The 71,727-nt window shown below is 46.0% G+C and overlaps 1 protein-coding gene across 1 annotated transcript; it reads left to right on the top strand.

The window, feature by feature from the left end:
• Positions 1–42,684: 42,684 nt before the first annotated feature.
• On the top strand, positions 42,685–70,816 carry ASRGL1 (asparaginase and isoaspartyl peptidase 1). Its single transcript, XM_062196009.1, has 7 exons — positions 42,685–42,770; positions 43,181–43,381; positions 55,214–55,356; positions 57,124–57,281; positions 67,114–67,232; positions 69,208–69,318; positions 70,507–70,816. Exons 2-7 carry the CDS (start codon positions 43,192–43,194, stop codon positions 70,710–70,712), a joined length of 927 nt encoding a protein of 308 aa, XP_062051993.1. The 5' UTR covers positions 42,685–42,770; positions 43,181–43,191; the 3' UTR covers positions 70,713–70,816.
• Positions 70,817–71,727: the final 911 nt, after the last annotated feature.

Raw genomic sequence — 71,727 nt, 5'->3', positions numbered from 1 at the left:
TAAATTAACAGCTAATTTCTGATGAAAAATTTAGGTGGAAGCTAAATATTAATAAGCTGTTCCCAAAAACATAAAGCACTATCTGAAATGTTATCTATGTGTCTGGGAAATCTGCCTCCAAGAGGAAGATTATAGTATACTGAGCCCAAAAAGTTAACTCCAAGATAGACAGAGATAGAGGTTATGAAGTTCATGCTTTGAAGAATAAGGAGGAAATGAAGAGCAAGAAGAAGGAGAAGAGTGTGAGCAAAATAAGAACAAGCAGGAGGTTGATTAGAAGAGTATCATGGCTGGGGCCAGCGCTGTGGTACAGAGGGTTAAAGCCCCGGCCTGAAGCACCAGCATCCCATGTGGGTGCCGGTTCTAGTCCCAGCTACTCCTCTTCAAATCCAGCTCTGTGCTACTGGCCTGGAAAGGCAGTGGAAGATGTCCTAAGTGCTTGGGACCCTGCACCCACAGGGGAGACCCAGAAGAAGTTCCTGGCTCCTGACTCCTGGTTTTGAATTGGCGCAGCTCCGGCCATTGCAACTGTTTGGGTAGTGAACCAGCAGATGGAAAATCTTTCTCTCTATCTCTCCCTCTCTCTGTCCATAATTCAAAATCTCTCAAATAAAGAAACAGAATCTTTAAAAAAATAAAAATTTTTTAAAAGAACAGTATTCCAAGAATAATAAAAACAGTGATGACAGCACAAGTTCACACTGTTAATTTGTTTTCTAATTTGTAAAATATAATGAAATTCATTTTACCTAAAGTAATGTATCATTAATGAAGTCCCCAAATTTTATGGGCTCCAAAATTTATTGTCACCTTGGGTTTTACCAACAGATGAGAGATTGGCAGTTTTTCATTTCATGTGACTGTTGTTACCTTGCCCAATCCCAATTTGAATCTCTGACTTATCCTGTCATTCCTGAAAAGGATCAAGGTAGCTCCCTGGGAAATAAAGCAGTTGCAGGTACTCATCTTCAGAATGAATTCTTTGATTACTGGTCTCATATGACTGAACAGCCAACCACAGCGTCCTCAATGCAACTTGTCATGATTCTCATCTGGCTGCTTTCCATTCTCATCTCTATGAAAGCGAGTTTTTCTCAGGGAATGTTGTGTTTGTGATGTAAATGGAGTGAGAGCACTCGCAAGAGGGGCTGAGATTTGACAGTGCTTCAGAATTAACCAATTGAGATATCAAACTAATAATTGCCTATGCAGCCAAGGAACCAATCAGCAGAGTGAAAAGAAGCAGACAGAAGGCAAAAATTATGTGCAACTTACTCATCTGACAAAGAAAGAATACCTAGAATGTAAAGTAATTCCAAAAACTACGCCATGAACAAGAGTGTCAAATTGTTAAGTCAGCAACAGGAGTCACTGTGTACTTACATCCCATGTGGGATCTGTCCTTAATGTGTTGTCTAATGTGCAGTGATGCTATAACTAGTACTGAAACAGTATTTTTACACTTTGTGTTTCTGCGTGGGTACAAACTGATGAGATCTTTACTAATTATATACTGAATCGATCTCCTGTATATAAAGATAATTGGAAATGAAAAAAAAAAAAAACCTGGTGTTAAATTGGAAATGGCATAGAAAATGAATTAATTTTTTAAAAAAATAATATGTAGGATCTCTGCCTTTAATGTGCTGTACACTATTATTTAATGCTATAACTAGTACTCCAACAGTATTTTTTTTTTCACTTTGTGTTGCTATATGGGGGCAAACTGTTGAAATCGTTACCTAATTTATACTAAACTGATCTTTTGTATATAAAGAGAATTGTAAATGAATCATGATGTGATTGGAAGGGGAGAGGGAGCGGGAAAGGGGAGGGTTGTGGGTGGGAGGGAAGTTTTGGGAGGGGGAAGCCATTGTAACCCATGAGCTGTACTTTGGAAATTTATATTCATTAAATAAAAGTTAAAAAAAAAAAACTAAGTAGGGGCCAGCACTGTGACGTAGCGGGTAAAGCATCTATATGAGCACCGGTTCAAGTCCCGGCTGCTCCACTTCCAATCCAGATCTCTGCTATGGCCTGGGAAAGCAGTAGAAGATGGCCCAAGTCCTTGGGCCCCTGCACCCGTGTGAGAGACCAGGAATAAGCTCATGGCTCCTGGCTTTGGATCGGCACAGCTCCAGCCATTGTGGCCAACTGGGGAGTGAACCAGCAGATGGAAGACTTTCTCTCTCTCTCTCTCTCTCTCTCTCTCTCTCTGCCTTTCCTCTCTCTGTGTAACTCTGACTTTCAAATAAATAAATAAATCATTTTTTAAAAAAAAGAAAATACATCTTCTTTATTGTGGGATCCTGTAACAGATGCGGAATATCTTTCAGATGAATAACAAAGCTCTAAAAAGTCATAGGTTCTGCAGGTGATGGGGCAAGTCCATAAGAACTGCAGCATCAGGAAGAGTCTCCATAAGTCCTGGGCAAATAGATGGTTTCTCTTTTTCACTATCAAGTCTTTAATGTCTTTAGATTAAAAGATGCCATTCCTGGCCTACTGTGTGAAAATACTGACAAAAGCACAAAACTCCCTTTAGTCTCTTCTAAAATCAAGTGTGTTCTCAAACAGAACAACCTGAGCTCCAGCTAAAGGGGCAGAAAGATGCCACAGGTAATCCATACGGCAAACAATGCAATCAGGAGTGACGTAGGATGAAATCTCTGGCTCCCACATTCATTTATTTTGTGAAATCCAAAGCCGTGTTTGTTTCTATTGCTCTTATTACATTTACCTTGTCCCTAGTTAAACTTGGCTGACATTTCTACCACATGAGGCTGTCCTTTTCCTTCCTTGACCCCATAGGGCCAGTTCCTCTGCCTTCTTTGATCTTGACAAGTGCCATCTTCCCTCAGATCTCTGTATTTCTGTTTCCCTCTGCCTAGAACACTCTTCTCTCACTCTTTCTCTGGATATTATCCCTCAGTTCATCCACGTCTTAGCTAAAATGGCACCCCCTCCTACAGGCTTACAGTGGGCGCCCCTCACTAGTCAATATAACATTTCATTTAGCATTTGTGCCATTTTGTTCTTGCAGCTTTTACCACGTTCCAGTATCAGTAGCTTTTTTTAATTTGGTTGCCTCATCAGGAAAATGAGATCCACTAGCCATCAGGGAAATACAAATCAAAACCACAATAAGTTTTCACCTCACCCCAGTTAGAATGGTTTACATACAGAAATCAACTAACAACAGATGCTGGCAAGGATGTGGGGAAAAAGGGACACTAACCCACTGTTGGTGGGAATGCAAACTGGTAAAGCCACATGGAAGTCAGTTTGGAGATTCCTCAGAAACCTGAATATAGCCCTACCACATGACCCAGCCATCCCACTCCTCAGAATTTACCCAAGGGAAACTAAATTGGTAAATAAAAGAGCTAGCTGCACCTCAATTTTTATTGCAGCTCAATTCACAATAGCTAAGACATGGATTCAACCTAAATGCCCATCAACAGAAGACTGGATAAAGAAATTATGGGATATGTACTCTATGGAATATTACACAGCAGTAAAAAAATGAAATCCAGTAATTTGCAACAAAATAGAGGAATCCAGAAACTATCATGTTGAGTGAAATAAGCCACTCCCAAAGGGACAAATATCATACATTCTCCCAGATCTGTGACAACTAACTGAGCACCTAAAAGGAAACCTGTAGAGGTGAAACTGACACTAAGAGAAGCAATGACTTGATCAGCCCTTGTCTTGAATGTTGAGGAACAGCTTACTATTTTATTCTTTGTGGTATTTTCTTGTTCTACTTAATACCATTGGTTGAACTCTTTAATTAACACAGAATTATTCATAGGGTTTAAACCCAACTGAAAATTGATCCCTGTTAAGAATAAGAGTGGGAGTAAGAGATGGAGGAGATGTACAGTTTGGCACATGCTCCCTTAGACTTACCCTAAGGGTAAAGCTAAAAGCTTGCCATGGAACTCAAAATCCCATTAAGTTGACAGGTACCAATGCCACCTTACTAGTTAAAATGATCAGTTTAAGTTCATAACTGATCATAAACATAGGATTAAGTATCAAAGGGATCACATAAGTAAGACCAGTGTCTGCTAATAATAATTGATAGAATTAAAAAGGAGGGAACAATCCAACATGGGAAGCAGGATACACAGTAGACTCATAGAATGACAAATGCCCTAAACAGCACTCTGGCATCAGAATCAGCCCTTAAGGCATTTGGATCTGGCTACAAAGCCCATGAGAGCATTTCAGGCATGGAAAGCCAAGACACTGTGGCAAAAATGACCTATGTGAAAGATCTCTGTAAGATCCTGGTGGTAGAAGGGGCCATCAAAGAAGGAGGTACCTTTCTCTAATGGGAGGAGAGAACTTCCACTTTGATTATGGAATTGTCTAAATAAGGTTGAAGTTTGTGAACTCAAGAGGCTTCCATAGCCTTGGAAGCTCATGACAAGAGCCTCAGGTGATTACTGACATCATAAATGAGAGTGTCAACAACGGGAGTCACTCTGCATTTGTTCCTCGTGTAGAACCTCTGTCCTTAATGTGTTGTACTCTGAGAATTAATTGGAAAACTAATCTTCAAACAGTACTTTATACTTTGTGTGTCTGTATGGATGCAAACTGTTGAAATCTTTACTTAGTATAGAGTTGATCTTCTGTATATAAAGATGATTAAAAATGAATCTTAATGAAGAATGGGATGGGAGAGGGAGTAGGAGATGGGATGGTTTGTGAGTGGGAGGGTGGTTATGGGAGAAAGAACAGCTCTAACCCAAAAGTTGTACTTTTGAAATTTATATTTATTCAATAAAAGTTTTCTATTAAAAAAAGAAAATGAGATACAGAAGAGTAAAGTTCTCATCTGTCACATTCCTGCAACTGAATCCAGAGCACACAGCTCAAGGTCCAGTTTGCATGAGAGGCCTCATAGGTATGTTTTCAATACTGTATGGTCGAATGATTAATGAACAAACATTTCATGCGTGAATAATCATTTATTTCTCTTTTTCTCATCATGGACCAGATGCTCTAAGCTTTTCATTGAGTGTCTATCAGTGCTACAAATAGTCAGCATGGTTTCTTTTAAATCAGATTACAAAATGTAATGGGAAGCTCAGAGACACTAGTCCTGTAGCTTGCCCAGGGACACATCACGACCAAATGTTGCCCCCAAGATTGAAATCTACGTCTATATGAAAACAAACTTCAACATCATTCACAACTCAACTCTTCCTGCACTTAGCAGTCACTTATTCTTTTTTTTTTTTTTTTTTTGACAGGCAGAGTAGACAGTGAGAGAGAGAGACAGAAAGGTCTTCCTTTTTCCATTGGTTCACCCCCCAATGGCCGCTGTGGCCAGTGCACCACACTGATCCAAAGCCAGGAGCCAGGTGCTTCTCCTGGTCTCCCATGGGGGTGCAGGGCCCAAGGACTTGGGCCATCCTCCACTGCACTCCCCGTCCATAGCAGAGTGCTGGAACAGTCACTTATTCTAACTCACAGTTACTTTGAATCAATGGAAGGAAATTCCATAAAATCGTGAAATAACTAAGAAGTTCATTGATTTATGCAACAATTTCTGAGGTTAAATGAATGTGGTGAAATAAGTACCATCAAAAATCATAAGTGGACCTTTGATAAAAATAACTTCTCCCTCAAACTTAAAATTACCTTCTGAAAAAGTTGTCTGTTGGTGAGGCTACTCTGCCTCCAGGAGGAATATTGCAGTATTGCATCTAGCTCAGCTCTGATTATACCAGGACAGAAAAACACACAGGTTAGGTAGCTATCATATTTATAACTTGAAGAAGAAAGAGAAGAAGAGCAAGAAGAGGAAAAGAACTAGGAATTTAAAACGAGAAAAATAAGGAGTAAAGGGGAGGAAGAATAGAGTTAAGAACACAATAAAAAAAAAATGACAGCACCAGTTCACAACGTTGCATTTGATCATTTCACCTATACCTTTGGTCTTCGTTATAAACTCAGATTTTTCTAGAGATCAAAAATCACTGCCTTCTTGGCTACATGGTGGAAATAATTTTTCCACTGAAAATCACTACTTTTGTAAGATTTATTTTATTATTATTTGTTTGAAACTCAGAGTTACAGAGATGGGGAGAGGGAGAGGAGGAGTGAGAGGGTAGGGGAGGGAGAGTGAGAGAGAGATTTTCATTGCACCCTCTGGTTCACTTCCCAAATGACACCCTACAGGCTACAAGAGAATTGAAAGACACACTCCAAGTCTTAGAAGAAAAAACTGTCAAGTCAGAATACTGTGCCCTGCGAAGCTCTCTTTTATGAAAGAAGGTGAAATAGATTTTCCATATCAAACAGCAATTGAAAGAATTTGTCACCATTCAAACAGTCTCACAAATGATGCTTAAGGATGTGCTACACACAGAAACATGTTTGTCAATATGAAAGAAGGTGAAGGCAGAAAAATTTCCTAGTGAAGTACAATGGAAACCCAAGTAAAAGAGTAGGAATATTACAGAAAAATGGCAGGTCCAAGTAGTTACTTATCAATAGTCACCTTGAATGTAAATGGCCTCAACTCTACAGTTAAAAGATACAGACTGGCTAAATGGATTGAAAAACATGACCTATCTATTTGCTGCTTACAATAAACACATCTCACCAACAAAGATACATGCAAACTGAAAGTTAAATGATGGAAAAAGATATTCCATATTACTAGAAAGCAAAATCAAGCAAGTGTAGCCATCTTAATATCAGACAAAATAGGCCGGCGCCGCGGCTCACTAGGCTAATCCTCCGCCTTGCGGCGCCGGCACACCGGGTTCTAGTCCCGGTTGGGGCACCGATCCTGTCCCGGTTGCCCCTCTTCCAGGCCAGCTCTCTGCTGTGGCCAGGGAGTGCAGTGGAGGATGGCCCAAGTGCTTGGGCCCTGCACCCCATGGGAGACCAGGAGAAGCACCTGGCTCCTGCCATCGGATCAGCGCGGTGCGCCGGCCGCAGCACGCCTACCGCAGCGGCCATTGGAGGGTGAACCAACGGCAAAAGGAAGACCTTTCTCTCTGTCTCTCTCTCACTGTCCACTCTGCCTGTCAAAAATTAAAAAAAAATCAGACAAAATAGACATTAATACAAAAACTCTTAAAAGAGAAAAAAAGGGGGGGCGGCAACATGGTGCAGTAGGTTAATCCTCCGCCTGCGGTGCCAGTATCCCATGGGGTGCCAGTTCTAGGGCCGTTTTCTCTCTGCCGTGGCCTGGGAAAGCAGTAGATGATGGCCCAAGTGGTTGGGCCCCTGCACTCATGTGGGAGACCAGAAAGAAGCACTTGGCTCCTGCCTTCAGATCAGTGCAGTTCTGGCCATTGCGACCATTTGGAGAGTGAACCAATAGAAGGAAGACCTTTCTCTCTGTCTCTCCTTCTCACTGTCTACAACTCTACCCCTGAAATAAAATAAATAAAATCTTTTTTAAAAAAAAAAAGAGAGAGATAAAGGGCATTATGTAATGATTAATGGATCAATTCAACGGGAAGGTATGACTATAATCGATGCATTTGCACTCAATGCCAATGCACCTGTCTATTTAAAACAAATGTAAATGGATCTAAAGGGAGACATAGACTCTAATAAAATAATAATGGGGGACTTTAACACCCCACTTTCAGCAGTGGACAGATCAACTAGACAGAAAATCAACACAGAAACAAAAGAGACAACCTATACTACAACCCAAACAGACCTAACTGATATATACAGAACATTCCATCCCAAAGTTGAAGAATACAAATTCTTTTATCAATGTATGAAATTTTATCTAGGATACACCATAAGCTAAGCAAGTCTCAGAAAATTTTAAAAAATGAGATCATACCACATATCTTTTCTGATCACATGGAATTAATCTGGCAATTAACAACCAAAGAATCTCTAGAAAATATGCAAACACATGAAGACTGAACAAGACACTCCTTAATAAACAGTGAGTCATTAAAGAAATCAAAAGAAAAATCAAAAAATTCCTGGAGAGGTCAGTGCTGTGACACAGTGGGTTATAGCCTTTGCCTGCAGCACCTGCATCCCATATGGGTGTTGGTTTGCATCCTGGCTGCTCCACTTAAAATACAGCTCCCTGTTAATGCACCTGTGAAGGCACAAAGAATGGCCCAAATCCTGAGGCCCCTGCACCCACATGGGAGACCTGCAAGAAATTCCTGACTCCTAGCTTCATATCAGCTCAGCTCCAGCCATTGAAGCCATCTGGGGAGTGAACCAGCAGATGAAAGACCTCTCTCTCTCTCTCTCTGTTTTTTGATCCTTTAAATAAATAAAATAAATATTTTTTTAAAATTCCTGGAAATGAATTAAGATGAAAATAAAATATCAAAATTTATGGGATCAGCAAAAACAGTAACAAGGGGGAATTTTGTGATAAATAGTGCCTACATAAAGAAATTGTAAAGACACCAAATAAATGAGCTATCAATCCACCTCAAATTCCTACAACAAACCAAATCCAAAATTAGTACTAGGAAGAAAGAAATAGTGAAAATTAGAGAAGAAATAAACAAAATTGAAATAAAAAATACAAAAGGTCATGGAAATGAAGAGCTGTTTTTTTTTAAATACAACCAAAATTTATACACCATTAGGCCACTAAACAAAAAAGAGGGAGAAGAACCAAATCAATAAAATCAGGGATGAAAAAGGAAATGACACCAAAGGGGAAAAAAAGAATCATCTGGAATTACTACAAAGAGCTGTATGCCACCAAATTGAGAAACTTACAAAAAATGGATAGATTTCTGGACACATACAATCTACCAAAATTGGTTCAGGAAAACATACAAAACCAAAACAGACCAATAAACAAGAGAGAGATTGAACCAGTAATAAAGACCCTCCCAACAAAGAAAAGCTCAGGACCAGACAGCTTCATTGCTGGATTCTACAATCAATTAAAGAAGAACTAATTCCAATTCTTTTCAAGCTATTCAAAATAATTGAGAGGAAGGGAATCCACCCAAACTCCTTATATGAAGCCACCATCATCTTAATTCCTAACCCAGAAAAAAATACAACAGAGAAAGAGAACTATACAACAATTTCCCTGAAGACCATAGATGCAAAACTCCTCAACAAAAATACTAGCAAATCAAATCCAACAACATATCAAAAATATCATTCAACCAGACCAAGTAGAATTTATACCTGGTATGCAGGGATGGTTCAACATTCACAAATCATTAAATGTAATACATCATCTTAACAAACTGAAGAACAAAAACCATATGATTATCTCAATAGATGCACAGAAAGCATCTGATAAAAAACATCATTTCATGATGGAAACCTTAAGCAATTGAGTATAGAAGGACCATTCCTCAACACAATCAAGGCAATTTATGACAAACCCACAACCAGCATCTAACTGAATGCAGAAAAATTGGAAGCATTCCCACTAAGATCCGGAACCACACAAGGATTCAACTCTCATCATTACTATTCAATATAGTCCTGGAAGTTTTAGCCAGATCCATTGAGAAGGAAAAAGAAATCAAGGGAATACAAATTGAGAAGGAAGAAGTCAAATAATCCCTACTTGTAGATTACATTATTCTAGATATAGGGGAGCCAAAAGACTCCGCTAAGAGACTATTGGAACTTTTAGAAGTTTGGTAAAGAGTAGGATAAAAAATTAACACAAAAAATCAGTAGCCTTTGTATACAAGACAGTTCCACAGCTCAGAAAAACTACTAAGATCAATCCCATTCACAATTGCAACAAAAAATTAAATATGTTGGACTAAATTTAACCAAGAAAGCCAAAGATCTCTACGATGAGAATTACAAAACACTAAAGAAAGAAATAGAAGAACACACCAAAAAATAGAAAAAATCTCCCATGATCATGGATTGGAAGAATCAATATCGTCAAAATGTCCATACTACTGAAAGCAATTTACAGATTCAATGTGATTCCAATCAAAACACCAAGGACATTCTTCTCAGATCTAGAAAAAAAAATGATGCTGAAATTTGTATGGAAACACAAGAGACCCCAAATAACTAAAGCAATCTTATACAACAAAAACAAAGCCCAAGGCATCACAATACCAAATGTCAAGAGATACTATGGGCAATTATAATTAAAAACAGCTTTGTACTGCCTCAAAATTAGATGGATAGATCAATGGAATAGAATAGAAACTCCAGAAATCAATCCACACATATACAACAAACTTATCTTTGACAAAGGAGCTAAAACCAATCCCTGGAGCAAAGGTAGTCTCTTCAACAAATGGTGCTGGCAAAACTGGATCTCCACATGCAGAAGTATGAAACAAGACCTTACATAAAAATCTTACACCTTACATAAAAATCCTTACACATTATATAAAAATCCACTCAAAATGGATCAAATACCTAAATCTATGACCTGATACCATCAAATTACTAGAGAACTTGGAGAAACTTCGCAAGGCCATGGCATCAGCAAAGACTTCTTGGAAAAGTCCCAAGAAGCACAGGCAATCAAAACTTTTTAAACAGACAAATGGGATTACTTCAAGCTGAGAAGCTTCTGCACTACAAAGGAAGTGAAGAGGCAAAGTGAAGAGGCAACTAACAGAAGGGAGAAAATATTTGCAAACTATGCAACCGCTAAAAGATTAATATCTAGAATATAAAAAACTCAAGAAACTCAACAACAACAAAACAAACCATCCAGTTAAGAAATGGGCAAAGGACTTGAACAGGCATTTTTCAAGAGAGGAAATTCAAATGGCCAACAGACATGAAAAGAGGCAACCGATAGAATGGGAAAAAAATATTTGCAAACTACGCAACAGATAAAGGGTTTATAACAAGAGTCTACAGAGAAATCAAGAAACTCCACAACAACAAAACAAGCAACCCACTTCAGAGATGGGCCAAGGACCTCAAAAGACATTTTTCAAAAAAGGAAATCCAAATGGCCAACAGACACATGAAAAAAATGTTCAAGATCACTAGCAATCAGAGAAATGCAAAACAAAACTACAATGAGGTTTCACCTCACCCCTGTGAGAATAGCTCACATACAGAAATCTACCAACAGCAGATGCTGGAGAGGATGTGGGGAAAAAGGGACACTAACCCACTGTTGGTGGGAATGCAAACTGGTTAAGCCACTATGGAAGTCAGTCTGGAGATTCCTCAGAAACCTGAACATAACCCTACCATACAACCCAGCCATCCCACTCCTTGGAATTTACCCAAAGGAAATTGAATTGGCAAACAAAAAAGCTGTCTGCACATTAATGTTTATTGCAGCTCAATTCACAATAGCTAAGACCTGGAACCAACCCAAATGCCCATCAACAGTAGACTGGATAAAGAAATTATGGGACATATGCTCTATAGAATACTATACAGCAGTAAGAAACAATGAAATCCGGTCATTTGCAACAAGATGGAGCAATCTGGAAAACATCATGCTGAGTGAAATAAGCCAGTCCCAAAGGGACAAATATCATATGTTCTCCCTGATCGGTGACAACTAACTGAGCACCAAAGGGGAAACCTGTAGAAGTGAAATGGACACTATGAGAAACAGTGATTGATCAGCTCTTGTGCTGACTGTTGATGTACAATGTATCACTTTATCCATTTTAGTATTTTTTTCTTTGTTTTGTACTAGTACTACTGGTTGAACTCTGTAATTAACACACAATTATTCTTAGGTGTTTAAATTTTAACTGAAAAGTGATCCCTGTTACATATAAGAGTGGGAATAAGAGAGGGAGGAGATGTACAATTTGGGACATGCTTAATCGGACTTGCCCCAAATGGTGGAGTTAGAAATGTGCCAGGGGATTCCAATACAATCCCATCAAAGTGTCATGTACCAATGCCATCTCACTAGTCCAAGTGATCAACTTCAGTTCACAATTGATCACACTGATAGGTCTAAGAGTCAAAGGGATCACACAAACAAGACTAGTGTCTGCTAATACTATCTGATAGAATCAAAAAGGGAGAGAAAGATCCAACATGGGAAGCGGGATACACAGCAGACTCATAGAGTGGCAGATGTCCTAAATAGCACTCTGGCTTCAGAATCAGCCCTTAAGGCATTCGGATCTGGCTGAAGAGCCCATGAAAGTATTGTAGGCATGGAAAGCCAAGACACTCTGGAAAAAAAAAAAGAAGACCTAAATGAAAGATCTCTGTGAGTGAGATCCCAGTGGAAAGAACGGGGCCATCAAAGAAGGCCTTTCTCTTTCTCTTTCAGGTACCTTTCTCTGAAGGGAGGAGAGAACTTCCACTTTGACTATGACCCTGTCAGAATAAGATCAAAGTCAGCGAACCCTAAAGGCTTCCATAGCCTTGGCACCTCATGACTAGAGCCTAGGGAGATTACTGACGCCATAAACAAGAGTGTCAAATTGTTAAGTCAACAACAGGAGTCACTGTGTACTTACTTCTCAGGTAGGATCTGTCCTTAATGTGTTGTCCAATGTGAAGTAATGCTATAACTAGTACTGAAACAGTATTTTACACTTTGTGTTTACGTGTGGGTGCCAACTGATGCAATCTTTACTTAATATATACTAAATTGATCTTCTGTATATAAAGATAATTTAAAATGAATCCTGATGTGAATGGAATGGGAGAGGGAGCAGGATATGGGAGGGGTACAAGTGGGAGGGAAATTATGTCAAGGTACCTGAGTTAAATTCCTGGCTCCAGCTTCCTGCCAATGCAGATCCTGGGAGACAGTAGTGATGGCTCAGGTAATTAGATTCCTGTAATCTATTTCACAGAGAGACCTGCATGGAGACCTGGCTAGTTTTCCCAGCTCCCACTTCAGGATAGCCTAGCCCCAGACATTGCAGGCATTTTATATATTTATCTATCTATCTACCTACCTACCTATCTATCATGTATATATATAATAAACAAATACAATTTTAAAGAAAATAATTCAGGGCCAGCGTTGTGGTATAGTTAGTTAAGCCTCCACCTGCAGCCCAGCCATCCCATATGTGCACCAGTTTGAGTCCCAGCTGCTCCTATTCTGATCCAGCTCCCTGCTAATGGCCTGGGAAAGCAGTGGAGGGTGGCCCAAGTGCTTGGGCCCCTGAACCTATGTGGCAGACTTGGAAGAAGCTCCTGGCTCCTGGCTCCTGGCTTCGGATCAGCCCAGCTCCAGCCATTGCAGCCATTTGGGGAGTGAACCAGTGAATGGAAGAACTCTCTCTCTGTGTGTGTGTGTGTCTCTCCCTCTCTCTGTCTGTAACTCTATCTCTCAAATAAAGAAATCTTTTTAAAAAAATCAGTAGTAGGAAAAAATCTCTACTAACTTTATATTAAGAAAAGAAAAGAATTCAAGGAACAGCAAAAACACATTTACTTACTCTTGTCAGTAGCTTAAGAGAGGTGTGTGGTTTGCTAGAAGAGTTGTGGCACTTGACATCTGATAGACCTAGATTTGATCTTGACTGCTGCTTTTTAGACTATGACTTTAGACAAGTTTCTAAAACTCATCAAATTCTAAACCCAGGGTTGGCATTGTGGCACAGTAGGTTAGACTGCTACTTGTGATCCTGGTACCTCAGAGTGCTGGCTCAAGTCTAAGCTGCTCCACTGTCCATCCAGCTCCCTGCTCACGGTCCTGGTTTAGCAGCACAAGCTGGCCACTCATGTGGGAGCTCAGGATGAAGTTTCTGGCTCCCCCCTGGCTTCAGCTAGGCCCAGACCTGGCTACTGTGGCCATTTGAGGAGTGAATCAGCTGAGGGAAGATCTCTCACTCCCAGGGAAGATCTCTCTCTCCCATTTTTTCTCCGTTATTCTGCCTTTCATATAAATAAAACTTTTTTTAAAAAATTCTAAATCTAGAACTCTCATGTGAAGTGTAAATAGTATTTGAGAAGAAACTGACACTTTGCTTGACAAATATCTATCAATTGAATGGACTAACAGCATCACACCATAAAGTAGGAGTGATGTGTTGTGCTACAATGTCACTGGATGGTAGGAATTTATCAGCTCCTTTATCATTGTACATACATTGTCAATTGTTGACCAAAATGTCATTAGGCAGTGACTATACAAAAACTGTCATCTTTATTATACATGAGTATATTTACAATATACAATTACGATCACTGTCATTGTTTTATAAGCTTCAGAACAAACAAATCACAATACAATCAAAGAAAGTAAAAACAATTGAGTGTCTGCTATATTCAATATCAATTTTGACATTGCTTGAAAGTTATACTTTCCTGTTATTAATTATGAAAGCATTTTGTGGGATGTTTAAATGCCCTTTTGACTTACTATTACTTTTTCATTTGAAAAATGCTTTTTGTCTAACAAATTTGCCTGCTAGTCTCCGTCACTTCTTGCATGGGACCCTCCCTCTCTGGGCCAAAGGTCATCCACATCCTTGAACCCTAGGGAAGCTCTGCTGGCCCTCAGCTCTTCATGGTTGCCTTATAGATCAGGTCAGTCCTGTCCTTGCCCAAGCAAGAAGGCTTGATTCAAGCCCATACATATGAATGGGAAGATGGTTGATATTCTGAAGATGACTCAAAAGGGAAAACCAGGTCTTTCACACCAATGATTCTGTTTTCTCTTTTTTTTTTTTTTTTTTTTTTTTTTTTTACAGGCAGAGTGGACAGTGAAAGAGAGAGACAGAGAGAAAAGTCTTCCTTTTCCATTGGTTCACCCTCCAATGGCCGCTGCGGCCGGCGCACCACGCTGATCCGAAGCCAGGAGCCAGGTGCTTCTCCTGGTCTCCCATGCAGGTGCAGGGCCCAAGGACTTGGGCCATCCTCCACTGCACTCCCTGGCCACAGCAGAGAGCTGGCCTGGAAGAGGGGCAACCGGGATAGAATCTGGCGCCTCAACCGGGACTAGAACCCAGTGTGCCGGTGCCGCAGGCAGAGGATTAGCCTATTGAGCCATGGCACCGGCCCTCTCTTTTCTTTTTTTTTTTTTTAAGATTTATTTTATTTATTTGAAAGAGTTACAGAGAGAGGTAGAGACAGAGAGAGAGGTCTTACATCCGCTGGTTCACTCCCCAGATGGCCTCAACGGCAGGAGCTGTGCCGATCTGAAGCCAGGAGCTTCTTCTGGTCCCCTACAGGGGTGCAGGGGCCCAAGGACCTGGGCCATCTTCCACAGCTATCTTAGGCCATAGCAGAGAGCTAGATCGGAAGAGGAGCAACCGGGACTAGAACCGGCACCCATATGGGATGCCAGTGCTTCAGGCCAGGTCGTTAACCTGCTGTGCCACAGCTCCAGCCCCGTGTTTTCATTTTCTGGATGGGTACAGAGAAAGGAGATTTTTCAGTGAATCTCAGAAACAAGCAGATAACAATTGTCATGTGCTCCAATGCTTGTGTCTCTGCCTGTGTTTCTTTAAGACCTCTCATAGTGACCTCTGAAGTCGGAAGTAGCTGCAGTCATTTGGTCCTCCAGAAAGAACTCACAAAATACATAACCAACAAACCACAGCACAGAGCACACTGTGCTGAGGGCAAGAAGAGAAATACAAATGAAGTGCTCTGAGAGTGTGACAGGGAGCTTGCCCTGGCCTGGCTGTCACCTGGGGCTGGAATGCAGACAGAGGACCTCTCCAACTATCACCACCTCTTCTCCATTTCTCTTCTTGCTTACAGTCTTAGCCAATTTTCTGTTGTCATAAAATACCTGAAATTGGGTAACTTCTAAAGCAAAGGGGTTTACTTAGCTCATTGTTCTAGAGGCTGGGAAGTCCAAGACATGGCCTTGGCCTTTGCTCAGCATCAGGCCAGCGCCTTCTTACTGCATCATTACACGATGAAGAGCATCACGTGGTGGCAAGATGACGAGCTGCCAGAGAGCTCCTTTCATAACAAAGCCATTCCCTCAATACGCCACTAACCCATTAATCCATGAATGGAAGAACCTATTTCAGTCACCTTGTAAAGTTCTCACCTCCAAACACAAGAAACATCCGAATTAGGGGATTACGTTTCCAACACATGACCTTTGGGGAATGGTTCAAACCAGCACTTCCTGGGCTCCACCCAGAGCTACCTCCTAAGCATTCTAACCTGCTTCCTCGTCCCTGGACAAATCTAGTCCAGGACTTTGCACAATTGGTTATCATTCACATTTAAACCTAAATGAAAAAATCTTTTCTACCTATAAGACTTATTCACATCCTCATACCTTGTTTTATTTTCTTCAAATGTCTTTTTAGTCTCTGAAATTATCCTGCAGCTCAACTGTTTCCATCTGTCTCCGCAGTCTAATTCCACCCAGAATGTAAGATTGGTGTGAGCAGAAATCAAGCTTGTTGTGTTTGATATGGCGTCCTCAATAGTTGAATTTCAGTACCCATTAAACAAATGGATAAGATATCAAGAAACTGGTACAATGTATACATACGGGCTTGCAAAACAAGATAAAAGTTCTGAGCTAGAGGAAAATATTTGCAAGTTGTCAGTGTACGGATAATGATTGAAGCCACGAAAGTAAAGTGGACGAAGCAGTCTAGGGAGGAAGAGGAGAGTAGAAATAAAGTAAGAGCCCGTCCACAGTAGAGGCTTGAAAAACACCAATGTGGAATCCAAGAAGGAGGATCCTAAAGGAGCAGAGAACTAGGGGAGTGTCTTTGTCAGTCTCCTGCTGCTATACCAGAATAATAACGACTGAGACATTTACAAACAATAGGAGTTTATTTAGCTCAAAGTCCTGGGGGCTGGGAAATCCAAGAGAGTGGTGCTAGCATCTGACCAGGCTCACGCATGGCAGAGGCAGCACATGGCTACAGAGGGTGAGAGACAAGGAGGAAACTCAGTCAGAAGAACAAACCCACTCACAGTCATAAGATTAACCCACTCCAGGTCTGGCGCTTTGGCGTAGCCGGTAAAGCCACCGCCTACAGTGCTGGCTTCCCACATGGGTGCCAATTTGAGTCCTGGCTGCTCCACTTCCGATCCAGCTCTCTGCTCTGGCCTGGGAAAGCAGTGGAAGATGGACCAGGTCCTTGGGTCCCTGCACCTGTGTGGGAGGACCAGAAGATGCTCCTGGTTCCTGGCTTTGGATCGGCACAGCTCCAGCCTTTGCAGCCAATTGGGGAGTGAACCAGCGGATGGAAGACACCTCTCTCTCTCTCTCTCTCTCTCTCTTCCCCTCTCTCCCTCTCTCTCCCTCTCTCTCTCTCTCTCTCTCTCTTCCTCTCCCTCTCCCTCTCCCTCTCCTTCTCTGTGTAACTCTGACTTTCAAATAAATAAATAAATCTTTTTTAAAAAAAGATTAACTCACTCCATCAGTCACAACTAGCCCACTCCCCTCAGCCACAACTAGCCCACTGCTGCAGTCACAAGAAACAACCCCCTCCCACCATCACATCAGTCCATTTAGGAAGATGGAGTCATCGTGACCTAACCACTTCTGAGAGGTCCCACCTCTTAACCTCATGACAGGAATTAAATTCCTTGAGCTTTGGAGAGAGCATGCAAACTAAGTAAACCGCAGCTCAGAAAGATAATTTGTCAGAGGTCACAATGGTAAGAAAATGAACAAAAGGATGAGGATTCGAAACTGATTCCTCTACTTCCAGAGCCCACGTTGTTGATTTGACGGCATGAAGTAACACCTCTTCCGAGTTCTGAATCAGGTGAATAAAACGCATGGGAGTAACAAGACCGCTGAGAGATCATCTCCATAGAATCTTCTGATCCTGGGCCAACACGGACTTTGTCAGCCATAGACCAAGCACCTGACATGTCCAGGCCTTCCCAGGTGAGTTTACAAACACAAGAAAGCAGGAGCAGAACAAGTCACACGTGAACATGGAAAAGAAAAACAGCACCCTTCCCTTCAGAAGTGTTACAAGAACTGCAGACAATTGCACCCCGAGAAGTTAATCACAGGAAGAACGAGAGAAGACTTAACCCGCATGCAAGCCAGCCCAGGGCAGAGCCAACGGGAGACAGAGCCTCACACTCCCAACGACCCGCTGCCCACTCTCCCAGCCAGGTAAGTCAGCCCGCCTGCCAAGAGGAGCACGGGGGCTGTCCTGTAGTCAGGGAAAGACTGGGTTAGAACCAGCCCAGCCCCCAGCAAGGTCGGGACCAACATGAGCACCACAAGTATGTTAGGGACAATAAACAATCCCAATAACCACCAACAGTATCCATGAGCTGCTGCTGACAGAGTGGTGTTGTCCAAGATGCCTTTCTTCTTTTATTATCTTTTTAATTTTTACTCATTAGGTATTTGAATTACAAAGAGGAACCTCGCCCATCCTCTGATTCACTTCCCAAATGCCAGCCCCCAAGGATGTATTCCCGAATGACAAGGTAAGAGAAGTCTGTATCAAAGATGCTCGCACTTTGAAGGCTCCCACCAGCCGCCAACGGGAGCCGCTCAAGACCTCTGTCGCCTGATCCTTGGGGGAACAGCGCCTCCTTGTGGCCAGCGCAAGGTTACTCTATGCCGCTCCTCTGGATTGGAAGTGGTCTACGGAGGCGGCGGCGGATGACACCTGCTGCTTCTTTTTTTTTTTAATTTGCCCCCTTTTCCTTATTTTGGACCTTTAAGAATTTTATTTTTAATGGAGATTGAAGCCGTAGAACTCATGTTGACAGTCGTTTTGCAAAAGCTTTTCATTATCTGAAGACAAAATCAAAAAAGCCAAAATTACCATTGCTTCCTCCAGTTTGTCAGAAACGCGTGGCTGAATTCCCAGGGATGGCAACAGCGATGCCGTGGGATTCACACGCGCGGCACGCAGAAGGCACGTGTGCAAAGCGACCAGCGTGCAGGCCCAACCCTCAGGTTTAAAGAGTCAGGTCGCCCACCCAGCTGGGCTCACTGAGTAGCAGAAAGGAACACGATTAGGAAGAAGGACGACCCGCACCCGTGGCCCTGGGCATGCCGTTGTGCCAGGAGGGCCCTTGGCGTTGCCACGCAGTGCGCACGGGGCCTCGGCCTCTGGTCCTCTGCCCCTCGTGACCCTGAAGCCTGGTGGCAGCTCGCTTGGTGGATACTGATGGAACCGTTCAGATCCGCCAGGTGTCAGCGACTGAGAGAGGAAACCGGTGCATTTGTGGTGAAGCTGCTAATCCTCCAGTTCTACTCTACAGTCAATGAAGAAAAAGTTCCAAAAGCCATGAGCCCGAAGGCGGGCCCTATGTGCACACACACAGCACAACACACGCAGGCAACACGCAGAGTGAGAGGGAGAAGAAAACTTGCAGAAAGCAAGTCGTGGGAAAACCAGTCCCGGGGGTCACGCAGTCACAGTAGCTGTTAAGGTAATAATGGTGGAGCTCTTTTTCTGTCAACACTATTTGATCCAAGTGGGAAAAACAAAACAGAACAAAGCTCCAGAAACTAACATGTGTATTGTGGTGTATTTTTTTTAAAGAGTGAAGACGCATTGACAGACAACAAAACAAAAAAGTGGCAAAAAATCAACTCAAATAAAGTGACTCCCATACTGCCCTCAAAATGGGGTTTGCAAATTAATGTCAGGTTCATCTTTGCGAAAATCAGTGGTTTCCACTTTGAGTCAGTGTAGTCGGCAGAAATTTCTGATCCACAATGCATGGGTTCCTTTGAAGAAAAAAAAATCATGAAAACAAACTTTTATTCAAAAATAACAAAATTTTTGCATGGTAAATAATGTATTTAGCATGACACATGACTTTCATATAAATCTAGAAAATAGAGAAAATACTATGCCTCTAATTTTTAAGCTCTTTTGGTTTTCTTCTTTCTATTTTCATTCACTCTTTGTTATTGGTTTTGTTTTGTTTTCTTTTTTTTTCTTTTTTCTGGGTTATTTTGTTTTGGTTTTTTTGAAGCAGGTGTTTAAGGTTTAACCTTCTTCAGAGACAAATTCTGACTGTTGGGGAACTTACGCTGCAATATAAAAATACCTTCATGCTCTGGTAGGGGCTTGGATGGCTGGACTCTCTACTGCCTTGTCTGCACTCAGCCCCAGGCCCCTCCGGTTCTCTGTTGAAAAGTGTGTCCTTTCTCTGTGTCTGTTCGAGTTTCACATGACGCAATAATCTGAGGGCAAACTTAGTAGTGAGTGTGTATGATAGAATCAAGAGAATTATGGGATGCTGACTTGAGAAAATAATTGCCGTAATTTGGTTCTAGGAAAAAAGGCAGTGAATCATTATGCAAATTTGCCAGGAGAAGGGGCAACCTGCGAGTGGGCCTTATTTGGGTGAGGGTAGGAGATAGGGTACATGTGATGGAGGAAGTGAGACCCAGGGGTGAGGACGGCCGGCTGTGTGGCGTCAGCACCATTTCGCAGGAAGAAAGGACACTGCCCAAGCACATCAACCAGCCAGGAATTAAGACCACAGGATTTCGAGAGCTGAATGTAAACAACCACACGGTGTCACGTAGGCCAGAAACCCTGTCATCTTTGCCTGAAAAATCAGACGTTGAGCAGAGAGATCCAAAGAGAAACCTGCCAAGGAATATGACTTCGCATCCAAAAGGATGGCACTTTTGAAGCAAAAACATCCACTCGGGTGGGGTCTGATGGTGGGGGAGTGGGAGGAGCCTGTGGAGATCCCAGATCCTCTCGATGCGGCAGTTGTGGGCCCACGCCGAGCCAGCAGCCAGGACAGTGGGAATAGACTGGGGCATTGCCCACTTTCATCTTCCTTTGGGTTGCTGAGAAGAGAACGCAGCAGGTCAGGGTCTTTCCCTAAGCCTGACGACGCCCAGCGTCTTTGTTGAGGGTGTAGGTGAGGGTGCTCTGCCCCCTCCCTCTACCCAAACATCTGATGCCCCAAAGTCCCTCCGGTCCACAGCTGTGGAACCAAACAGCCCTTGTCTTTGCTGCCACCTGACCCAGCCCAAAGACCACCACCTCAATCCCCTACCTTCCCCACCCCCACCACGATGAGGAAATGTAGACTTCTCTCTCCTGGAAGGCAGAGGCAAACTTTCAGGGCTGTTTCTGGCAGGGGGATTCTTCCAATGAAAACCCCGCAGTGTGCCGTCTCCCCTTATTTCATTTTTCCAAAGGAGCAAAGACTTCTTTTAGAAAATAATAAAATGCGGCCAGTGTTGCGGCTCACTTGGCTAATCCTCCGCCTGCGGCGCTGGCACACCGGGTTCTAGTCCCAGTCGGGGCGCTGGATTCTGTACCAGTTGCTCCTCTTCCAGTCCAGCTCTCTGCTGTGGCCCGGGAAGGCAGTGGAGGATGGCCCAAGTGCTTGGGCCCTGCACCCGCATGGGAGACCAGGAGGAAGCACCTGGCTCCTGGCTTCAGATCAGCTCAGCGACCATTTGGGGGTGAACCCATGGAAAAGGAAGACCTTTCTCTCTGTCTCTGTCTCTCTCTCTCTCTCTCTCACTGTCTAACTCTGCCTGTCAAAAAAAATTTTTTTATTAAAAAAAATAAAATGCAATGTATGTGATTTACTTTTCTGATCTCTTAGAGAAAATAGATGAATATCTTATAAAGTGTGTTCTTCACTCCAGAACTACTCTTTTTGCATAAATACCTCATCAGGCAGCTTTCTAAGTATTTTCCTGAGTCTCCCGTGGCACCTTTGTGGGAGGAGCTTGGAAGAGGTGATGGGGAAACTTTAGTGAGGGTACTTTTTCTATTTTTCTTCTGCTTTTGGAGGGATACACATTATGCATAACCAAAACAATGGCCCCAGGGTGTTGAACTTTGCATTTTGATTGTTGAGAGAAAACAAGCAGTATCCATGTGTAAAAAAAAGAATTCAATTAAGTATTTATTGAACAAATGCAGAGTAATTGAACTAAGGGATGTTTCAACGTGAAGATGCAATAAACAACTTCAAATACTCAGATGGCTGTCACACAGTGTTCAGGGATTGGCCAAACAGCAGAACTTGAACCAAGGATTGAGCACACACAGCCAAGAGGCTGCAGGGCAGCTGCTTCTTCTCTTAGTAGCTTCGTTCCTCACCGTGCATGCTGCACTTTTCCCTTCTCCTGAAGGAGGCCTGACAGCTCTGCTCCTCAGGAAGCCCGCTACTGCCAGCAAGGAATATACTCACGCTATTGGAAAAATTACTAACATGGTTTACTACAGAAATGTGCTCCATGGCTGTGTTTCTATATCCCACATTAGTGACTCTCAGGGGCTGGGGAGAAGAGAGTATATTCTCTAATGAGGATGAATCACAGTCCCCAGCAATCCAGGGATGGCGCGTGGGGACCGTCCTCCTCAAACCTCAACCAGTCATGGTGACTGACCATCAGCCAACAGTACAAATGGGAGCGGAGTGTGTGCTGGGGGCAGGGCACCAGGAAATAGAAATAGAAATTGCACAATATTGACGAGCTCCATCCAAACTGCTAAATCTTGCAAAATGAGAGTTGTTTCAATGAATTTTTAGCATGTTTGAGGACAAGGTATGTATAGTACACTTTATATTACATGTGAATTTTATCACGTACTCAGTAAGGAATGCTGATGTGCTTAATCCAGCCAATAAATTGAAAATAAAAATTTTACATTTCTCGCTGGCGCCGTGGCTCAACAGGCTAATCCTCCACCTTGCAGCGCCGGCACACCGGGTTCTAGTCCCGGTCGGGGCACCAATCCTGTCCCGGTTGTTCCTCTTCCAGGCCAGCTCTCTGCTGTGGCCCGGGAGTGCAGTGGAGGATGGCCCAAGTGCTTGGGCCCTGCACCCGCATGAGAGACCAGGAGAAGCACCTGGCTCCTGGCTTAGGATCAGCGCGATGCGCCGGCCGTGGCGGCCATTGGAGGGTGAACCAACGGCAAAAAGGAAGACCTTTATCTCTCTCTCTCTCTCTGTCTCTCTCTCTCACTGTCCACTCTGCCTGTCAAAAAAAAAAATTTACATTTCTCTATGTGTCAGTGTACAGGATTCTGAAGGTAGATCTTAAACTCAGTGATCAATCAGTTTTCCAGGAAAGCCACATAATCGGTAATTCTGGCTACTTGCTGCTCATTAGGAATTAGAGGCACTGGGGAGGTTCTGATAAGGGAATAAATCTGTTAAAGGAAACATCTGGGGGGGAGGGGGCGGCGCTGTGGCACAGTGGGTTAAAGCCCTGGCCTGACGGTCTGTCATCCATATGGGCAGGCAGAGATCTCCCATCCATTGGTTCTCTCCTCAAACGTCCACAACAGGCAGGGCTGGGTCATACCAATGCCAGGAACTGAGAATTCCATCTAGGTCTCCTATGTGAGTGACAGGGTCCCAATTACCTGAGCCATCATTTGCTACCTTCCAGGGTGCACATTAGCAGGAAGCTCTGGGCACATTCTTATTCCTAACTCACCTCTCATTATCACTCTAACTCCAGTTTACCAAAGACAGAAAAGATAATGGTCATTGATCTGAATATGAAAACAGTGCACTGGCTTTGACTATAGCAATCTATAAACTTAACAGAAAAGGGGCCGGCACTGTGGTGCAAGGGGTTAAAGCCCTGGCCTGAAGCGCCAGCATCCCATATGGGTGCCAGTTCTAGTCCTGGCTGCTCCTCTTCTGATCCAGCTCTCTGCTATGGCCTGGGAGAGCAGTAGAAGATGGCGCCTGGCCTGCTCTCTGCCTGGTATGGACCCAACTTAACGTTTCCAGACTTCTTTCTCCCTAAATAAAGCTCTCACTTCCCTGTGTATTTCTCTCACTGAATAAATGCTAAAAACCTTGCCATGTTGCCTGTTTTATTCAAGCTGATATTCAGAATTGTTACCTGGATAGACAGTGAGGGCCTTCAGCATTAATAAAGCTAGCCGATTTCAAAGTAACAGTTGAGGGGACCAATCTCCCAAGAAGCACATCAAATACGCCTTGTGGTCAGGGAGGCAGGGGAGCAGCGTAGGCAGCCAATCCAGGAGAGGATGCCCAGCAAAAGTGCCCAGAGAGGCTGGAGCAAACCCACAGCCTAGTTGGGTATTATTCCAACATATGTGGATTTAGAGCTATGTAGCAATTCTGTAGGTTTTGCAATATTCTTCCAATAAGTCTCTTTTTTTTATCTTTTATTTAATGAATATAAATTTCCAAAGTACAGCTTATGGATTACAATGGCTTCCCCTCCCCATAACTTCCCTCCCACCCACAACCCTCCCCTTTCCCACTTGCTCTCCCCTTCCATTCACATCAAGATTCATTTTCAATTCTCTTTATATACAGAAAATCTGTTTAGTATATATAAAGATTTCAACAGTTTGCTCTCACATAGCAACACAAAGTGAAAAAATACTGTTGGAGTACTAGTTATAGCATTAAGTAACAGTGTACAGCACATTAATGACAGAGATCCTACATGATATTTTTTTAAAAAATTTATTAATTTTCTATGTAATTTCAAGTTTAACACCAAGTTTTTTTTTCATTTTCAATTATCTTTATATACAGAAGATCGATTCAGTATATACTAAGTAAAGATTTCATCAGTTTGCACCCACACATAAAAATACTGTTTCAGTACTAGCTATATCATTACTTCACATTGGACAACCCATTAAGGACAAATTCCACATGGGACACAAGTACACAGTGACTCTTGATGTTGATTTAACAATTTAACACTCTTGTTTATGGCGTCAGTAATCTCCCTAGGCTCTAGTCATGGGTTGCCGAGGCTATGGAAGCCTTTAGGGTTCACTGACTTCGATCTTATTCTGACAGGGTCATAGTCAAAGTGGAAGTTCTCTCCTCCCTTCAGAGAAAGGTACCTCCTACCTTGATGGCCCCAATAAGTCTTTTTATCACCTTAATCTAGACTGATGGGTTTTGTTGTTTGCAACTGATCTTTTTTTTTTTTTTTTAATTTTTGACAGGCAGAGTGGACAGTGAGAGAGAGACAGAGAGAAAGGTCTTCCTTTTGCCGTTGCTTCACCCTCCAATGGCCGCCGCAGTAGGCGCGCTGCAGCCGGCGCACCGCACTGATCCAATGGCAGGAGCCAGGTGCTTCTCCTGGTCTCCCATGGGGTGCAGGGCCCAAGCACTTGGGCCATCCTCCACTGCACTCCCTGGCCACAGCAGAGAGCTGGCCTGGAAGAGGGGCAACCGGGACAGGATCGGTGCCCCGACCAGGACTAGAACCCGGTGTGCCGGCGCCGCAAGGTGGAGGATTAGCCTAGTGAGCCTCGGCGCCGGCCCTGCAACTGATCTTGACACAGCAGCTGATTGACAACTGCCCTCCAGACAGTTTTTATATTCCTCCAAGCACCCTCCCAGCATGGACCACACATACAATGCTGTCTCAAGTCATGCCCAGGGAGAGTGTGGTGTTGTGAAACCCACAGTGTTCCAGGCTCTTCCCCAGGCACAGGAACAAGCAGAGAACAAAACAGCCCAGATGGCAGACGTCCTCCGGGCCCAGCTGAATTCCAATGAGGCAAAGGCTTTCAGCTGGCTGCGCTGTACTTCTTCCACTTTTCCCAAAACTGGCGCCAAATAGGGTCCTTATTGTCCCTAGAAACATAGTCAGGTGGCCCGTCATCTTGGCAGTCTACCCAGCCTGCCTTGCAGAGTTGCCTAACTCCCACAAGCTGTGTGTGGTTTACTTGGTTTCTGAAAGTCTTAGATTTTGGAAACACACTCCCCTGATGCTCCCTTTCTGACCTTGGCAATTTGCATGCTGTGCGCACATTACGCACAGAGTATATTCCAAAGGAACTGACGATTGCAATCCTGTCCGTGATGGTTCTTTGTAGGGTCCGTTTAGGCCAGCAGGTGCCTTGATTAAACATTGTTGGGGGTGGGGGAGGCAGTTTCACATGAGATTAGCATTTGAATCAGTGCGCTGAGTAAAGCCCATGGTTTTCTCCAGTGAGAGTGGGCATCACCCAGTCCATTGAGGGCCTGAATAGAACAAAAGGCAAAGGCAAGGGGTTTTCACCCGCTCTGCCAGACTGCTGGAGCTGAGACACCAGCCTTCTGCCTTTGACTGGGCCTTACACCTCAGCCCCCAGTTAGCAGAACTCCACCACCTGTCTTAGATCAGGGTTGGAGATGAGTGGATTTCTTTCTAGCCTCTCTAATCAGCAAGTTTTCTATCTTCTGATACTTTCTTTTTACTTGTCAGCATCTCCTACCTGCAATTTGAAGAACTCCCTTTAGCATATCTTGTAGGACAAGTCTAGCTCTTGTTTGTCTAGAAATGTCTTTATCTCTCCTTCAGATCCAAAGGGTAACTTAGCTGGTTGGCAGGTTTTTCCCTTGAGATCGTCAAAGTCTTATCTCACTCTCTCTTACTGCATAAGGTTCCAGCCAGAAAGTGTGCAGTCCAGTGAACTGACACCTTTATGTGTTACTTCTCTTTCTTTTGCGACTTTGAGACGCCTCTCTTCATCTTTAACCTTGGAACCCTTGATTAACAAGACTCGGGATTGACTTGGTTGTGTTGAATCAGACTGGCGACCCCTGACTTTCCTGTGTCTGGACAGCTGCAACTCGCCCTGTGCTTGGCCAGTTTTCTGTTGTTACCTCTTTGGTTTCTTCTTTTTTTTTTTTTTTTTTTTTTTTTTTTTTTTTTTTTTTTTTTGACAGGCAGAGTGGACAGTGAGAGAGAGAGACAGAGAGAAAGGTCTTCCTTTGCAGTTGGTTCACTCTCCAATGGCCGCCGCAGCTGGCGCGCTGCAGCCGGCGCACGGTGCTGATCCGAAGCCAGGAGCCAGGTGCTTCTCCTGGTCTCTCATGCGGGTGCAGGGCCCAAGCACTTGGGCCATCCTCCACTGCCTTCCCAGGCCACAGCAGAGAGCTGGCCAGGAAGAGGGGCAACCGGGACAGAATCTGGCGCCCCGACCGGGACTAGAACCGGGTGTGCCGGCGCCGCTAGGCGGAGGATTAGCCTATTGAGCCACGGCGCTGGCCTACCTCTTTGGTTTCTATCCCTTTGGCCTTCACAAGGCCCTCTTGAACCCTAGTTACTTCGATATTTGCCTTTTAATGCTGTCCCAAAGTCCCTGTGAGCATTTTACATTCCTCTTCATGTTTTTTTCCTCCTCTGCATACTTCCAACCAGCCTGTCTCAAAGCTCACATTGTTACTTCTGTTGGATCTAGTCTGCTACTGGTGCCTTCTGTCACGTTTTTAGTGTTCCGTAACATACTTTTCAACACAAGGATTTCCTTCTTTTATTTAGTTCTATCTGTCCACTAAGTTTCTGTGTTTTCCTGCATCTCCGTGAATCTCAAACAGCTAGTATGAATTTTACACCTGAGGATTTGCCTTTATCCGTTGCTATCTGTTTGGTTTCTGGCACTTCATTCTGCACATTAGGTGAGGTCATGGCTGTCAGAAAATGTTGATGCTTATTGGTGTACAATATCGTGCACACATTGAAAGATCAATAATTTTTTCCCAGTTTTCATAATCTGGCTTTGTTTGTACCTGCTTCCAAAAATTCTAAGCAGTCTTGTTGATTTTCTCAGTGACTACGGAAATTTCCATGATTTCGGCACTGGTGGCGTCCCAAGCTCAGGTCTACTGCAGGCCGGTTATTAGCACATTGCTGCTATTTCAACACCAAGGGGTTCCCCAATGCCAGGTGCACCCCACATCCACAGCTGACATGCAGTTCAGAATGAACCGCTAGAGGTTCTGCCTGCAAGTGCTGGCCTGGGAACAGAGGCCTCTGGGCTTTATTTGGTGCTGAGTCGTACTGCGGATGTCCTGGCGTTGGGCTCCAAGGTAAAGTTCTGCACTGAGTTTCCCACCCTACTCTCCAGTTGCTGGAATCTTGCTCCACTGCCTGCTAAATGTTGGGGAAAGGATGATGGATGCAGTGCCTTCACCACGTGGCTGAGGAAGGTCCAAAGTTTGGCCTACAGGTAGTGACAGGGCCTGCCGGTGCTGGGTTGTACGCTGGCAGGCCTGGTACTGGGTTTCAGGTTAAAGGTCTGGACTTAATTCCCTCTCCCTCTGCAGAGCTGCCCTGCTTGGAGCCGGGTGAGGGTGACACTGCAACTCTTTCCTTCCGGCCTCAATGCATCTTTTTTGGAAGACACGTTGTTCTCTGGTCTGGCTCCTTTAGTTCTTATAAAGGTGGCTTGTATGTGAATAGCTATTCGAATTGGCATCTTTGTGGGGAAATAATCCTTGGAGCATCTTATCCACCATCTTGCTTGTTGTTTCTGCTGTTGTTGTTAATTACTGGTAGTGGGAAAGTCAGTTCTACACAGAACAGACTTCCCCTCAACTTTGCACAATGTGTCATAACCTTTGACCTACAACGTCCACTACTGTTCATTTTTCTTAAACAATTGAAAATACAAATAAGGATTTGTATATAAAGATGATGCTCACTGAAGCATTATTTTTGATAGTACCATATAGAAAACACCTAATAACATGAAATACACAATACTACTAAAATTAAACACAGCATCCTAACAGGAAGAGGATGAAATATACTCCAAAAAATTGACAGTGAGTATCTCTAAGTGGCAAAATTATATTCATTTTTATTTTTAGCTACTATATGCTTTTATATAACAAATATACCTCTTTACTTGAAAATATATTTTTGTTCACTTTAGAATTCGTATGATTGACAAATCTGGAAAAAAATCTTTCCTTATGTGTTACAGAGCTTTTTTTTTAAAGATTTGTTTTTATTTACTTGAAAGGCAGAGTTCCAGAGAGAAGTAAAGAGAGAGAGGTCTTTCATCCACTGGTTTACTCCCCAAATGGCCGCAACAACTAGGGCTAGGCCAGGCCAAAGCCAGGAGCAAGGAGCTTCTTCTGGGTCTCCCAGGAGAGTGCTGGGGCCCAAGCACTTCGGCTATCTTCTGCTGCTTCCCAGGCACCATCAGCAGGGAGTTGGATTAGAAGAAGAGCAGCCAGGACTCGAACCAGCGCTCATTTGGGATGTTAGTGTTGTAAGCCACGGCTTTAATCTGCTGTTCCACGACACCCAGCCCAATGTTACATAGCTTTGAAATGATTCCAGGCACTGATATAGTTTGCTCCATGATGTTTTTGTTTTAGAATGTGTTTCTCCTTCCCTCCAGGGTGTGACATCTTATCAGATCCCATGTGTGAGAACTGGGAAGAACTCCCCCATTCCTTGGAAATGTTACATCAGACCTCATTTGACCCCCATATGGGAGTTGCTGACCTCAACTTCTAGACTTGACAGTTATCCCACATATAACCCAAGAGTTTGACACTTGAAGAAACTTTGACATGGCAGGGTGACTCTCTAACCTGCTTTATCAAAGCCTACGAGCTTAGGCTGCAACAGGGAGGTACCCTATCAGCCTTGGAGCTTTGAAGCCTCACCTGACAACACCAGTGTCAAATCTTTGGCACCAAGAGACCTCATACATTGCTACCAATCTCTGCTGTGGTCAAGCCAGCTTCCCCAAGAACTTTATAAAATGTGCTTGGGGATAAGCATTGGGCCTAGTAGTTAAGACACCCACATCTCCTATCAAAGTGCCTAGATTTGAGTCCCAGTTTCACTCCCAATTCCAACTTTCTGCTAATGTACACCTAATGTGGAGCTGGGAGGCAGTCAGTGATGGTTCAAGTCGTCAGGTCCTCGCCACCTGTATGGGAGATCTGGACCGTAATCCCAGCTCCTTGCTTCGTGCTGGTCGCAAGCATATGGGGAGTAAACTGGTAGTTGGGAGCACTTGTTCTCCCTCTCTCAGATTAAAAAAAAAAAAACTTTTTTAAAGAAATTTAAGTATAAGTAAATGTAAGCCCAAAACTATCCTTAGACTTTACCTTCCACAGATGCCTGCTTCTGTCCTATATGAGCAATTGGGATTTCCTAAGTTTAGAGCTACTCACAAAACAGTGACTATACCTCACCCAGTGAGTACATTCCCTGTGAGGTTTGTTCATGCTATTCTTCCCCTCTTAAAGTACCATGAGCCTAAGAAAATTTCTCTGTGTGTGGCAACAACCCAAGTGATTCATGAAATCATACAAAAGTTCTTCTAAAAGTTCATGATGTTGAAATCCATGCATCATTTTTCTTCTATTTTTTTTTATTAGCACAAACCCATTTATTGACAACTCGAAGGGATGATCCTAATTAAATCAACACTTTTGGGATAGTTGCAAGTGAAAAGTTTGTGATAACAATAATTTAAACATAGTCATGAAAAAAAAGCAGTATGGAAATTTACTCATTGAATTGAGCTTGTTAATTATTGCAGCTAATTCCTGTCCAAAACAATGACAGAATTTTTGTCTGGCTTTCTCATAGACCTGATGACAGGTAGCTTTGTTCATGAAACAGCCCACCATTAGTTTCCCATCTTGCAGTTTCCTTGGGAATGCATGAATCATTTTCTCATAACACATTTTCCATGAAACTTTAAAAATAAATACATCTTCTTAAAACATGTATTTATTTGAAAGGCAGAGAGAGAGAGAGAGAGATCTTCCATCCACTGGTTCATTCCCCAAGTGACCACAAAGCTGGGGCTGGGCCAGGCTAAAGCCAGGAGGCAGGAGCTTCATCAGGGTCTCCCACATGGGTGACAGGGACTCAAGAACTTGAGCCATCTTCCACTTCTTTCCTGGATACATTATCAGGGAGCTGGATCTGAAATACAGCAGCCAGGACTGGAACCAGCACCCATACTGGATGCTGGCATCACATACGATAACTGAAGCCATTGTACAATGCTGACCCCTTCCATGAACTTTCTGAAGACCCCTTTATGCACAGAGGATAGTTTCAAAAACATCATTGCACTAATATAAATTTATCTTTAAATTTATTTCTCACGAACACTTGTTTTAGTTTTACAGTGTTTGCTTTTTACTTATTTTTTTTTTTAAACAGGCAGAGTGGACAGTGAGAGAGAGACAGAGAGAAAGGTCTTCCTTTGCCATTGGTTCACCCTCCAATGGCCGCCGCGGTAGCACGCTGCGGCCAGTGCACCGCGCTGATCCGATGGCAGGAGCCAGGGGCTTCTCCTGGTCTCCCATGGGGTGCAGGGCCCAAGAACTTGGGCCATCCTCCACTGCACTCCCTGGCCACAGCAGAGAGCTGGCCTGGAAGAGGGGCAACCGGGACAGGATCGGTGCCCCGACCAGGACTAGAACCCGGTGTGCCGGTGCCGCAAGGCGGAGGATTAGCCTAGTAAGCCGCGGCGCCGGCGCTTTTTATTTATTAACATGCAACACTTTTACATTTTTTATGGTGTACCATGCAATATCTCAACACATAAGTACAGCACAAGCCAATCAAGTTGATGTGGGACAAAGAGGCAGGTAGTTAGTTAGCTTAGGTCTGCTGAGCTGGAAGTCACAAGCTCCCATTTGTAATTCTACCCTCCTACTTGTCCATCCAAAAGCCCCCTCTCCCAATATGCATCCACTTTATCCAGGACCTAAGGGGGGGATGCCATGAAAATATGGGCATAGAGTTCCATGTGGAACTTGTAGAAGAGCCATATAACCCCCAGGTGGCTTCAGACCTTTAGGGGAATCACCTCCTGTCTCATAAAAGAGGCCAAGAGCAGAGGAGGAGCTCTCTTGCTCTCTTGCTCTCTCTATCTTTTTCTCTTTCCCCACAGACTATGGCTGGAGATGCTGCACAGGTACAATCTCCCTCTCTCTCCTACCCCACCATCCTTCCTTCAAGCAATTCTCTGGCCCACTGTCCACTCATAACAGATAATTATCCATGTAGAGCCATCTACACTCACATGTGTATGGGTGTTCACTTTCTCACCTGTTGAATAAATTTTTGTTATCACTTGTGCACCTTATATGTGTCTACACTTAGAATGCTTGTCTATGTATGAGGCACAAGCCTGGAGTAAAAATTACTACACCCTACTCCACATCAAAACCAGGCAGCCAGCCTTTCCATTCCCCTGTCTTTTCTTTGTGTGTGAAATACACCAACTCCTCTCCTCCAAGCCTTCACACAGCATATAATGCACTTTTGGGAACTGTGGTCCACCACGGTGCTGTGGAGCACTAGGATTTGTTACTTCCACCAGACTGTGTTTGGGTGCCTGTCTTCCAACCTCCATCTGTCCTCCTTCCCTCCGCCCTTCATAGCCTCTGTTCTAAGCTCACATGAGCTATATTTGTAACTCCTACTTATGAAAGAGAGCAGGCAGTATTTTTCCACATGTGGTTTATTTCACTTAATATAATGATCTCCAGTTCCATTCATTTTGCTGCAAATATCCATGAACTTTTCCCCCCATATACAACATTATGGAAATGAAATCAGGTCTTTCTCTTATTCTGATGGAGAGATTTAAATCACAAGAGCTGTTAGTCATGGACATGTGTAGCACCCTGTGGCCTCAGCCCAATGTCTGCCCAACCACTGAGGGTTCCTTGTCTAAAGCCAGCCCATCATTTATTCCACAAACATTTTGAGCAGTTACTGTCAGGCACAGGGGATAAAGCGATAAATACAACTGCCCAGGTGGTGCCCTCATGGAGCCCTCATTACTTCTATAACCACAGCCCACAAATTGGCACCCACATGACCGATTGCCAGGAACATGAGTTCCCAGCATCTCTATTTAAAACCAGTGTTTATTTTTCTCTCACGGCGACAAGTCACGCTAACTGATCAGCTCACAGATATCCAGAATATTCCAGGTTCATTCCTCCTAAGAGCTGTGCCTCAAACTTTTGAGTTTTGAGTTCTGCGTGATTTGTCCCTCACCTGACGGACATTCACGAAAACCTGCGAGTTGGGCACTGTGCTAAGCCTTGTAGTACAAACAGAACTGTCCAGGCTTCTGCCCACACAATGTTCATGACTTAGTCTGTTGTCAGATGAGTCCCCCACTGGCCACAACCAGCAAGGGCATGGAAAGAGGCAGGCAGTGCTGTGGTAGGAAGGAAGCTGAGGTGGGGGACACTTTTTGGAATGGCTGCCTGTCCCTTGAAGGCCATTGTCAGTGTACAGAATTACTTCCAGGTAATACTTTTAATCACTCCTAGCCTATTTCAACTCCCTGTTGTCTACCCACACAGATGGGTTGTCTACACACACAGATGGTTGAATTAAACCCTCTAACACTCTGCACTTGAGAAACAAAGCAAGCACATTTATCATTCACCGAGCATTTGAGCAAAAAGAGACCAAAAATGGCACATTTTTGGCAGAGCAAGATTCCCTTCCATGGCTTTTGGCCTTTGGCCTTTGCTGTCAGACTAGGTACTCAAGACGCAGTCTAGTGATAAACAGTAGGCTGTGGTTCAAGATGGCTGCAGATAAGCCACAATTTTTCATGACACAGAAACACAACTATGTGGAGAAGAAGCAGGAAGATATTTCTGGAATGTCTTCTGTGTAAACTATTCCAGTATTGAGAGAACCATCATACCTCTCTGGAGAAAACTCCATGGATAACAATTGCCAGATGTGGAGCTACCTTAACCAGGTTGTCAGTAGGATACTTTTCGTTGTGGAGATCTTCTGGACCCGACTCTGTAGTATCTCAGAAAAGCCAACACTTAGGAAAGGACTTGGTCTTCTCTGGACAATGCCACATGCTTATTTCTCCTCCTGATTCCAAGCTTCGGGACATGTGAGCTTCTGAGGGAAGTAAAGCAGGGCACTGTGACTAATTAGCAGAAAGGGACCACCTAAACAGGCCTGGGCACCCCCAGGCACATCTGCCAGAGACAGGCTTTGCATTGGCAAGGAATCACCAGGATCCTGAGTCTCCAGAACCCAGTGAAAGAGAGAACTTCTACTACAAAGGACTATAAATCAGGCAGCTTAAAAATACAGAAATGCGTTCCTTCAGAGTTCTAGAGCCACAAGTCTGAGCAAGGTGTCCAGGGGCTAGTCTGTCTCATGTCTCTAGGGGAGGACCCTTCCTTGTTTCTCCTTAGCTTCTGGCAGCTCCTGGAAATCCTGAGTCTTCTTGCCTTGCAGATGCCTCACTCCATTCCCTGCCTGCATGTGTTGTTTGACTTCTTTTTTTTTTTAAGATCTTATTTATTTCAGAGGTAGAGTTACAGACAGTAAGAGGGAGAGACAGAGAGAAACGTCTTCCATCCATTGGTTCACTACCCAAAAGGCTTCAATGGCTGGAGCTGGGACGATCAAAAGCCACAAGCCAGGAGCTTCTTCTGGGTCTCCCATGTGGGTGCAGGAGCCCAAGGACTTGGGCCATCTTCTACTGTTTTCCCAGGCCATAGCAGAGAGCTGGATGGGAAGAGGAGCAGTTAGGACTAGAACCGGTGCCCATATGGGATGCCGGCACCACAGGCAGAGGATTAACCTGCTGCGCCACAGCGCTGGCCCCAGTGTTTTATTTCTTATTCCAAATTCTCCTCTTCTTACAATCATTAGTGTCAGACCACATGCCATGGCCCAAGGCCCCAGGTAAACAGTAACACCTACCAAGCAGAACCTTCTAAGGGTTTAACAGTCACTTCCCAGGAGCCAAAAGAAAAGATTGGTCTTTATTTGGCCAAAGTTAATTCATTATTATACAGCTTCATCCTCAAACACTATCTCCACTGGGTGGGAAAGGTGACAGTCCCAAGATCACAGCCTCCCTGCTTATCAACTGTAGTAGACAAAATTTCTTTCTTCTCATGACCAAACATCCATGCTAGAGAAGTTATATAACTGGCCCTGCTTAGCCATATAGCCACCGCTTGAACCAATTACCATTGGCAAATAAATGGAATACTATGGTTAGCCAACCCTGGTTTGTGTGCCCATGCCTATGGGTATGAATTAAGGATCTGTGGCCATCAAAAAGGGAAGTGGAGGGCCAATACAGTGGCACGGCAGGTTAAGCTGCACACCTGAGATGCCAGCATCCCACATCAGAGCAGAAGTTCAAGCCCTAGCTGCTCTGCTTCTGATCCAGCCCCCTGCAAGTGTACCTGGGAAGGCAGCACGTGATGGCCCAAGTCCTTTGGCCCTGTACCCATGTGGGAGACCCAGATGGAGTTCTAGGCTCCTGATTTTGACCTGGCTCAGCCCAGGCTGCTGCAGGCATTTGGGTCAGTGAACCAGCAGACTGAAGATATCTCCCTGTCTCTCCTTCTCTGTGTGTCACTCTGGTTTTCAAATAAGTAAAATAAATCTTTTTTTAAAAAAGGGATGGAAACACTTTCTAGGCAGCAGTCCATATACAAGCTTAAATTAAGACGATGCCAGTGGTGATGGGGTTTAGGGTGAGGAACCCACGGGTGACTGAGGTTTCCAGTTTAGAGGACTGGGTAAATGATGTGCTGTCCATTAGGGAAGATAAGACAGGAGGAGAGGCCGGCGCCGTGGCTTAACAGGCTAATCCTCCGCCTTGGGGCACCGGCACACGGGGTTCTAGTCCCGGTTGGGGTGCCGGATTCTATCCCGGTTGCCCCTCTTCCAGTCCAGCTCTCTGCTGTGGCCCGGGAAGGCAGTGGAGGATGGCCCAAGTGCTTGGGCCCTGCACCCGCATGGGAGACCAGGAGAAGCACCTGGCTCCTGCCTTCGGATCAGCGAGATGCGCCGGCCGCAGCGGCCATTGGAGGGTAAACCAACGGCAAAAAGGAAGACTTTTCTCTCTGTCTCTTTCTCTCACTATCCACTCTGCCTGTCAAAAAAAAAAAAAAAAGACAGGAGGAGAGAAGTCAGAACAGATAAGGGAGACATAAATGAGGTCAGATTCAGGCACACTGAGATTCAGGTGACAACGGACCCAACATGTGGACATGTCCAGGGCAAGTGCCTGGACATGTTGGAGTTGGAGCCTGGGGCTCAGGAGAGAGAAGTTAGCAACCTAAATTTGAGACTTTTTGTCTTATGAAAGGTGGGTGATGTCCTGGACGGAGATCAAATTGCCCTAAAGAGAATCTGGAAAGAATAAAGAAGAGGGCGGAAGACAGCACTCAGAGGACTCTCCTCAATTATGGCTGAAGAAAACAAATATGTGAGGAAAATCAAGAAACAGCAGCCAGCTGAGACAGAGAGAAGAGAATTCAGGCCAACGGAATTTTGAAAAATGGGAACAGGAAAAATAATAGGGGAAAGTTCCTTGGGATAAAAGGATGCCGAGGTGTCCAATAAGATAAGGCCTCCAGAGAGATTTCACTCCACTTGGCGACATGAAGGATATTAGTGCCTCTGTGAGGACAATTTCAGTAGAGAATGGAAACAGAAAACCAAGTATCTGTAAACCGGTGTTAAAAGCTGATCTCACCTTGTAAGGTTGCTGCAGGGATTCAAAGAGTAAATGCAGATACAGTCCTCTGCGAGGGTTCTCGGGACTAGAAGCAGGCCAGACTGACGCCCTCCCACAGCTCCTGGCCAGCACGTCCAAACTGCAGCGCCTTCCAGCACGTACTCGCTCGGCAGAACAGGGTGGAAGCTCGTTCTTTTTTTTTCTTTTTTTGACAGGCAGAGTGGATAGTGAGAGAGAGAGAAAGGTCTTCCTTTTCTGTTGGTTCACCTCGCAATGGCCGCTGCAGCCAGGACACTGCGCTGATCCGGAGCCAGGAACCAGGTGCTTCTCCTGGTCTCCCATGCAGGTGCAGGGCCCAAGCACTTGGGCCATCCTCCACTGCACTCCCGGGCCACAGCAGAGAGCTTGCCTGGAAGAGGGGCAACCAGGACAGAATCCGGCACCCTGACCAGGACTAGATCCCGGGGTGCCGGTGCTGCAAGCAGAAGATTAGCCTAGTGATCTGCGGCGCCATCCATGGACGCCCGTTCTAACAAATACTTATCACTGATAACAAGAGCTAGGTTTCCATGACAAGATCCAGGTTTAGATAAAAACAAGCCATCGACTTGGATAGGTCTAAGAAACAAAGGGATCACACAAACAAGACAAGTGTCTGCTAATACTAACTGATAGAATCAAAAAGGGAGAGAAAGATCCAGCATGGGAAGTGGGATACACAGCAGACTCATAGAATGGCAGACGTCCTAAACAACACTCTGGCCTCAGAATCAGCCCTTAAGGCATTCGGACCTGGCTGAAGAGCCCATGAGAGTATTGTAGGCATGGAAAGCCAAGATACCATGGAAAAGAAAAAAAAGAAGAAGACCTAAATGAAAGATCTCTGTAAGTGAGATCCCAGTGGAAAGAACAGGGCCATCAAAGAAGGAGGTACCTTTCTCTGAAGGGAGGAGAGAACTTCCACTTTGACTGTGACCCTATCGGAATAAGATCAAAGTCAACGAACCCTAAAGGCTTCCATAGCCCTGGCAACTCATGACTAGAGCCTAGGGAGATTACTGACGCCATGAACAGGAGTGTCAAATTGTTAAGTCAGCAACAGGAGTCACTGTGTACTTACATCCCATGTGGGATCTGTCCCTAATGTGTTGCCTAATGAGCAGTGATGCTATAACTAGTACTGAAACAGTATTTTTACACTTTGTGTTTCTGCGTGGGTACAAACTGATGAGATCTTTACTAATTATATACTGAATCGATCTTCTGTATATAAAGATATTTGGAAATGAAAAAAAAAAAACCTGGTGTTAAATTGGAAATGGCATAGAAAATTAATTAATTTTTTTAAGAAATATTATGTAGGATCTCTGTCTTTAATGTGCTGCACACTCTTATTTAATGCTATAACTAGTACTCCAACAGTATTTTTTTTTTCACTTTGTGTTGCTATATGGGGGCAAACTGTTGAAATCGTTACCTAACTTATACTAAACTGATCTTCTGTATATAAAGAGAATTGAAAATGAATCATGATGTGATTGGAAGGGGAGAGGGAGCGGGAAAGGGGAGGGTTGTGGGTGGGAGGGAAGTTTTGGGAGGGGGAAGCCATTGTAACCCATGAGCTGTACTTTGGAAATTTATATTCATTAAATAAAAGTTTAATAAAAAAAAAAAAAACAAGCCATCGAGGGCTCCATGAAGACTGGCCTGGCCTTCATGGTAAATAATGTGTCACCACCACCTTTGTGCCTTGGAGATAACGTGTGGACACACAAACACCCCCAGACCTCAAGACCTCAGCAGCTTGGTCTCTCTCTACAGCCCCTCCCATCCTACTGTTTGGAGCTTCTCTTTTCTTTCTTTTTTTTAAAGATTTTATTTATTTATTTGAGAAGTAGAGTCACAGAGAGAGGGAGAGACAGAAAGAGGTCTTCCATCCACTGGTTCACTCCCTAAATAGCCACAACAGCCTAAGTTGTAGCGATCCAAAGCCAGGAGCTAGGAGCTTCTTTTGGGTCTCCCACGTGGGTGCAGGGGCCCAGGCATTTGGGCCATCATCTGCTGATTTCCCAGGCCATAGCAGAGAGCTGGATCAGAAGTGGAGCAGGCTGGCGCCGCGGCTCACTAATCCTCCGCCTGCGACGCCGGCACACCGGGTTCTAGTCCCGGTTGGGGCACCGGATTCTGTCCCAGTTGCCCCTCTTCCAGGCCAGCTCTCTGCTGTGGCCCGGGAGTGCAGTGGAGGATGGCCCAAGTGCTTGGGCCCTGCACCCCATGGGAGACCAGGGGAAGCACCTGGCTCCTGGCTTTGGATCAGCGCAGTGCGCTGGCCACAGCATGCTGGCCACAGTGGCCATTGGAGGGTGAAGCAATGGTAAAGGAAGACCTTTCTCTCTGTCTCTCTCTCACTGTCCACTCTGCCTGTCAAAAAAAAAAAAAAAGGAAGTGGAGCAGCCGGGATTCAAAATGGTGCCCATATGGGATGCTGACACTTCAGGCAGCGGCCTTACCAGCTACGCCACAGAGCCCACCCCCATTAGGAGTTCTTTAGAGGAGAAGTCAGAACCATTGTAAAGGAAACACATGCACAAGGCAGTGGGACTCTTCTCAGCTGTGTCAAAGCAATCCCCAAAAGAAAAAAAGGGAAGGGCTAGCAGTTAAGACAGCTGCATCCCACGCTGGAGTGCCTGGGTTCACGTCTCAGCTGCTCTCCCAACTCCAGCTTCCTGCTAGTGCAGACCCTGATGGCTCAAGTGGTTGGGCTCCTGCTGCTCAAGTAGGATACCCAGATTGAGTCAGTCCTGGCCTCAACGTGACCATGCCTAGCTGTTGAGGACATCTGTGGAGTAATCCAGCAAATGAGAGCCCTCCTCCACTCCACCTCCCCCTCCCCTTCCCTCTCCCACTCCCACTCCCACTCCCATAACTAAATAAAATGTCTGGAGCTATCAAGTACTCTCAAAGATTAGGAATAAAAGAAATTAAAAAGATGCAACATCATCCTACAGGCAAAGTCACTCTCAGGCACTCACATTCTCACTGCATTCCTTGGTGGAAGAGCAAGGGTGAGATTGGTTGACGTGAGCCAAAAGGAAGTGCATATCACTGGGCTACTGCATGGGGCAGGTGCTGGGCAGACAACAGAGGTAAAAGCCAGCAGCAACACTTGGCCTCCTGACGTGATTTCCAGAACTAAAGAAGTCCAGCCTCTCCTTTAAAGGTAGCTTTTGTGCAAGTCCTTCCCTCAAGTAGAAAGTGTGTTTAGGCATGCAGAAATGAATGCAGCCCACGCAAATGAGAAAACGCAGAGGCTGTTTGTTCAGAGCTTGCTATTGCAAGGGAGTCAGCCACAGTCAGCAGAGACTCAAAGGCAGGCAGGGGAGTGGGAGGCTTTGCAATGGAAAAAAAGGAAAACTGGGGCTGGCGCTGTGGCATAGCCAGTAAAGCTGCCGCCTACAGTGCTGATATCCCACACGGGCACTGGTTCAAGTCTTGGCTGCTCCACTTCCGATCCAGCTCTCTGCTCCTGTCCTCGGATTGGGGCAGCTCTGGCCCCCATTGCAGCTAATTGAGGAGTGAACCAGTGGATGGAAGACTTCCTCTCCCTCTTCCTCTCCCTCGCCCTCTCCTTCTCTCTCTGTGTAACTCTTTGAAATAAATAAATAAATCTTAAAAAAAAAAAAAAAAAAAAAGGAATGGAGCCAGCATTGTGGCATAGCAGGTAAAGCTGCCGCCTGCAGTACCGGCATCCCATATGGGCACTGGTTCGAGTCTCGGCTGCTCCACTTCCAACCCAGCTCTGCTGTGGCCTGGGAAAGCAGTAGAAGATGGGCCAAGTCCTTGGGCCCCTGCACCCACGTGGGAGACCTGGAGGAATCTCCTGGCTCCTGGCTTCAGATCGGCACAGCTCTGGCCACTGCTGCCATCTGGGGAGTGAACCAGTGGATGGAAGACCTCTCACTCTCTGTCTGTCCCTCTGCCTCTCTGTAACTCTGCCTTTAAAATAAATAAATAAATATTTTTTTTAAAAAAAACAGTCTTTTCATCTTGAAGTGTTAATTTCACTTAAAAAAAAAAAAAAGGAAGACACAGGCATGCTCTGATCAGAGGCTACTGGAACAGGGAAGCTTATTCTACGTAACTGGGTAGGGGAACAGGTTTGGCTTTCTCTGGTTGGCCCTAACTTGGAAGAAAGGATAAAAATTAGGGAAACTGGTTCTTTTTTTAATATTTTTTTAAAATTTGGAAGGCAGAGTTACAGAGAGGAGAGAGAGAGAGAGGTCTTCCATCTGCTGGTTTGTGGTGGAATGAGAAGGCCATGCCAAGATGCCCGCTGGCAAGCGAGTGTCAGTTACTCAGAAATGGCTTTGAAACTCACCTGGCAGACGGAGCCTGCCTGGCAACAGGCTATGATTGGATGGCTTCGGATACTGCCTGGCAACAGGCTGTGATTGGTTAGGGCATAGACCGTCCCTTGACCAGATTGGCTGTCTTGGCTATATAAGCTGTTGTACCAACTGAAATAAACGAGTCTGCGGGCTGCTTGCCTCTGGCCCACTTTCACCCGACTCCCAGGGTCTGTGTGGTGACTCCGTACCTCTTGCCCCAGGGTCTGTGTGGTGACTCCGCACCTCTTGCCCCCAGGGTCTGTGTGGTGACTCCGCACCTCTTGCCCCCAGGGTCTGTGTGGTGACTCCAGGCCTCTTGCCCCCACCACGCTGCTCCTCTCAGAGTGAATCCTCTCAGAGAAGACATCAACTGCAACATCGGTCACTCCCCAAAAGACCACAACAGCTTGAGCTGTGCAATCAGAAGAGAGGAGCCAGGAGCTTCCTCCAGGTCTTCCCACACGGGTGCAGGGGCCCAAAGACTTGGGCCATCTTTCTACTGCTTTCCCAGGCCATAGCTGAGAGCTGGATCAGAAGAGGAGTAGCCAGGACATGGACCAGCACCCATATGGAATGCTGGCACTTCGGGCGGCAGCTTTACCTGTTATGCCAGTGTGCCTGCCCTGGGAAACTGGTTCCTACTGACAAAACTGTAAATGTTTAGAGCCAATTCCTGGGCTGGTTGCTGTAATGGTTGGTGGCTCAGAGTTCTATTTTTCTGCAAGGTCTGGGTCCCTTTGTACAGTCAGCCTCTGCATCGTCATTATCTTAAGTGCATGTGGGAGGGGAGGGATGGCATCTGTCAGCAAACAGAATGTAGATCTTTGACATTGAAACTGAGCTCCCAGCCCTAACGCCTTTGACACAGATCAGGCCCATCTCCCTCCCTTCGCTTGCACTGCCTGTATCCTCACTGTGGTGATCATAGCTCAACTTCTTTCTAAAGATTAACTCACTAAATTAAGGGAGCAGTACAAGAGTCAGGCTGGCCCTGAAAGAGTCCAGGTTATAAGACTCAGACCTCGATCACCTGTGGCTAACATTCTACGGCTCGGCTGATTTGGAGATGCTTTGCACAAACTGCAACACCTGATGAAACAAAGTGCTAACCGATCCACCTGGACACCCGGCACAGATGGAAGCCCACTTGGCCATCAGCATCTTCAGCAGAACAAGCGGAACAAATCCAAAGGAAGACCACAGCGCTGTAGAGCAACCAGCCTGCACACGAGCTGATCTCGCACTGCTCAGATCTCACCTTGTAAGATTCACCGTTCTTAACCTCGCCAGGAGTTGGGAATTGAGAGATGGCAGCCTGACTCCTTGCTCCACGCACAGAAAATAAACTTTAAGATTTTGGAAAATAAACTACTTTCTTCCACCATCCCAGTATCGCTAATTGGCTTGTCACCCGCCGGGCAAACAGAGGGTCCCTCAGCAATTCCTCCAACTAGTTTGGGGGCTGAGGGGAATCAGCTGGGGGCTTACAGACTCAGGGCACCCTAGACAGAGAACCAGAACAGTTATGGACATTTTTACAGTTTATGTTCCGAAGATTAACGGAAGAGACTGTTAAAAGATTCCAGTTTAGGGGCCAGCGCTGTGGCATGGCGGGTGAAGCCGCAGCCTGCAGTGCCAGCATCCCATATGGGCACTGGCTCGAATCCCAGCTGCTCCACTTCTGATCCAGCCCCCTGCTAATGTGCCTGGGAAAGCAGCAGAAAATGGCCCAAGTTCGTCAGAGACCGAGAAGTAGTTCCTGGCCCCTGCCTGGCCCAGCCGCAGTTGGTCCCTACAGCCATTTGCGGACTGAACCAACTGATGTAAGATCTGTTTCTCCTCTCTCTCTAATTCTGCCTCTCAAATAAATCAATCTTTTTAAAAAAGATTTAATAACACGCCAGCCTGCCACCTCTTGGGCAAAGAAGGGACTGCAATGATTCCCAGGCTGCGATTACACAACCTTGGCGCAGGACTCGGGGCCTGACACCACCCACGGCACACGCCAGGTCCCCTCCGCGCCACCAGGAGAGCGGAGGGCCGACGTGGCCCGCACTTAAGAAGCGGGCGGCACAGAGCCCTCCCGAGGTGCGAGACCCGACCCGGCCCAGACCCGGAGATTCGCCGCGACCCGGCGGGCCCGCCCTCGAGCGCAGGCGCGGAGCCGTTGCGCGGCGAGCGGTTTGCCCGGCAGCGGTTTCGCAGCGCCGGCTCCACGGAGGCTGCGCCGGGCGGCTCCGGAGGCCGGCCGGGCGCTCGGCCCAGCCTGCGGCCGCGGCGTGCGCCCCCGGCAGAGCCCTAGGTAAGTCGGCGACCCTGCCGAGCAGCCGCCGGGCAGCGATGGCGACCGAAGCGAAGGGGGAAACACCACGCTTCTCCGTCCTCTTCGGGACAAGGGGCTTGAGGCCCCGAGGGGGGTGCTGCGGGGGTCCTGCCCTTGAGCCGCCCGTGGGACCCTTGGCGGGAGCCCGAGCGAGGAGCCTATCCTGGGGGCACCCGGTGTAGCACGGGGGTCGCTGCGGTGGTCCCGGGAGGCTGAGCAGAGTCCCGGCGCCCCCCACCATCGCCGGGGCCGCGCCCTGGGCTTTGGGGGGCAGGGTCCCAGCCGAGCCGCCCCTGCGCCGGGGCCTTGGGCGTTTTCCCCGGGAGTCTCCGGCCCGCGAAGATGGCCTGACCCTCTGGGAGTGACGCGTTGATCTTGCCCACGTCCAGGCTCCGTGGCCATGAACCCCGTGGTCGTGGTCCACGGCGGCGGCGCCAGCAACATCTCCAAGGACCGGAAAGAGCGAGTGCGCCAGGGGGTCGTCAAGGCGGCCAGCGAGGGCTACGCGGTGCTCAAGGCGGGCGGCAGCGCCGTGGACGCGGTGGAAGGAGCCGTGGCTGTCCTGGAGGACGACCCCGAGTTCAACGCAGGTAGTGCCCGGGCCGGGCTCGCTCCCCCTACCCGGAACGCGTGGACCCTCCCCGGGGTGCCGAGTGCTGAATGGAGCCAGTCAGCTTTGCGGGCGACGCCGGGTTAAGGGGGCAGAGAAGCAGTATTTCATTGTACTTTTCCTGCCTGTTGACCAAGTTGCTGTAAAAGATTTTAAATCCGTAAGTTCACTCCTTATTTAACCTGCCTCCTAGAATTCACATCCCCATACATCTGTTTTGGCGGGGAGACTGGGAGCAGGCTGCTGTCCAAGATCTAAGCCACATCCCTGTTAAGTCTTTGCAAAACGGGTAGGCCCGTTGTAACCACCTCTGTATCCAAGATTTTTTTTTTTTTTTTTTTTTTGACAGGCAGAGTGGATAGTGAGAGAGAGAGACAGAGAGAAAGGTCTTCCTTTTTGCCGTTGGTTCACCCTCCCATGGCCGCTGGGGCCAGCGCATCTCACTGATCCGAAGCCAGGAGCCAGCTGCTTCTCCTGGTCTCCCATGCGGGTGCAGGGCCCAAAGACTTGGGCCATCCTCCACTGCCTTCCCGGGCCATAGCAGAGAGCTGGCCTGGAAGAGGGGCAACCGGGATAGAATCCGGCGCCCCAACCGGGACTAGGACCTGGTGTGCCGGTGCCGCAAGGCAGAGGATTAGCCTGTTAAGCCATGGCGCCGGCCCATATCCAAGATTTAAGACCTCTCTTGCGCTCCCCTGTGATCCTGTGATCCAGGAAGAAATCCGTGCGTAGCTTTTTTTCGTAACATGCATTTTCATGAACTTTTGGACTCATCAGCATGAATTTCAAGATAAGCTTATCTTTTACTTCTGTTTTCCATGAATTTGTTGAAGCACTCCCATGTGTATTTCTGCTCGGTCCCTGTCCCAGGTTCCAGGCATAGAGCTCCTAAAACCTTTGTCATTTCTGAACGGTTGTGCTAGGAGGATCTTTGGTTCTCCTGTTTGGTCTTTGATCCCAGTTCCTGACCTCTCGGAGTTGCCTGGGTGATAGGAGAACTTTTGTCCTAATGAGGGGACTCTTGGTGGGCTCCTGGCACCCAACCCCCAACCTCCGGGAGGAAGAGAGAGCCCGGGGTTGAGCCTGTGTGATGAAGGTGCCCATAAAAAATCACAGAGCTGCGGGGCTGGGGAGGATGGACAGCCCAAGTCCGCAGGGCAGGAAGGAGCTCTACTCCCAGCACCCTTCCAGCCTTTGCCTGTGTGTTTCTTCCCCCTGACAATTCAAGTGTATTCTTTATCCTGTCCTTGATTTCTGTAACAAACCAGCAAATGTATCAAACCCAAAAGGGAAGTGGTGGTAACCTTGCATTTCTAAACAAGGTGGGCAGAAAGTGTGGGTGACGTACTCCTTTTGATTGGCATCTGGAGTGAGGGAGGAGGGCCATCTCTCGGGACTGAGCCCTCAACTTGTGCCTCCTAGGTAGATGGTGTGAGAACTGACCTCAATTACAGGAGACCCACACTTAGCATCTGCCAGAGAAATGATGGGGGGGGACCCACATATCTGTGACAGTTGTCACGGACTGAGTGTGAAGGAACACTCACAGGTTCTTTCTTGCCACTCTGCAGTTAATCTCCATCCCCACACACACACCCCTTAAGCTCTCAGCTCCTGGCACCCACCCATCTGTTCCTGTCACTGCAGATTCATTTGCACTTTCTAGAATTTCACATAAATGCAGTCATACAGACCATATTCTTCTGGTTATGGTGTTTTTCACAAAATTCGTCCTTTTTGAGAATAATAATTGTCGTAGCTAATGCTAGTGTCTGCTGTGTACCAGACAACGGTCTAAGAAACGTGAGTGATTCACTTACTTTTCCTGTGAGTTATAAATGTTTGGCTCATTTCTCAGATGAGAAAACTAAGGCACAGAGTATAAGTAATATACTGAAAGATACTCATTTCAACTTTTTTTTTTTAAAGGATTAACTTATTTATTTGAAAGAGTTACACAGAGAGAGAAGGAGAGCAAATAGAAAGTTCTTTCATCCACTGGTTCACTCCCCAAATGACCACAGCAGCCAGAGCTGTGCCAATCGGAAGAGGAGCCAGGAGCTTCCTCTGGGTCTCCCACACAGGTGCAGGGGCCCAAGGACTTGGGCAATTTTCTACTGCTTTTCCAGGCCGTAGCAGAGAGCTGGATCAGAAGTGGAGCAGCCAGGACAGGAACCGGCGCCCACATGGGATGCTGGCACTGCAGGCGGCGGTTTTACCCGCTACACCGCAGCACCGGCTCCCTCATTTCCTCTTTAAAATAGAAAGCCTAAGACCTAGGAATTAAAATACTTCTTGGTATGACACCTCCCACCCAACTTTGGTGGGAGAGAAGAATTTCTGGAAAGCCCAACCCATTGATGACAAATAGTTCCTGAGTGTTTCTTCAGGTCTTTTGACTCGGCTGGGTACTCTTTAACACTTGGGAACTGTCCTGAGTCTGCCTGGCTGTAGACTGAGACCCAGCAGTGCATTTTGTGGGTGTTGAGCCATCGGGGGAGCCACCAGCACTCCACGGGAGACGTGTTAAACCTCACGCAGTCGGGACCTTAGCTGACAACCCCCTGTGCATTTGCAGGGACCCTGTGTGAAGCCAGTCGCTGTGGTCTCCCACGGTCTCTAAACCGTCAGGCTCTGCCATCTGCAGAATCGGGGAGGCGCAGATTAGAGAGCTGGAGCATCCTGCTCTCATTTCTTTCCTCCATACTCAGAGGCCTTCCTCTGTGTGTCTCCTCTGTGGTTTCCCAGATGTCTGCCATTCAGCACATCGAGGGAGAGGAGAGTAAGGCTGTAAAGAAGGAAATGGAAGATTTAGGGGAGGGACAAGCGTTGGGTGCAGCACTTCAGACACTGCTTGCGGCGCCTGCATCCTGCATCAGATTCCCTGGGTCCAAGTCCCTGCTCTCCTATCAGCTTCCTGCTCACGCGCCCCCCAGGAAGCAGCAGGTATGACTCACATCACCCACGCGGAGACCCAGACTCTTTTCCTGTTCCTGGCTTTGACTTGGCCCAGCCCTGGCTTTCGGCAGAAATTTGGGTAGTGAGTCATCAGATGGACAGTCTCTGTCTTTGTTTCTCTCTGCCTTTCAAATAAAAAATAAGGGGTGGGCACTGTGGCATAGGAGGTGAAGCCACCACCTGCAGCTCTGGCATCCCATTTGGGTGCTGGTTCAAGTCCCATCTGCTCCACTTCCGATCCAGCTCCTTGCCAATGGCCTAGAAAAGCATTGGAAGAAGGTCCAAGTGCTTGGGCCCCTGTACCCGTGCGGGAAACCAGAAGAGGCTCCTGGCTCCTAGCCTCGGATCAGCACATCTCCGGCTGTTGCAGCCATCTGGGGAGTGAACCAGTGGATGAAAGGCCTCCCTTCTCTCTGTCTCTACCTCTCACTGTAACTCTGCCTCTCAAATAAATAAATGCATCTTTAAAAATAAATAAATAAGCTGTAAGGGAAGAAAGCATACTGCCTGTGGTGACTGAGTTTTCCATTTGCTTTTCCCAGCCAAGGTCAGTACAAGCAAACAGTATTCCCAGCAGCTGCTATGTGGGAACATCTCTAAAAAGCCGATTCCCAGCAGTTACTGAGTACTGGGCCAGTCGTTAGCATTCATGATGCGGCCTCTCTGTGTGTTTGTGGAAACATCGTCCCTTTACATTCCATTCATATTCCAATCTGGATTTCACTTTATGTTTAAACTTGGTTCCATCATACTTAGTTTACTAAAAAGGAACTTACTCAATAGATACCAACACTGTAAAAAATAAGCTTTTAGGTTTGAATGCTAGAAATACTCTTTAAAGACTTCCTTGGGTTGGCAGCCAGAGAATGACGCTTTGCCTTCAGTAGACTTGAGCACTATTTGCATAGCACTTCAGATAATTATTCTCTCTGCAGTTCAGTTTTATAAGCTGCCAGAGTCCTTAAGATAACAGGGTGTTTGTTTTGGATTTTTTTATTTTTTCTTTTTTCATTTATCCACCTTCTCTCTGGACTCCTTATACTATAACATCTATAAGGTAAAAACCTGAGTTGGTATTTAGGAATTGTTTTTCATTTCTCTGGGTTTTTTTTTTTTAAAGATTTATTTATTTATTTGAAAGTCAGAGTTACAGAGAGAGAGAAGGAGAGTCAGAGAGAGAGAGAGAGAGAGAGGTCTTCCATCCACTGGTTCACTCCCCAGTTGGGCGCAATGGCCGGAGCTGTGCCGATCCAAAGCCAGGAGCCAGGAGCTTCCTCCAGGTCTCCCACACAGGTTCAGGGGCCCAAGGACTTGGGCCATCTTCCACTGCTTTCCCAAGCCATAGCAGAGAACTGGATCAGAAGTGGAGCATCTGGGACTCAAACTGTTACAGCACTGGCCCCCATTTCTGTTTTGAAAATTCCTCAGTGATTCTGAGTTATAACCAGACTTAGAATCTACAGGCCTAAACCCACACAATTTTAGTAGGTATTTCATTTTAATATAATTTGCATAAACTAAAAAACCCTTTTAATGTATGGCTCCATGACCATGACAAAGCCATATAAGGGTCTTCAAAAAGTTCATGGCAACTGTATTATGAGAAAACTATGTATAGATTCCAAAAATTTTTGTGCCACAATAAACATATGTATTAATTCCATTTTCCACAAAGTTTTTGAAGTACTCTCGTAGAGTGATGTAGCCACAACAGGCCAGATACAATTGTAACAGTTCTATTACTGTCCTACATCCCTTTAAGTCCACACCTCTGTCCACCCCCAGGTCCTGGCAACAGCTAAGCAGTTTTCTGTCCCTGTGGTAGTGTCACCTTTTCCAGAATGTCACAGCTCGAATTATGTAACACATAGCCTTTTGAATCTGGATTCTTCATTTAACATAACACATGAGAATGTGTTGTATAATATTATTACTCTCGTTGAGTAATATTCCAGAGTTTGTGTAGCCATTTACCAGCTGACATGTTCCATTTGGGGCCATTACAAATAAAAACACTTTGCATACAGGTTTTTGCGTGCACATAAGTTTCTGTTTCTCTTTGGTGAATACCTAGGCATGAGATTGCTGGGTCGTGTGACAAGTGAGTATTTAATGTTCTTAGGAACTGCCACACTTTCCATTCCCCTGGCACCATATGCAAATTCCAGTGAGTCCACATCTTCACTAGCAGTGGGTATTGGTATTTCTTGTTTGAGCCAGTCTAACAGTTATACGGCAGCATCTCCATGTAGTATGAATTTACATTTCCCTCACTGGCAAATGATGTTCAACAGCTTTTTTTGTATTTATTGGCCAAGTGGAGTACTTATTTGGAGAAGTTCCTATTTGAGCCTTTTGTTGATTTTTCATTTTCCTCATTGTTACTGAGTTTTCAGAGTGCTTTATGTGTATTCTGGATAGATGTGTTAGCATCTAATGTGATCTGCAGATATTTTCTTCCAGTCTGTGGCTTGTCTTTTCTTTGTCTTTCTGGTGTCTTTCAAAGAGCAGGATGATTTTCTGTTGTTGTTAGTAAGCCAGGCTTTTCATGTCATCTTATAAAAAGTATTTGCCTAAACCAGGATTACAAACATTTTCTCTCATGCTCTCTCTAGAATTTTTAGGTCTCTGCTCCAATTTGAATATGCTTTTGTATACGGCACAAGGTGTACTTCAAGGTCAGTTTTCTCCATAATTGTCCCAACACCAATTATTGGAAAGGTATTCAGGAACAAATAAGTTGTTTATGTTCAATACCCTCATAAAGTTCTTCAGTTTCACAATATGTAGGAGTTTTTCCCATTCCAGCCAGTTCCCCGGCTGTCAAGACACCAACTGTAGTTCAGTCATGTAGTTCAGTCATGTAGTTCAGTCTACAGTTAACGCAGACCACACAGCCTCATGCTCGCTGTCAAACACCGATCGCAAGCAGTGGACCTCCAGGTCACTCACACTTCTGCCCTAGCCAAATCAGGCTTGAAAACTTGTTGTGACAGCTCACGTAACTCAAGAGAAACACATTTACCTGTCTATTATAAGGAATATAAGAACAGATACAGAGGAAAAGGCACACAGGAAGAGATCACTTCCATCTGACACTGACTGCCTGGGGGTGGAGTCAGATCCCCCAGGTGGAGGGCTGAGCCCCCCTCCCCGAGTTTAGATGCCAATCAAAGGAGTGGATCAGGGCAGATGTGTGGCGCAGCTGTCAATTCACTGCCAGGGGCACCCGCATCCCATATCTGAGTGCCTGGTTCAGTCCTGGCTACTCCGCTTTCAATCCAGCTTCCTGCTGCTGTGCACCCAGGGAGGCAGCAGTGATGGCCCAAGTGTTTGGGTTCCTGTTACCCATGTGGGATGCCCCAGTTGGGTTCCAGGCTCCTGGATTCAGCCTGGCCCAGCCCTGACTGTTGCAGACATTTAGGGAGTAAACCAGCAGATGGATGATATATATTTTCTCTATGTCTCCCTCTTTCCCTCCCTTTAAAATAAAATGAAAATAACTTTTTTTTAAAGGAGTAGGTCACCCACAATTTCTGCCTGACTTGGCTACAAATTGAAGGTCACCGTGACTCCCTTCTCAAGTTCAGTTAATTTACTAGAGCAGATGACAGCACTCAGAGTAACACTTAGATTTACCACTCTGTTGTCTTAATAAGTAAGATAAAGGATACAGGTGAAGAGACGTGTGGGCACACCACCCTTCTGGATCCCCACATATTCATCCAAACCCCATCCTTGTGGGTTTTTATGGAGGCCTCCTTGCTGGGACCCAAGTCTCTGCTGTTGGTTATCCACTCAACCCTCAGCCTCTTGGCCTCCTGGTAGGCAGGGTCCTGGTGGGGCTGAAGGTCCCATTGCTAACCACATGGTCGGTTCCCCTGTCCCTGAGCCTGAGCCCTCAGCCAGCTCATCAGCATCTGAAGAGATGCTTACCACTTGATTTCTTCTTCCTTCCTAAAGGATGTTTTTGCTGGAAATGGAATACTGATTGGTAGCTCTTTTCTTTCAGCTCTTGAGAAAATGTTGCTCATCTTCCTTCCACCTCACTGGTCGCTGATAAGCAACCCATCATCGTTAGAGATGGTATTTCTCTCCTGGAGCATTCAGGATTTTGTGTCCTTAGTTCTCAGTTGTTAGTGCGAATTTCTTTGTGCTTCCTTCTGTTTAGAGTTTGTTCTGCTTCTTGAATTTGTAGATGTATGCCTTTTGCCAAATATGGGGAGTTTTCAGCCATTATTCCTTGGAATACTTTTCAGAGCTGGGGTGTTTAGACCATCTCCATCTAAGGTGGTTGTTGATACAGTGGGGTATAAATCTGTCATCTGGCTGTTTGCTTCCATTTGCCCCATCTAGCCTGTGGTCCTTTTTTCCTCTTTTTCTTTCACTCCCTTCTTTGGAATAACTGAGTATTGTTCATTATGCCATTGTATCTCCTTTGTTGGCTTGGGAACTAGTCATTTTTTTTTTAATTGATTGTCTTAGAGTTTATGGCATGTACCTCCCACCATCACAGCCTGCCTTCGAGTTCTACAGTAACATCACTTCATGATGGTATAAGAACCTTATAACAGCATACCTTTATTTCTCCCTCTCCAAGCCTTTGTGCTGTTACATATTTCACTTCTACGTTGTTAAAACTTTTTGTGTTGCTGGCGCCGCAGCTCACTAGGCTAATCCTCCGCCTTGCGGCGCCAGCACACTGGGTTCTAGTCCCAGTCGGGGCACCGGATTCTGTCCCGGTTACCCCTCTTCCAGGCCAGCTCTCTGCTGTGGCCAGGGAGTGCAGTGGAGGATGGCCCAAGTGCTTGGGCCCTGCACCCCATGGGAGACCAGGAGAAGCACCTGGCTCCTGGCTTCAGATGAGCGTGGTGCACTGGCCGCAGCACGCCAGCCGCGGCGGCCATTGGAGGGTGAAGCAACGGCAAAAGGAAGACCTTTCTCTCTGTCTCTCTCTCACTGTCCACTCTGCCTGTCAAAAAAAAAAAACTTTTTGTGTTAAATGATTCTATTTTAAACATACTGTGAAGTAAGGGGGAAAGTGTTTGTGTTTGTCTTCCTGTTTGCCATTTCCAGTGTCCCCCATTCCTCTGTGTAGATCCTGCTTGTTATCTGCTATTATTTCCCTCCTGCCTGAAGGATTTTCTTTAACGTTTCTTATATTGCACATCTGCTATAGATGATTTTTTTTTTTGTATATCTGAAAAAGTCTTTTTGAAAGACACTTTGGGGGCCGGCACCGCAGCTCACTAGGCTAATCCTCCGTCTGCAGCGCCAGCAGACCGGGTTCTAGTCCCGGTCGGGGCGCCAGATTCTGTCCCGGTTGCCCCTCTTCCAGTCCAGCTCTCTGCTGTGGCCCGGGAGTGCAGTGGAGGATGGCCCAAGTCCTTGGGCCCTGCACCCCATGGGAGACCAGGAGAAGCACCTGGCTCCTGGCTTCAGATCAGCGTGGTGTGCCGGCCACAGTGGCCAATTGGAGGGTGAAGCAACAGTAAAGGAAGACCTTTCTCTCTGTCTCTCTCTCACTGTCCACTCTGCCTGTCAAAAAAAAAAAAAAAAAAAGACATTTTGGGTATAGAATTCTTTTTTTTAAAAAAAGATTTATTTATTTTATTTGAAAGGCAGAATTACAAAGAGAGAGGGAGAGACAAAGAGAGGTCTTCCATCTACTGGCTCACTCCCCAAATGGCCACACGTCCCCAGCTGAGCTGATCTGAAGCCAGGAGCCAGGAGCTTCTTCCAGGTCTCCCATGTGGGTGCAAGGGCCCAAGAACTTGGGCCATCTTCTACTGCATTCCCAGGCGCATTAGCAGGGAGCTGGATCAGAACTGGAGCCGCTGGTACTCAAACCAGTGCCCCTATAGGATGCTGGTTCTGCAGGCAGTGGCTTTACCCGCTATGCCACAGTACCAGCCCCGGGTATAAACTCTTGCAACGCTCTAAAGATATTGCTCCATTGTGGGCGTTTGGCTCAGCAGTTAGGACACTGCTTGAAACACCTACATCCCAAATCAGGTTTTCTGGGTTCAAGTCCCACCTCCACTTTCAATCCAGTGTCCTGCTAATGCATACTGGCAAGCAGCAGGTGATGACTCAAGTACTTGGACCGCTGTTACCCATGTGGGAGGGCTTCTGGCTTTCAGCCTGGTCCAGCCCCAGGTTTTGTGCATTTGAGGAAGGTGAAGTAGAAAGTCTCTCTCCCTGCCTCGCTGCCTCCTTCCCTCCTTCTCTCTCTGCCTCTGCTTTTTAAATAACATGAAGATAGGTAGGTAGGTAGATAATCTTTTTTAAAAAGATATTGTTGCAATGTCTTCTGGCTTGCATTGTTCCTGGCAAGAAGTCTATAATCATTTTTTTTTCTTCTCTGCCTAACATGTCTTTTACCTCTGGATGCTTTTATAATTTTCTGCTTCTCATTAGCAATGAACTGTTTGATCCTGATGCGCCTGGGCTTAGCAGTGTTCATCATATTTTGTTGTTTTAGAGTTTATTAAGCTTCTCAGATCTGTGAGTTTACAGTTTTCATGAAATTTGAAAAAAAATATCCATTTTTAATTTTTTGTCCCTTTAGCTCACCTCTCATTCTGGGGACTCCAGTTATACATATATTAACCTGTTTGAACTTTTCCCTGAGCTCAATGATTCTGTTCTTTGTTCTTTGTTTTGTTTTGTTTTGTTTTGTTTTGTTTTGTTTTTTGTGGTTTTTAATCATGTGTCTGAAGTTCATTAGTATTTTCTGCTGCTGTGTCTAATCTGATGTTAACACCATCCAGTATATATATCTTCTTCAATCTCTGGTTCTGCTTGCGTCCTTTTATATTTTCCTTCAGAACCTAGTACATGTGAAACATAATTATAAACCTGTGTTACATCCTTGTCTACCAAGTGTCATTTGTATCATTTCCAAGTCTGTTACTATTGGGGTTTTGTTGGTTTTTTTTTTCCCCCTTCTCATTCCCGGTCACAGTTCTCTGTTTCTTTGTGTGTCTGGTGATTTCTTATTGGAGACCAGACGGTATGACTTTTATCTCGACGGTCTCTGGCTGTCTCAGTAATCTTGAAGGATTACTTGAGAAGCAGTCTGAGCTATTTGAGATTTGCCCCTAAGGTTTGTTAGCTGGGACCAGGGGGCCTGCTGTAGCCTGACTTGCCCCCTGCTGATACAGGATACTTTGGGTGCCACACCCAGTACCGGGTGTCCTTTGAGGCTTTACCACTCCACCCTTCCCTTGCGTCATACTGTTGTACCGCCAGCACTCAGCCGAAGGCTCAGGCTCCTCTGCCGAGGGGGAGCCCTCACTTGTTTGCTGGCTCTCTCTGTGCAGCCTCCTCTCAAGTGCTCTGCCCCACAGGTTCCAGCTTTGTGTGGGTACCGGAAACACTCTAGGCAGACAGCTGAGGCTCTGTGGGGTACTCCTCTGGCGCCTCTCTCAGGGGCCACCATCCTGCACGGCCTGGACATGTCTGAGTGACGTCCGAATAATCGCTGTTTGGTGCTGTGTCCACCTTTTGTGTCCGCCAGTTTAAGGCAGGAAATTAAGTCTCTTCTTTTGCCTTTTTTGGCCACAAGTCCACACAGTTTTTTTTGTTTTTTTGTTTTTAACATTGCACTAATTCTCTAATTCTGTGTGTTTCATGTTCTCAGCTGAATTCAAAACCTTTTCTCTAAGTTCCCCCTCAGCATGCTAAGTAGTTACTGCTTGCTCCTCACTGGCTGGGGAGAGTCTTTTTGTTGTGTATTTTCCCACATAACTTGCTGTGACCCACAAATTTTCTAGTTCTCCTTCTGGTACCTTCTAATGTCATACATTTTGTGTAAAAATAGTTCTGTTGCACTTGCTTCCTTTTTATTAACATGCATTCGGCAAATAGTAGTGTATCTGCTAGGTTAATGGACAGTATTACAGTACTTTTGCAGATAATACAGGTTTAATATAGACTGAGCTAAGGAAATTAGCATTGCCATAACCCAAGTTCTCAAGTTTGACTCTCTCAGTCTCCTGCTTCCACATTAGCCAAGCAAATGGATTTTAACTCCCCTTAGTAGTAAAACATCCAATTCTCTACCCAAAAGACAGCTTGCAGTGCCTTTATAATTAGTAACATTAATTTTCAGAACCTAATCTTGGGGCAGGCATTCGGCCTGATGGTGAAGATGCTGGTTAGGACTCCTGCATCGCAGGGCCTGGATTCGTTTCCTGGCTCTGCTCCCGATTCTAGCTTCCTGCTAATGCAGACCCTGGGAGGCAGCAGCATTGGCTCAAGTAGCTGGGTCCCTGCCACACATGTGGGAGACCTGGGTAGAGTTCACAGCTCGCAGTTTCAGCTCAACCCAACCCTGCCATTGCGGGAATTTGCGGAGTAAACCAGTGGATGGAAACGTGCTCCCTCTCTCTCTCACTGTCTCATTCTGTGTGTCTCTTTCTGCCTCTCAAAAAAAAAAAAAAAAAAAAAAAAAAAAAAAAAAGATTAAGAAAGAAAAAAGAAACTTATCTTGCTTAAATTATCAGTTTCAAAAAATTTCTAGGGCTGGCATTGTGGTGCAGTGGGGGTTAAGCCACTGCCTACGACCTCCCATATCTGAGCACTGGTTCAAGTGCCTGCTGCTCTGCTTCCAGTCCAGCTCCCTCCTGATGTGCCTGGGGAAGCAGTACAAGATGGCCCAAGTGCTCGGGCCCCTACCATCCATGTGGGAAACACAGGTGGTGTTCTAGGCTCCTGGCTCCTCCCACCCTCCCCTTCTCTTCCCCGGTTCAAAAATAAATTTTAAACAATCCTCTGGTAATGGAATACAGAATGAATTAAAAGCCCTTCTTAAATGTGTAATTCTTACTTTTCAACTTCTTGGTTTCAGGTTATGGGTCTGTCTTGAATGTAAACGGTGAAGTTGAAATGGATGCTAGTATCATGGATGGAAAAGACCTGTCCACGGGAGCAGTGTCTGCAGTCCGCTGTATAGCAAATCCCATTAAACTTGCACGGCTCGTTATGGAAAAGGTATCTGTGATGACAGCATTCTCCTCTAAGGGATGGTTACTGTCCTCCAGCAATAAAGGGGGCTGACAGGAGATCACTGTTGTCCTAAAACTGCAAACAGGAACAGAAACAGCGTTACTTGTGCTTCTCAAATCAGCCAAGGTTATGGCTGTTAACAAAGCAGCCTGACTAGGAATTGCTTGAACATGCATGTACTTTCTTTTTTTTAAGATTTTTATTTATTTATTTGACAGAGTTATAGACAGTGAGAGAGAGAGAGACAGAGAGAAAGGTCTTCCTTCCGTTGGTTCACTCCCCAAATGGCCGCCACAGCCAGAGCTACGCTGATCCGAAGCAGGAGCTTCTTTCCTGGTCTCCCATGCGGGTGCAGGCACCCAAGAACTTGGGCCATCCTCCACTGCCTTCCCGGGCCACAGCAGGGAGCTGGACTGGAAGAGAAGCAACCGGGACTAGAACCCGGCGCCCATAGGGGATGCCAACGCCACAGGCGGAGGATTAACCTAGTGTGCCACCACGCCGGCCCCAGAATATGCATATACTTTCTTCAGCCCCCTTTCACATGGGAGACCTGGATGGGGTCTTGACCCCTAGCTTCAGCCTGGCCCAGCCCCCAGTGTCTGTCTGTTCTCTCTCTCTTTAATGCTACTTTTCAAATAAATACATTTTTAAAAAGTAAACAAAATGTTATGGAAAAAAAAAAAAAAGACCTAAATGAATGATCTCTGTGAGTGAGATCCCAATGGAAAGAACGGGGCCATCAAAGAAGGAGGTACCCTTCTCCGAAGGGAGGAGAGAACTTCCACTTTGACTATGACCCTATCGGAATAAGATCAAAGTCAGCGAACTCTAAAGGCTTCCATAGCCCTGGCAACTCATGACTAGAGCCTAGGGAGATTACTGACGCCATGAACAGGAGTGTCAAATTGTTAAATCAGCAACAGGAGTCACTGTGTACTTACACCCCATGTGGGATCTGTCCCTAATGTGTCGTCTAAAGCCAAGTGATGCTATAACTAGTACTGAAACAGTATTTTTATACTTTGCGTTTCTGTGTGGGCACAAACTGATGAGGTCTTTACTAATTATATACTGAAGTGATCTTCTGTATATAAAGAGAATTGGAAATGAAAAAAAAAAAAAAACCTGGTGTTAAAATGGAAATGGCATAGAAAATTAATTAATTTGAAAAAAAAAATTATGTAGGATCTCTGTCTTTAATGTGCTGTACATTGCTATTTAATGCTATAATTAGTAATCCAATGGTAGTTTTTTCACTTTATGTTGCTATATGGGCAAAATGTTGAAATCTTTACCTAATATATACTAAACTGGTCTTCTGTATACAAAGAGAATTGAAAATGAATCTTTACATGAATGGAAGGGGAAAGGGAGCGGGAAAGGGGAGGGTTGCGGGCGGGAGGGAAGTTATGGGAGGGGGGAAGCCATTGTAACCCATAAGCTATACTTTGGAAATTTATATTCATTAAATAAAAGTTTAATTAAAAAAAAGTAAACAAAATGATAAATGAATCAAATTTCCACATTTAAGGTCATATGTAACTTATATCCCTAAAGTAATAAAAAAATCAATTTGGAGGGGTTTTTCTGAAAATGCAAAAACTCAGACAGCCAGGCTCTTTTCTTTTCTGCATTCAGAAAATGAAGGGAAATTGCATCTTTGAGTCTCTGCACCCACACAGATGGAACACTTGAAAAGATTCAAAATTTTTCAACACCCTAAACACTTGTCCTTTTCTCTCTGCTCAGACCCCGCATTGCTTTCTGACTGACCAAGGTGCAGCCCAGTTTGCAGCAGAGATGGGGATTCCAGAGATTCCTGGAGAAAAGCTGGTCACAGAGAGGAACAAGAAACGCCTGGAAAAAGAGAAGCATGAGAAAGCCGCCCAGAAACCAGACTGTCAGAAGTAAGTCTCGTGTGTGCTCACACTGCCAGGACTGTGCAAGAGTGGAAGTCGGGCAGACACCTGATTTTGCGCGTTCCTTAAATGATGGATGAACGGCTCTTTTGATTCTTAAATTTAATCTCACTTATTACTGCTGCGAGTAGTAACTTAAACTAGGTTCCAGTTCCTTCTCTGATGTGAAGAGTGATTTGCATCAATGTTAGGGATGCTTCTTATTGACTGAACAGGCCCTCTGCGGTCGGGGTACCTCATGAACCTGCCGAAGCACTCTTCCACGGTGCGGAGCAGTCAGCACAACTCTTAAGAAATCAAGTTATGTGTTCTAAATTACCAATTTCTGTGTTACAGATTTCAAAATCCCCGGCCGGCGCCGTGGCTCAATAGGCTAATCCTCCACCTTGCGGCGCCGGCACACCGGGTTCTAGTCCCAGTCTGGGCACCGGATTCTGTCCCGGTTGCCCCTCTTCCAGGTCAGCTCTCTGCTATGGCCCAAGTGCTTGGGCCCTGCACCCCATGGGAGACTAGGAGAAGCACCTGGCTCCTGCCATCGGATCAGTGCGGTGCGCCGGCCACAGTGCGCTGGCCACGGCGGCCATGGGAGGGTGAACCAACGGCAAAAGGAAGACCTTTCTCTCTGTCTCTCTCTCTCACTGTCCACTCTGCCTGTCCAAAAAAAAATCCCCAATAAGAGCCTCTTGACTTAAAGGAAATTTCGAAAATAAAATTTGAATATGGTCTAAGGATTTATAGTGGAATTCAACTTCACATACTTCTAAGTGAGGTAATATTCAACCAGACAACCACCTAGGGAGCTTTCTCAGGATATGCATGTCTGGGCCTCTCTCACAGAGACTCAAACTGACCAGATCTGAGGAGGAAAGTCCAGGCAGCTGTGATGTGAAAAAATTTCCCAGGTGCACCTGCTGCGTCCCCCAGGTCACGGGCTGTTTCACAAGGTTGGCTGCGTGGTGGTCGTGGGTGATAGCTTCGCTGAGTGTGCTGTTGGTCTGTTGGCTAGAGTCACGGGGAGGGGGCTGCTTTATCCGTGGTCCATGTTCATTTTAAATGATGTCATCTGATGCTCTCCAAAAACTGTAATCTCGCAACCCCACCAGGCAATGCTGCTTTTGGATGTAAGCCAGGGGGCGCCTGTCCTGGGCCCTCATATGACAAATACACAAAATAGTTAATTTACTACAGAACACATGGGGTGTATGTGCAAGAATAGTACAGCACTGCTCAACAGAAGTATAACAAGAGCCCCATCTAACTTAGACGCTTCTAGTAGCTGTATAAAAAAACTAAAAAGAAATAAGTGAAATTAACAATATATTTTGTTTAACCCCATGTATCCACAATATTATCATTTCAACATGTAATCAATATAATAAATTATTGATCAGATATCTTGGACTCTTGTTCCATACTAAATCTCTAAAGTCTGATATGTGTTTTCTACTTCTGGTCCATCACAGTGTGGACTAGGCACACACAGCTCCTGGTAGAGACCACATGTAGCTGGCAGCTGCTGTAGTGGACCACACAGGTCCAGACAGCCCCTGCATGAAGAACCAGCTCTTTATGTGGACGAGTAATATTAGAACTGTGAATAGTTTATTTTGTTAAAAAATTTTAAATATTTAGCTGATTTCAAAAATATATTAAGATTTTCAACTTTAATTTTTCTTAAAATATTCATTATAATTCATATTTTGACTTTAATAGAAAATTTTGTGTATTTTACAAAAAACTAACTTCAAAAATTATATTTGCAAATTGCTTTTTTCAGTTTATTAGATTTGCTTTTTATTGTGAAATATATTTTAATTTTGTATACTTAGGATATAATTGTTTTATTCGTTAATTACTAGATTTTTGAAAATGTAGATCAAGAGTTTGATAGACAAAAAAATACCAAAGTAGAGCTCACAAAAAAAAAAAAAAAAAAAAAACCTGAAAGAAAAAAATCTTTAAAGAAGCAGTCTTTGAAAACAGTAAAAATAAGCAATGTTCTTCCAAGATGGCCAACATCAGATGCAGACAGGACATTACAAATTCTTTGTTAAATGAAGATTTAATTACTCATCAAAATAATGAAAATTAGTAAGAAATTATTCTCACCAAATTCACAACCTGAACTGCTCAGCTGAAATCCCTGGGACTTCATGTTTTTTACTAAAGGAAGGTTCAACTGCTGGCCACAGAGTCACACACAGAAGAGCTCACAACCTCAGAAAATTGACAGCCAGCATCAGAGACAACAGAAAACCTCCACATCATGTTCTTGAAAGAGCACTACGAAGTGTCCACTATTTAGCCATGCCTAATGATTTTTTATGACACCATCAATATAGTGTTTACAAAAAAACAATGGAAATTTTCTAGGTTTACAGTGATTCAAAATTTTGTAAAATGCCAGGCAGGTGATTTAGGATTTAAAAAAATGCAGTGAATCACTACCTAGGATGGAGAATTAAAGTAGGTTATTAACTTAATGGATAGTAAAATGAGAAGTTAAATCATGTAAAATGTCTTAAATAAAGTAATGGGATATGCGTTTTGACGCAGCAATTAAGTCACCTACATCCCATATTGGAGTGCCTGGGTTCAAATCCTGCCACCACTTCTGATACAGCTTCGTCCTAATGCATACCCCAGGAGGCAGCAGGTGATTGGCTGCAATGGCCGAAACTAGGCCAATCTGATGCCAGGAACCAGGAGCTTCTTCCATGTCTCCCACATGGGTGCAGGGGACCAAGGACTTGAGCCATCTTCTACTGCTTTCCCAGGCCACAGCAGAGAGCTGGATCGGAAGTGGAGCAGCAGGGACTCAAACCGGCACCCATTTGGGATGCCAGCGCTTCAGGCCAGGGCGTTAACCTGCTGTGCCATAGCACCGGCCCCAATAAATAAATCTTTTTTAAAAATCTTAATTGAGGGGCCAGCACTGTGGCATGGCTGGTGAAGCCGCTGCCTACAGTGCTGGCATCCCATATGGACACCGGTTCAAGTCCCGGCTGTTCCAATCCAGCCCTCTGCCATGCCTGGGAGAGCACTGGGAGACGGCCCAAGTCCTTGGGCCCCTGCACCTACATGGGAGACCCCGAGGAGGCTCCCAGCTCCTGGCTTCGGATTGGCACAGCTCCGGCCATTGTGACCAGTTGGGGAGTGAACAAATGGGTGGAGCTCTCTCTCCCTCTCTTTCTTTCTCTATGTAACTCTGACCTTCAAATAAATAAATAATCTATAAAAAAAAATCTAAATCGAGCTATTTCATCTTTAAAAAGATTTTTCATCTTTAAGAAGTATTTAAAGTGGGGGCCAGCGTCATGACATAACTGGTTAAACTGCCGCCTGCGATGCCAGTGTCCCATAGGGGAAATGGTTCAAGTCCTGGCTGCTTCACTTCCAATCCAGCTTCCTGCTAATGTGCCTTAAAAAGCAGCAGAGGATGGCCCAAGTCCTTGGGCTCCTGCACCCACATGGGAGACCCGAAGGAAGCTTCTGGCTCCTGGCTTCACCTGGGCTCAGCCCCGGCCGTTGTGACCATTTGGGGAGTGAACCAGCAGATGGATGAGCTCTCTGTGTCTCCCTTTCTCTGCAATTCTGATTTTGAAATAAATCTTTTAAAAAAAAGTTTTTAGGGCCGGTGCCACGGCTCAATAGGCTAATCCTCTGCCTGTGGTGCCGGAATCCCGGGTTCTAGTCCCAGTTGAGGCGCCAGATTCTGTCCCGGTTGCTCCTCTTCCAGTCCAGCTCTCTGCTGTGGCCCAGGAAGGCAGTGGAGGATGGCCCAAGTGCTTGGGCCCTGCACCCGCTTGGGAGACCAGGAGAAGCACCTGGCTCCTGGCTTCGGATCAGCGTGGTGCACCAGCCGCAGTGGCCATTGGGGGGGGTGAACCAACGGCAAAGGAAGACCTTTCTCTCTCTCTCTCTCTCTCTCTCACTGTCCACTCTGCCTGTCAAAAAAAAAAAAAAAGTTTTTAGAGAGACAAAACCAAACTGCATGAGAAATATACTATGAAAATTATGTTCCAGTAAAATATAAGAAACCTGAAACATGGAAAAAAATATTTGCCAGATTTGAAGAAGTCATATACAAATAATCCCCAAACCAAATTCTGTAGATAGTATCATTTGAAGAGAAATATGAAAAAAATACAGCTATTTTATTTTCTTTAGAATGTACCAACATTAGAATTTAAATGAAGAACTTTTTTGTATGGATCTAGATACTGCTTAAAAGTACTGAGAATCGGGGCCAACATTGTAGCACAGCAGCTAAGCCACCACTTGGAACGCCAGCATCCCACAGTCAAGCAACAGCTGGAGTCCGGGTGGTTCTGCTTCCCCCTGCTTGGGAGAGCAGTGGAAAATGGCCCGAGTACCTGGGCCCCTGCACCCAGAATCTGGTCTCCTGGCTTCAGCCGAGCCCAGACTTGTCTGTTACTGTCATCTGGGGAGAGAAGCAGCAGGTGGAAGATCTCTTATCTCTCTTTCCCTCTCTCTTTCTGCCTGTCAAATAAATACTTTTTAAAAGAAGAAAATGACTATAATAACCGATTGTGATTATATGCTGAGCTATGTTGTTTGATAATGTATCATATATAAATCCATATAGTATTTGAGTGTGATAATATAAAAATCAGGATTCATTTCCAAATCAGAATATTACTTGAAGAACTTTACTGATAATTACAGTTGCTGCTGGCACAGGCAGAGTGAAACTTTTCCAAATTAAATCAATTTAAAACTTGCTAAGACCTACTTGGACTCTAGACAAGATGTCTTGGCATTTTATCAATAAAATTTATATTGTATTGGGAATGTTGACTATAAAAACATGGTCACTGCCCCCTGAAATGAAGACATGCAACATTAGCTTTATAGGATGAATGCCCAGTAATGTATGAATTGTACATGTGTGTTTAGTCTCTTTTTCTCGCTCACTTGCCATCACCAGCTGGTCAGCTCGTAGTCTGATGTGCACAATTACTAATCTAAGTCATCATTGGAAGTTTTTCAGTCATATGACAACATGGCTTTGCAATATGTGTTCTTCAAGATAAAACAGTGTGAAGGTTCCTAAGAAATTAAAAATAGAACCGTGTGGCCCAGCAGTTCCTGTTCTGGGCACAGACCCAAAAGAAGTGAAAACACCACTTGTAAAGATGTCTGCACTCCCATGTTTAGTGCAGCCTTAGTCACAGTAGTCAGAACGTGTTACCACCTGAAGTGTCCTTCAGCCAATGATGAATACGGAAAGTGCTGTACATATGCAGTGGCAGATGGGTCAGGCTTTAAAAAGGAGACCTGCCTCTCACCAACACCGTGCACGAGCCCAGAAGACACTGTGCTAAGTGAGGTCAGCCAAACCCACTTAAAAATGTGGAGTCAAAAAAACAGTTGACTATACAGAAACAGAATAGAATGGTACCTATGGGGGCTGGTGCAGGGCACTTTGGAGAAATGACAATGAAGGTCAAAGGGTTCAAAGTTTCAGTCAGGTCAGAGGAGTAAGTTTGGAGGTCTGTGCTCTGTGAGGTCTATAGTTAATACCATTGTAGATGGAGATTTCTGAGAGGATTCTGGGTATATTCAAAAAAAGAAAACTATGGGGGCCGGTGCCATGGCTCAGCTCCAGCCGTAGTGGCCATTTGGGGGGTGAACCAATGGAAGGAAGACCTTTCTCTCTATCTCTCTCTCTCACTGCCTAACTATCTGTGAAAAAAAAACTATGGAAGATTGATGTTATTCTGGATTCTGGTTAACTGTAATAATCACTTTACTATGTGTGTGTGTATCAAAACGTGTTGTATGCCTTGAATATAGCCAATAAAATAGATTACAGATGGTCCCCAACTTACGATGGTTCAACTTAGGGTTTCTTTAAAGCAACATGCATTCAGTCGGAATAGCATTTCAGACTTTGAATTTTGATCTTTTCCCAGGCTGGCAATGTGGGGTCTTGTACTGTCCTCGCACTGGGCAGTGGCAACGAGCTACAGCTGTCAGTCAGCCACACCGTCGTGAGGGCAACAGTGGACCCTTCACAGTGTTGCCAAACTGTGACAGCCCATAGCTGAGATGGGAGCCTGGAATCTTGCCTTACAGTTTCATATTTTTTTTTATTTGACAGATATAGTTAGTGAGAGAGAGAGAGACAAAGAGAAAGGTCTTCCTTCCATTGGTTCACCCAACAAATGGCCGCTGCTGTCCGAGCTATGCTGATCCGAAGCCAGGAGCCAGGTGCTTCCTCCTGGTCTCCCATGCAGGTGCAGGGCCCAAGTACTTGGGCCATCCTCCACTGCCCTCCCGGGCCACAGCAGAGAGCTGGACTGGAAGAGGAGCTACCGGGACTAGAACCCGGCGCCCATATGGGATGCCTACACCGCAGGTGGAGGATTAAGCTAGTGAGCCACAGCGCCGGCCCCACAGTTTCATATTTTCAACAATGGGTTTGTTGGAACATAATCCCATTTCTTTGTAAGTCGAGCATCTATGTGCTAAAAAGATTTTCAAGATAAATTTGCCATGGTAAAAGGGTAGAACATATTTATATCCTAAATATGGGCTCCCTGTTGTGTTTATATTCTTGCCCTGGCCGTTGGCAGTTGCTGGGGTGGGCAGATACTTCCTTCCTGTCCCACAGGTGAAGTGCACATTGTCTGTGATTAGCTGTTCCCCGGCTATTAATGAGCATTTTACATTTGTTCTGTGTTGTTAAAAAAAAAAAAACCTCCTAAATCTGTCTTCTTTTGTTTTTATTTTCTTTATGGTATTTTTTCCATAGATAACGTTATATATATGTGTGTGTGTGTGTATGTGTGTGTGTGTATATATATATATATATCTTCTCTCACAGCCTGTAAGACTGGAACCTCAGAAGGTATCCTCCCTGCAGTCGGCTAGGTTTTCTGGAAGGATTGGTTTGATGTTTAGTGTTTAGGTCTAAGCCATCTGGAATTCGTTTTTGTGATGTAGACGATAGGAGTCCCATCTTCTTGCCTTCTGGGGGGTTTCTTCCAAGCTCTGTGAATGCCAGACCCTTCTGTCTCTCCATGTGATTGCCTGACCCCAGGCTCGTGTCCAAAATGGAATTGTTTTGTTTCCCCACTCCACCACACACACGCACACACCATCAAGGAAACCAAATCCCCGTTCTAATAACCATCCACCTTTCAGTCATTGGTACTCACGTCCCTCAGCTGCTGAGAGTTTTTCATGATTTTTCTCCCGCTCAGCCCACCTACAGACTCTGTCAGCTCCAGCCCACTTCTACCCTCCCACGGCCAACACGTCCTCAAGCCTCCTTTGCTATTTCTCCTCTTGTCTCCCTGTTAACCCCACACCACAGCCAGAGGAATTCTTTGGAGATGAACTCTGTAGGAGGATAGCATCCATACGGACGCACACAATCGTATGCACTTCTGGGTGACTTTTTATGGAATAAACGCAGCCATGTATCAGCGCCCGGATTTACCGAAGAAGAAGACGCTGGGGCCAGAAGCTTCCTCCATCCCTCCTTGCATTTGCTTGCCTGACTTTTTTTTTTTTTTAAGATGTATTTATTTTACTTGAAAGTCACAGTTACACAGAGAGAGAGAGAGGTCTTCCATCCGCTGGGTCACTCCCCAGATTGCTACAACACCCAGAGCTGCACCTATTCGAAGCCAGGAGCCAGGAGCTTCTTCCATGTCTCCCACACGGGTGCAGGGGTCCAAGGACTTGGGCCATCTTCACTGCTTTCTCAGGCCATAGCAGAGACCTGGATCGGAAGAGGAGCAGCCCAGACTCGAACCGTAGCCCATATGGGATGCCGGCACTGCAGGCAGTGGCCCCACCTGCTACACCACAGCGCCGGCCCCAGTTGCCTGACGTCTACTCCATGGATGATGTTGCCTGTTTCTTAACTTTACTTAAATGGGATCATAGAGTGCCCTCCTTCGGCCCGCCCTCCCCCAGGGCTCTGAGACTCGTGTGTCCTGTCACAGCAGCGTGTTCCACTTCATGAAGGTACCAGAGTTTAAATACTCCGCCTTTGGCGGACACGTATGTGTTCAGCTTGCGTGGTGACAGACAGTGATGCTGTGAATGTTTCTGTCCACTTTTGGTGAACATGATCACGTTTGTGATGGACAAGCACACGGGGAGTTGTGGAGTGCACATTCCTTCAGCATCCGTAGGTAGTGCCAAATGGTTTTCCAAGGAAACCATAGCAATGTTGGCTCTGAGCAGGCCTATGTGGAATCCCTGCAGGCCCTTGCCAACCCTTGACATCATGTCTTTTTTTGGGTGTAGGCATTGTCACAGGTGGGTTTAGTGGTAAGAATGTTTTCTTTATAAAACTTTAGACTGTGGGGCAGGCGCTGTGGTGTAGTAGGCTAAGCCTCTGCTGCAGTGCCGGCATCCCATATGGGCTCCGGTTCGTCAGTTCATGTCTCTTCTGCTATGACCTGGGAAAGCAATGGAAGATGACCCAAGCACTTGGGCCCCTGCACCCATGTGGGAGACGTGGAAGAAGCTCCTGGCTCCTGGCATTAGAATGGCCCAACTCCAGCCATTGCAGCCAATTGGGGAGTGAACCAGCAGATGGAAGACTTTTCACTCTGTCTCTCCCTATATCTGTAACTCTTTATTTAAACTCTTTATTTAAAAAAAAAAACTTATAGACTGTGAAACCTTTTGGCTCAAACTCCCCAGTGACCTCCCATCTCAATCAGAATTAAAGCCTTAACAAAAAAAAAAAAAAAAACTAAAGCCTTTACACTAGCCTGAGAGTAGGGTGACCAGATGATTTAGTGTTCAAACGGGAGCTTGCCTGGAAGTGAAGAAGACACTGTTAATAACTGCCCTGGGATGACAGGCACAGATTTGGGCAGTCCCGTGTAACCACTCCCCACAGCCTCCCTCATCCGGTCCCGGGCTGCTCCTCTAATCTTGCACCTACCACTCCCTTTTATTCTCTCCAACCACCATGGCCTCCTTGAAATCCCATGAATGTAGAAAGCATACCTCTGTGTCTGGAACATTTTTCCTGGCGGTCAGCATGGCCCGCCCCTCACTTCCTTCAGGGGACCCTGTACGAAGGCAGCATCTCCCTGTCCCTGCCCACCTGCCCTCAACCCCGTGCCGCTGGGTTCCCCCAACCCCCGTTTTCATCTCCACCTGAGTTCCTTCTGCTCTGGTACTACCACCCTCTGGCTCAAAGGCAAGCTGCACAGGGGGAGGGACTGTGCGTTTGGTTTGCCGCTGGGTCCCAGCACACAAACACAGTGTACACGGTAGAATCTCCACGGCAGGTGTATGGCGCTGGTGTACAACTTCTTCAACCTTTGAATATGAGAATTTTTAATAAAATACAGGGGAACATTAACTTACATGATGTTCATGTGAAATAGCTACTCAAGGGGGGCTACCTGCCAGGCAGCATCAGTGACACCTGGAAGGGACCTGCACTCAGGGCCCATCTCCCCCACCCCCACCCCCATCTACCAACTCAGGTCTCCCTTTTTCTTGGTGGCAACTTCAGAATCTCTGGGGAACCCAGAGGTCCGAGGGATTTTTGTGCACAGCAAAGTCTGAGATACCCTCTATTTTGTCCCCATTTTCTAAGTGAGGACAGTGAGACATAGAGACTAAAACTTGACTGAGGTCACACAGCCAGAAAAGGGTGCTGAACTCGTACATCTGGCTGGAATGGCAGGACTGAAGAGCATCCCACTGGCCTTCACGTGTAACGTGCGAATTTCAGTGGCCTTAGGTCTCGTTGCAAGCTGTGGGAGCGTTTCTCATCTTCAAGCTGTCGCTTATTTCTGTTTATTTTTGGCAGAAACTTGGGAACCGTGGGTGCTGTTGCCTTGGACTGCAAAGGAAATGTAGCCTATGCCACCTCCACAGGAGGCACCATCAATAAGCTGGTCGGCCGGGTCGGGGACTCGCCGTGCGTAGGTAAGACCGCAGGCGGCTCTCGCCTTGCTCTCTTCTTTCCCGCTCACAGGCTTCTGCTCGTTGTCCACCCTCTGCCCCTCTCATCCCCTCTTCTCTCATCACCTCCTTTCTCAGTGGCGGCTTCCGTTGGGTTGGGAGGGAGTTGTACAGGGAACTGTCGTGAAGGTGTCTGCGTCAGGTGCCCACACCACCTGTCCTAGCTGGCATGCCTTTTGGGGCACTGCTTCGGGAGGGAAATGGAGATGGGGAATGCTAAAGCAGCCCCCAAGCCACCCAGCGGCGCCTCTGTCTCCTGTGTAGCCCCAGGCACTACAGCTGCAGGCTGAGTTGTACATGAAACCCTAGCCCAGGTACGGGCCCAAAGCAGCAGTCTTAGAAAGCTGAGAATTTAAGTGTACAGAAGTGACACACATCCACAGCAGCACTGGAGAGGAACACAGAAGCATGGTCTCTCCCCAGACAGCTGCCCAGCAGAGAGGGGTGGCTGTGCAGACTTGCAGGCTCTTAGGGGAATTCTGCGAGCACATACAGACACCTGGAGTTTTAAGAAACAGCTAAAATGTGCCATCTGCCCAAAGGAGCAGCTTCTACGTTTGGTGGGGAACCAGCCCTCCCCTCCCTCTCCAGTGTATTGCTGTAGTCTTTAGAGATAATCTGCACTCCTGACGGTTCTCCACTGTGTCACGAACTCAGAGGAGACACTTGACGCTGCTTTGAAGAGAAGCCTGCCTGATAGCTTTGTTGCCTCCAGAGATGTGCAATAGTCTTTTTGTTTTCCCTTAACGAAACTTCTAGCCAAATATGCCTGATCAGTAGTACAGCTTCCGTCCACCTGGGTTCAGACAAGGACTCGGCCCCACCCCAGGGTCCAATCCTAGAAACTCATTTTGGACCTGTTGAGTTTCCATGGCAAAGTCTTGAAAGAGAAACAAGCATAACTTAATTCTCAGATGTCCTTGACTTGGGCTCTGATGGCCTTTCTGGTGAGTCCTCCCCGGGGCGTGCTTCAGCGGGCACGGGGGACCCTGCGTGGACATTCAGGAGAGACGATACCAGGCACACAGCACCTTCCCCTCTGGCGGGGCAGCTGCACCCTGAGAATGGATACCGGGATCCTGCTCCCCATGCCAGGACCTCTCGGAGTCACAGGGCTCTTTGTGGCCCTAGACCAACTGAAAACAGACTTGGGCCGGATATCAGGGCCTCTTGTCCCACCGACCAGTTTGTCCCACAGCGAAGTTTATAAGAAAAAGGAAAACTTTCTCCTGTACAGTAGTTCACCTTCCTACCCAGTTTCAGATCTGTGCAGAACCAGTAAGGGGTTTGCGAGCCCTGGGGACCTCTGACATTCAACACAACAACTCCACTCCTGATCCATCCCCATGTCCGATATCAATACATAAGGCAAATGTCAGTCACGGGGAGGGTCAGGTGGACACTCCTAAGGCTGGCAGGTGTATCTGAACAGGGGCAGGAATGCTGGAGAGAAGGCTGTCAGGTTGCCCAATCCCAGACCAGAATAAGACAGACACCAAAACAGCATGCGCTCCAGCCCCTGCTTCATGGATAGCCCTGAACAGTTCCCTCCGAATGCTGGGCAGCATGCGTGGATGTTAGGATTGGGGGTACCAGTTATGCCAGAAGTATTTGAGCACAGTGGTCTTCTTGGGGATCTGTCCAAGCCATCATGGTGTTCTCCCTTCGTGGGGGGTGGGAGGTCTCGCTTCACTGAGAGAGGGGGGAAGGCTGGTCCGTGGGGCAGGGGAGGAACCATCCTGGGGCGGCTGTTCTGTGGAGGGTCAAGCCTGCCTTGCCCGGGGCTCCCCGGCCTGGACTCCGGGGTATTCACAAGCACCGGTGGGTCGCAGCTGCTCCTCTGTACTTGACCTTAGCACTCGGGATTTAACGTGCATGTAGCACGAGACTGGTAACGCTGCTGCTGCTGCTCTCAGAACCAGTCACTTTTTTTGAGCAGGATCTGGAGGTTACGCTGACAACAGCATCGGAGCCGTCTCAACCACAGGGCACGGGGAAAGCATCCTGAAGGTGAACCTGGCCAGACTCACCCTCTTCCACGTAGAACAAGGTGCGTGGAGCAGAAGCGCTGTGGCGTAGCAGTAGCGGTGCCGGCATCCCATATGGGCGCCAGTTCCAGTCTGGCTCTCTGTCTCCAGTCCAGTGCCCTGCTAATGCACCTGGGAAAGCAGCAGAGGATGGCCCAAGTGTTTGGGCCCCTGCCCCACGTGGGAGACTCAGAAGAAGCTGCAGATCAGCCCAGCTCCAGCCATTGAGGCCATTTAGGGAGTGAACCAGCAGATAGTTGTTTTTTTGTGTGTGTGTGGTTTTTTTTTTTTTTTTTGACAGGTAGAGTTATAGACAGAGAGAGAGAGAGAGAGAAAGGTCTTCCTTCCGTTGGTTCACTCCCCAGATGGCCACGACAGCCAGCGCTGTACCAATCTGAAGCCAGGAGCCGGGTGCTTCTTCCTGGTCTCCCATGTGGGTGCAGCGGTCCAAGCACTTGGGCCATCTTCCACTGCCCTCCCGGGCCACAGCAGAGAGCTGGACTGGAAGTGGAGCAACCAGGACTAGAGCCGGCACCCATATGGGATGCCAGCGCCACAGGCAGAGGATTAACCAAGTGAGCCATGGCGCCGACCCCCAGAAGATGGTTTATAATAAATGCACCAATTTATTTGAAAAGCAGGGTTATGAGGTAGGGGGTGGGGGAGAGAGACAGATCTTCCACCTGCTAGCTCATTTCCCAGTTGGCTGTGATGGCCTGGGCTGGGCCAGGCCAAAGCCAGGAGCCTAGAACACCATCTGGGACCCCCTCTTGGGGGGTTCCGCTGCTTTCCCAGGCACATTGGCCAGGAGCTGGATCGGATGCAGAGGCTTCACTCAGCCCCCACTCTCTCTTGTTTGCTGCTGCTGTTTCTTCCAAGACGCTAGCACTTTATTTTGATTCCGCTTCCCGTGTGTCAGGATCTGGAACAGGAAGGCAGTTAGAATACTGCCAGGATCCACCTCCCAGGAGGAGGGGCACTGAGCCCGGGCTGGGAGGGAAGGCGCTGTGCTTAGGCTGACCAGCACGGTCAGGGCGGGGAGGTGGGCATCCTCCTGAGCACCCAGGTAGAAATCTGTACCAAAACTCTCCGACCCTAACCCTAACCCTAACCCTAACCCATTCGCTTGGGTTTTGCATACTGCAAATGATTTTCCCACGAGATCCCTTTGAGTAACATGTGTGGTTTTTTGAACCTTTCCTTGGTTTCAGGAAAGACATTAGAAGAAGCCGCTGACCTGTCGCTGTGTTATATGAAGTCAAGGCTCAAAGGTTTGGGTGGCCTCATCGTGGTCAGCAAAACGGGAGACTGGGCAGCCAAGTGGACGTCTGCCTCCATGCCCTGGGCAGCCGCCAAGGACGGCCAGCTGCACTTTGGAATCGATCTTGACGACACCAAGGTCACAGAGCTGCCCTGAGTCTCCGGAAAGTGGAAAGTCGTCTTGCTTTGCGTGCTGGCTTGGACGGATATCCTGGTGCGAAGGCTTAGCTTAACCAATTAGATCTAGAAATGGAAAAATGATGCCGTCTGTCGATGGTTTTGTTGTCTTGATCAGCAAGTATCTGAATGTCTGGTTGAGGGGAGGGTTCTGAAGTGATGAGAGATGCCCACGTTGAGATCCGAGTGAGCCCGGTGAAGGCGCCCTCCTCCGGCACAGTCCCCGTTGTGTCAGGTGAGGAAGGGCCCCACAGCCAAGCCTTGGGCTGCACCTGCGGGGAGGGAGTTGCAGGAGGGCTGTTAGAGAGCGAGGCAGGAGCAGCAGCAGAAGAGATCGCAAGTGACATACAGGACTCAGAGTGTTGCCGACTTCCTTTTAGTTGCAGGAACCTCCAGGGAAGGAACGAGAGTCCTTTAAGCAGGGTGTCATTCATCTCTGAGGGAGAAAGTGAATTTTCTGGGGAAGTTCAGCTCTCTCTGACTTGGTAGTAGACATGTGGCCAGATGTGTCAGAGGCCCCTCTGGTAATCCGTGGCTCCCTCACCTGGAGATGAAGGGTCGTGGTAGAGACTGTGCAGTCAGTCCCTTGCGGTCCGAGAGCTTCTTGGGTTCCCAAGTGAGCCCCTCACCTCCACCTGCCAGTCCTGTGGGCCTCACCTAGTGAACAGCAGGGCTCACGGCCTCTCCAGCAGCAAGGAGCAGGCTCTGATGTAGAGATGAGCTGCGACCTAGCAAGCATCCGTCCTGTCCCGGCCATCAGAACACCCCCTCAGGGACTGGGTGCTCGCCGCGCTCTGAAATGTCCTTGGTGGAGAGTACTCCAATAACCTCTCATTTCACTGGAAATGGTGTTTCTACTGTGACACGTCTACCTTCTCTCTGGAAAGAAACCACTTACCATTAAATTCCATGTGCCACTAATAAAATGTATTTTGAAAGAATAACAGTGTGGATAGGAGTACAATTGACAAAGACCCAAACATAGACAGGCCCTC

This window comes from Lepus europaeus, chromosome 7 (assembly GCF_033115175.1).
Source record: "Lepus europaeus isolate LE1 chromosome 7, mLepTim1.pri, whole genome shotgun sequence".
In the NCBI taxonomy this organism is placed as follows: Eukaryota; Metazoa; Chordata; class Mammalia; order Lagomorpha; family Leporidae; genus Lepus; species Lepus europaeus.
This window is presented reverse-complemented; position numbering and strand designations above follow the sequence as displayed.

Coding starts and splice junctions, on each gene's coding strand:
- ASRGL1 (XM_062196009.1), top strand. CDS start 43,192: ATGAACCCCGTGGTCGTGGTCCACGGCGGCGGCGCCAGCAACATCTCC. Junction 43,382..55,213: donor CGACCCCGAGTTCAACGCAG/GTAGTGCCCGGG, acceptor TCTTGGTTTCAG/GTTATGGGTCTGTCTTGAAT. Junction 69,319..70,506: donor CCTCTTCCACGTAGAACAAG/GTGCGTGGAGCA, acceptor CCTTGGTTTCAG/GAAAGACATTAGAAGAAGCC.